The sequence below is a fragment of the Passer montanus genome, unplaced genomic scaffold (genome assembly GCF_014805655.1).
Source record: "Passer montanus isolate IOZ18808 unplaced genomic scaffold, ASM1480565v1 scaffold9, whole genome shotgun sequence".
Lineage (NCBI taxonomy): Eukaryota > Metazoa > Chordata > Aves > Passeriformes > Passeridae > Passer > Passer montanus.
The window spans coordinates 13,526,955-13,597,348 of record NW_024374367.1 but is presented as its reverse complement, the minus strand read 5'-3'; the positions used below and the strand labels follow the sequence as shown (position 1 = coordinate 13,597,348).

Genomic DNA, 70,394 nt, shown 5'->3' with positions numbered 1-70,394 from the left:
CGCCTCGGCCAAGGAACCTGCCCGGCTGAGGGCTCAGGGAAACGGGGGCTCTGCAAGGGCTCAGCCTTCCCTCTTGGCATAAAAATATAAATTGGAAAATCTGGGGAAAACGGGACCTGTTCGTGAGAACGGGACACGCTGGAGGAGGAGGGTAGAGTAAAGAGAGAGATGGAAGTAGGAACAGACTGGCAGGGAAAGGGATAGAAAGGGCGTTAAGAGGGAGAAGAAAGGCAAAAAGAAGCATAAAGAGCTGGAAAAGTAAGGAAAATAGAGAAGAAATGGAATGAGAAAGCCAAAAGGCCTTCCCTGTTGGAACAAGTATAAGCTGAAAAATCCTGGAAAAATGGGACCTAGTTGTGAGAACGGGACACGCTGGAGGACAGGAGTAGAATAAAGGGCACAGAGAGATGGAAGTAGGAACAGAGAGGCAGGGAAAGGGATAGAAAGGGAGTTGGGAGAAGAAAGGCAAAAAAAGCATAAAGGTGGAAAAGTAAGGAAAAGAGAGAAGGAGTGAGAGAAGAAGGGAAGGAAATACTGCATGCGTTTTAGTGATGTTCTCCTCTCACAGAGGAATCACCATTAGTGGTCAGGCCTTGGTCTGTGCTGAATTTCAGTGGTGTGCCTATAGAAATAGGTGCTCACTGAGACCATGAGGGCATGGCCTGGCATTTGTGCTGGAAGGAGCCAGTGGGACACAGCTCCTGGAATGGGGCTCTCTGCTCCCAGTACTCCTTCTTCTCACTGTCTTCCCATGGATCTTTGGTGGGAGCCAGCCCTGCTGAAGAAGAGAGCTGTTGTTCTCTTGTGCTCCTGGCTGCCATGGGAGCTGGGAGGGCTTCAGCAGAGGCAGAGACTGCTTGTGGCAAGGAGGGGAGAACCACAGGAGAACAGGAATTCAAAGGGGTTCTGGGTTTCCAGCAGGGGTTGGGATTGGTCCCATTCTTACTCAGACTGTGGGGCACTTTTGATGCTGCTCTGTCCCAGACAAGATGAGCACAGCCTGCATGTCCCCACATGGCCATGCCCACAGCTCTGCCAGGTGTCAGCAGAGACTGGGTTGGGGGCTACTCGTGGTTTCTGTTCACAGAGGGAGCAGGGGCAACGCTGGGTCTGGGTCTGCTGCTGGCCAGGGAGCAGAGGGAACATGGGCACTGGTCAGTGCTGGCTCCAGTGGCTGTGGGCTACCACTGCCCCACTGTGGGATGTGCTCTGACCTGCTGTGGAATGCCCCCATCCTGCTGCAGGATCTCCTCAATACCTGCTGTGTCCTGCCCCCGACTTTCTGCATGATGTCCCCAGTATGCTGTGGGATGTTTCCTGTGGGATGTTTCCCCCCTAAACTGCTGCTGCCTAATCTGCTGTGGGATATCCATAACCAGCCTTGGGATGAACCCCTAGACCTGCTGTGGGACATCCTCATACCTGCTAGAGGGTGAACCCCAGCCAGCCCTGTGGAAACCACACAGGTTTCCACGCCTGCTGTGGAAAATCCATCAGCCACACTGTGGGATTTTCCACCAGCGCTGGGATGCTCCTCCAGAACCGCTGTGGGATGTTTCCCCCTAACGCAGGCCCCCCAGAGCCGATGTCCCCAGCATGCTGTGGGACGTTCCCCCCTCCCGTCCCTCCGCCCGCAGCCGCGCACCTGGGCGCGGTGTGTGCGCGGCGCCCGCGGCCGCGGCGCTGCCGGGCGGGGGTGACTCAGCCCCGGCTTTAAAACGGCGGGGCGGCTCCGAGCCCGGCTCCGCTGCGCCGCACCGCGCCCGCGGGGAGCGCCGGGGCCGCGGCACCGCACCATGCGGAGCCTGCGCGGAGCCCCGCCGATGCTGCTGGGGCTGCTGGGGCTGCTGGGGCTGCTGCTGGCCGCGGGGCACGGAGCCGTCATCACCGGGGTGAGCGCCGCCGCTCGGCACCGACGGCACCGACGGGACCGCGCCGGCAGGGACGGACGGACGGACGGACGGAGGGAGGAAGGGAGGGATAGAGGGAGGGATAGAGGGCTCCGCCGCGGCGGGGACGGGAGTCGGGGTTTGTTGGCGGGGAGCGATAGCGGGAACTGCCCGGGATAAGGGGTGTCCGGGGAGAGGGGAGCGCTCTGCTGTGCGGGATGTCCTGGGAGAGGGGAGCGCTCTGTCCTGCGGGATGCCCTGGGAGGGGAGCGCTCTGCCGTGCGGGATGCCTGGAGAGGGGAGCGCTCTGTCCTGCAGGATGCCCAGGGAGAGGGGAGCGCTCTGCCGTGCGGGATGCCCGGAGAGGGAGAGCTCTGCCCTGCGGGATGTCCTGGGAGAGGGGAGCGCTCTGCCGTGCGGGATGCCCGGAGCTGCTCCCTGTGTGAGCACTGCCGAGACTCGGGTCTGCCCGCACTCAGCCATGCCAGGACGGAGCGGTGCCGAGTGCGGTGAAGGATGGCCAGAGCTGGGATAAGTGATAACGAGGACGTGGGAGGGAAAGCAGCGCCAGGTGATGAGAGGTGACAGGGTTTGGGGGTCCGTGTGGGATAAGTGATACCGGACGTGGCATCTCTGGGGATGAGGGACGCCCGGAGCTGCGGGTGGGTTGGATTCAGTGCTATCAGAGCCCGGGGGTCTCTCTGCCGTGAGTGATGCCAGGATGTGTCAGTCTCTGCCGTGGGCAATGCCAGGACTGTGGGTCTCTGAGATGAGGGGATGCCACAACGTGGGGTCTGTTCCTTTGGGGTGAGGGATGTCTTCAGGGGGGTTTCCAGGCTGGTCTGAGAGCGTGCAGAGATTCCTGCTGCTTTGTCAGGGCTGGAGCTGTCTCCCATATCCCTGCACACAGCTGTCCCCAAACCTGCCCTGAGAGGGTCTGGCTCAGGGCATTGCAGTGCCCGCTGTGCTCCCCAAGTTCCTCCAGCCCCTCCGTGTTCAGGGCAGGATTACAGTCCTCGGAAAACTCGGTTTTCCTTCTTTTATTTTCTTTGTCTATGACTGTGTTGCTTTTTCCCCTCAATAGCCACCCCTAGCAAACAAGTCTCTGTTGTTGTTGTTTTTAGGCTCAAGATTTGCTCTGGTTGTGAAAATACTTTTTTTTTCCTAAATATGTTATTTAACCCAAAGCGTTGCATCACTTTTTAGTTAAATGATTTTTTAAGTGTTTGCTTTGGATTAATAACTCAGCATTTGCATTCCTTTGAGAGCTCACATGTCTTTTGTAACCATCAGAAGTTGCACTCACAGCAGTGGATTTCTCTGTGGCTGTCCAGGCTCCCTGTCCAGACCCCTAAAGTCCATGAAACAGCTTGTGGGCATTTCTCTGAAAGTCAGATCAGTTCCAAGGACTGATTATTTTTTTTTTTAAGAGCAGAGAATGTGAAGGAATTTTTTAATAATTGAGGATTTAAAGTTTCTTCTAAGTAGAAACATTCCCAGCAGCAGAGGAGGAGTTTATCTGTTATTAGAGTTGTGGCTACACCTTTAAAGCATAATTAATCCATTAAATAAAGTAATTGTGAGGCACTGAATAATAGATCAAGGACAAGGCAGATGCAAAAGGTAAAAATAGATTAGAACTAGAAAATGTTACTTTATTAACTATTGCAGAGCATTTCTGCTTAAACCACTTTGATGCATTTTTGGCTTTTGATGAACAGGGAAATCTCAGATGAGAGCTGAGGTAGGTGTTCCCCAACCCCTGAGCCTGAAAGGTGTTTTTCCTTTGCAATTTAAGGACTTTTTTCAAACTTTCCTCAATTCAGTGGTGGTTCTTGTGCTGAAACCTGTTTCCTTGCAGCTGGCATTTCACCTGGGACATATTCTTGGGCTGATTTTCCAGCAAACTGTGTTTAAATGAGGTGCTCATGTGGTGTTTGGGGAAGTTTAGGAGCAGCAGCAGGAATTACACATTGCAGATAAGGTGTGGGCAGGAACACTTGGGTTGAATATTTTCAAAACTTGTCATACATTTTTTGGAAAGGGAGCCTTAAAAGTTCTGCCAGATGTAAATATGTGTGTGTGAGGTCAGGAAAGAAATTGTTCAGCCTGGACATTCAAGACTCTTGTTTGCTAGAACATACCCAGGTGGGTTTTTCAACTGAGTGGTATTTCACACCAGGACCAGTCCCACAGAGATGAATGGAGTTTGAGATATATAACTGAGAACAAAAGGGAGTCAGGAGCTGGCAGGTGAGAAACAGCAGAGCCTGTGACTCCAGCTGAGCAGTGGACACCCTAGCAGTGTGCTGGGGGCAGCCAAAATCACAGGAGATGCCTTTTTATTTGTGACTACGGCAAAATAATATCATTAGAGTGCTTTTAAAATTATTTTATATATCTATCCTTTTAAGAGGGAGGTCAGAAAGTGAGTATTATCTACCTGGCAGGCTGGAGTGGTAGTTTTATGGCCATATTAGTCTTACAAGCAAATGCTCTGTGTTTGGGCTTAGCTGCAGCACAGAGCTCTGTGTTTAGGAGATGTTTGTGTCACACGCACTATTTAATAATGATCCTAATGCAACAGCTTCTTTCTAAACTACTGACTGAGCTTTAAAGTTGCATTTTGATCTGGCTTCTGCTGGTCAGTGCAATATTTACACAGTGAGTACAGTCTAAAGCCATTTATCATGTAAATCCCAAGGTAAGATCAGTGAGTTTTTCCCTCAAGAGCATGTTTACTCTGGGAATGTGCCTTCCCCAGAGCTGTTATCAACGTTTACGTATGTTTTTATGAGTTTCCCATTTACGTAGTGCTGACCAGTGCCTTCCATCTCTCACTGCTGCTGCCAGACACCCAGAGCAGTGAGTTAATCAATTTGGGGTGTAAGCAGGACCTTTAACTGATGTCATTTCTCACTGGAGGAAGGAGACTGGTTTTTGCATTAAATCTATATAAGCTTTTGATTAAAAAGTAACTGAAAGATGTACAGTAGCTTGTTTTCAAACCCTAATGCACCAATTGCTCTTCATGGTTTGTGGGTTTTAAAACATACCCACTAGTTTGCATTTTGGTTTTTGCTTATCTAAGCTGTATTGGGTAAGTGGCTAAAATTTTTATTTTGCCTCCCGTGAAGGGGAATGCTACCACAGCAGCTTTTTTTTTTTTGGCTGTGGACTCTTATGCAAAGCTTTTCTTAAGACCTCTTTTAGCTATGTGTAATTATAGATAACAACCACAGAATCCACATTTCAACTTCTGTTTTAGCTACTTCCACTTGGACTTCTCTAACAAAACTCTCATGCAGTCTTGCAAGGGCACTCACAACCGTGATATTATCATATGAAGTTAGAAGGAATAGTTCCCTAAAATTCATTCAATTAATGGATGGTTTCCTATCTCAGCTTCTCCATAAGACTGGTTTGGTGACTCTTTTGGTGACAAGTTTAGTGTAGTTGGTGCTTGCTCCTGCCTGAGCTCACTCAGGCACTGATCTGGGAGCTGGGAAAATGAGTGGCACATGCCATGATCTATCAGTGCTCAGAAGTTTGGACTGTAAACCACTGACAGTCCTGGGTTTGGCCCAGAGAAGCTCTGTGTGTGGTTCTGGCTTTAAACAACCTGGTCTAACACCAAATTGTGCCAGGAGCCTGCACGTTCCAATCCATGGGAGACACAAGTATTGCAAATCAGCCTTAAATCTTATTACTCAGCCTTAATGAGCCATGATAACTTAGGGGTGCCAGAGGCAGCTCCTGAGCACCTGATCTATCCTATTTCTGGACTGCATTTATTATTCATGTAATTTGCTTAACGCTGTGTTGAACTCCAGGCCTGCGAGCGAGACCAGCAGTGCGGGGGCGGGATGTGCTGCGCCGTCAGCCTCTGGATCCGCAGCCTCAGGATGTGCACCCCCATGGGGAACCTGGGGGACGAGTGCCACCCCTTGAGCCACAGAGTGAGTACCTTGCTAGGGGGGCTGGAGGAATGTCCTGAGCTGTACATCTCATGGTGTAAAGCCTAGACGTGGTGGAAAGGCAGGGATGCTTCTCATTCCTTACAATATCCAGCCACCTGCATCTGTATGGGAACAGAGATGAAGGTACCTACGTAAGGAAGTGCATTACTGTCAGAATTATGCTGAAGAGAATCAGAGGATGAAAGCACTACACGCTTCCCAGATTGTTTTCTTATTAGTTTGTTGTTGCTGCTTTGTTTTGTTGCGTGATCCGGAACAGCGCTGGCAGTTCCCAAGCCCAGCCCTGCCAATCCCTCCTGGTGTGGGCAGGAGCACAGCAAGTGCCACCAGCCCCAGTGGCAGTGGATGAGTTCCTGTCACAAGCACAAAAATGTCACCAGTTGGTGTTGGGGCACCTGGTGTGTTGAGAAAGTGTTCCCACACATTTGGACTTAAGAAAAGTGCCCACAGGCTCTCTTTGTTTCTGTTCTACCTATTAATTTTAAATATCTTTGTATATATACATATATACACACACACTGTATTATTAATACAATGATTTTAACAAGTGCATTTATTTAAGGCTATGTAATTATGTATTTGCTATGCAGTAGGAAAAAAGCTGCTTGTTTAAAACACAAAAGACTGAATGGCTTGTTACCAGGGAGCTTGAGAACCTGATGAACTTCAGAGTCATCCTCAGGGAAGAGCACAGCCCAAGAGTCATCACAAGTGGAAGATATAAGGCAATAAATCCAGATCATAAATGTGCAGCTAGTTAGCTGCCTCTCTCACTGTTTCCCCCAAGGCCTGGCTTCTCAGTTTATTTTCTCAGCTTTAGGAAGTTTAAGGCTCTATTTTATTGCAGTTAAATTTTTAAAACTTCTGCTGTGATATTGGGGGCTAAATGGTCATTTTTACTATGTAATGTAGCCTTCTTCTTGCCTTCTTCTTGCAAGGCTCTTTCCATTACCAGGAATTAGGATAAGAGAAATTGTCTTCTAGAGGGTTTTATGAGCTTATTGTTATTGGGCAATAATTTAAACTGTCTGATATATTTCAAGCTGATTGCTTGCATAATTACAATCAGAGTAGATGCCTGTCCACCCCAGACACTAAGTCACTGATGTTTATAAGCTTTATGAGGTTAATTTTAATTTCTCCACTGATCTTCCTGAGAAACACAAAGCAAATTGATTTACTGGAGAACATGAAATGAGCTTATTTTGAAGATGAAGGGTTAGCTCAGTGGTTCCTTTCTTCTAAATACTTGTGTAGGGAGTAGCTGGGTGCCCTGATCGCCAAAACTTTTCATTTACCTGCAGGATAGGTCAAAAGCAGGGACCACCATGGCCATGGCACCTCGGGGAGCCAGGAGATAACTGGAGGAGATGGCTGGCAGTTGGGGTTCCACCTTCTAGTTTCCTTCCCAACAACTAGATGGTGATGGACTGATGCCATTAGCAGTCCCAGCTGGAATTTCGAGGCTGGGTCTGAGGCAGGGCCAGGCAGGGTTTGCAGGCAGGTGAGGTTTGGCAGCATGGGGAATGAAAGGAACATTTCCTTGCAGCAATGGAATGTTCAGAATAAATCACCTGAGCTGTCAGAAGGCTGAGAGCTCAGGTTTTGGGTGTGGGGTGATTCCCATGGGGAGTCCCCAGCAGGAGTGGGAGGTTGGTGCCCAGGGAAACCCACAACCTCTCTTGCACTGGAGCTGCTCTTCAGATGGTGCTGGTGCTGGCCCAGGGCACTGCAGGGGATGTGAGCCCTCTGGCCACCCCCTGTCCCCAGCAGGGTGTCACTGGAGTCAGGCTGGTGCTTGGCACCATGCATGGAGGACTTTCTTAAAGACAAAATTTGTACAGTGACACAAGAAAGTCTTGGAATATTAAAATGTTAGGCTTCAACCACACAGAAATCTGGAAGTGAGGGAATTAGAGCTGCCTGCCTGGCTGGTGGCAGAGGCTTTGCACCTCTGTGCCTCCTTTGCTGCATCCAGGGAACGCTCAGTGTGTGCTGCCAGCTGGCAGCACCACAGCTCCCAGACACTTCCCACTGGGCTGCCCTTTTTGGCTCCTGCAAGAGACAGAGCTTGTGACCAAGTTGTTGAGGATTGTCAGTGCGTGTGCATGTCACGGCACAATTAAATTTGTCTAATGTGCTCCATATGTGCTCCCTGCAGCACAATGTGGCTGGAGAGGGTGGGATGGAATGAGAAACCTCTGCCCTGTGGTGGAAAGGATCCTGCTCAAAGGGAGGTCAGGCGAGGTGACCTCCAGAGGTCCCTTCCAGCATGATTACCACGGGATCCCAAGGTTCCTGCTCTGTGCCATGTGACAAGGCAGGATTGGGACACGCAGAAAGTGCTGCACAGTGGCATCACAAAACGTGATGTTAAAGGCCAGTGTAGTTTCACAACAAACTCCTTTATGAAATGGGAGTAAATGGAGAACATGTGTCACAGATGTAGATTCACACAGCAACATGACTGCTAACATCCTGCTCTTATCCGTGGCTGGGCTGGGTGTACAACAGGGCTGCCTCTGCCATCTGCTCTGTGCTCCTGGGGAAATCTGGCTGTGAAGGGAGGGAACTGGGCAGCACTCCCCATATCCCCATTATTCCTCCCATTTCATCCCCCCAGCCACCAGTGCCGTGGCTCTCCCTGTCACTGATTGTGGGAAATAGTAAATATGCGATTAGCTAAAAAGTTTTTAAATGCTCTGTAACAAAGAAATCTTTGGCTGCTGCCGGCTGTAGGTAAGCTTTTGCCATCCTCCTATTGTCTCAACCATGTCGTGAGGCTGATGCTGCAAATAAAGCTCAAGGAACCTACCCCAGCAGTCCCATCCCCTTTGTGAAAAGCCAAAAATAACCAATGCCAGCACAGCTGATGCCCTTGCTCTGTCCCCAGGTGCCCTTCTCAGGGCGGCGGATGCACCACACCTGCCCGTGCCTGCCGGGCCTGGCCTGCCTCAGGACTCCTCACAGCAGGTTCAGGTGTTTACCAGACTTCAGGAAAGAAGACGCCTTTTTTTAGCAGGAACTGTTCCGCACTAGAAAGAGCCGCTCAGTATTTTCGTTCCCTCGTTGTTGTGACACAAAGAAAGGGTTGCTTGCCAGGGGAAACCCTTCACCACGCTGCCCTGCCTCACCAACATCCGCTGGAGATGAGACGCTGCTGTTGTGGCCAAGGTTTTCAGGAGGGACTCGCAGTGGAGGATGATTTCATTTTGGGGTAGCCAAACAACATTTTTATTAGAGCAAAACTCTTTCTGAGGGCAGGGGCTTGACCATTCCTGAGCTGTTTTGTGGGTTTCATGGTTCTTGTTTAACCCCAGAATGAAAAAATCCAAGTTTATTGCCAGTTTTGGAAAACTTTGGCCACACCTTTCCACTTTGGAATACCTGAATTGAACTGAGAGTTGGATAACTGCATAGTGTGAAGCATATGACAATTGCCAAAAGAACTGTATTTACATTGCATTTCGTATCTTTATTAATATAATTTTATTTGTAAGTTAGGCACACCTCTAGGGTAAAGGTTTAACCAATAGATGTAGTTTTTACACTTTTAAAAAGTGGCACGTGGAAACAAAACATTTCAGTATTCAGAGCATTAAAAGATGTACTTATTTTAGTGTTCTAAGATGAGAAGTTGTTGTTACTTGAATTGGTGTAAAACTACCTGATCATCTCAAACTATGTATTAAGATGTAGTTTATATTAAAGACAAAAGGAACCCTGAAGTTTATTGTAACAGGCTGCCTGACTTCTTGTATATGTATCAAATTTGCTGTGCAAAAATTCTGTATCAGAATAATGGCAGTGTATGATTTGATTTATTTTAATATTATAACATTATTTTGTCATTGTGGTTTTTCATTTTTATTCGGTGTAATCTGTTATCCCATACTTGATTCACCCAAGCTAGCAGAGCTCCTTATGGGTAGCTTAGCAAAAGATTATGTGCCTCTGGCTGCTTCTTGGGAAATTTGTAGTTTACAAGGCATGAATTCCTCAATCAAGCTGCAGTTTCAGAATTTGGAGGAATCCTGATGTAAATAATACAAGAGGTTTTTCTTGGCTTGTCCCTAAAAGGACCAACTTTAGCCCAGCAAACATAAGATTTGTGGGTTTTCTATGAAACACTGTGTGACTTCATATTTACTCGTCAGTCCCCAGAGCTGGAATTCCAACAGTTTGTGTGAGATTCACATGTTTCTTGCTCTCAGACATGCAAACATATGCTGGAACTGGAAAAGTGAAGTCATTCATCTTTCAACAATCAGTGCTTTGCTGCTGGTGAGATGGGGGGTTTGGAGAAGTGAGCACACTGTGTCACGGCCAGACCTGTAAAACTGACAGGAGAAACATCCTTGGGAGTTACCAAGTACCTTGTACTGGGCTCCACAAAACCTTCCTTGGGAGACAGAAAAGTATAACTGGATTAGTTATTGCCAGATCTTCATGGATTCTGCACGAGTTAGGGAAATAAAAGTCTTGAGAGAGATTGTATCCTCCTGGCTGAAGACAGCCCATCCTCAGGGTACCCACTCCGGTGCCTCTGAATTTTGAATTTTGCCTCCCCCTTTGCAGTGGTGATACTGCAGATGTGCAAGTGGTGATAGAAAAAAAAAAAAAAAAGGACTGAAGTGCCACTAAAGGGTAATTTTACATCTGGTTCTCATTAATGTGATCAGGTACAAAGTGTCTGTATTAGATCTGAGGTCTCAGAGGGGCTCAACACTAACCCAAAGGGCTGGTGAAAGGCTAAGTCATTTATTGAGTTCAAAGTGACATGCCAGCACTGCAGAAATTCCCATAACCTGGATTTAAAACCAACCCCCAAGCCTGATTCTACCATTGTCACTAAATAGGGGGGCTCCCCAAACACCCTCTGCATCCCCAAAGTCTGGGTTTGCAGAGGAGGAGCACACTGGAAGCGTGGGGGTCACTTTTTTGTCCATGTCTGTCCCCATAAAATAAGCTCAGTACTATGGATTTCAATTTACACAAAATCAAGAGGAAAAATAGGAGCAGTCCAAATATGCCTGTGTCCCATCTCTTGCTCCATTGTTTTTAAATCAGAGCACAAAAAATGAACCATGGGAGGAAACAGTAGCCCTGCTCCTCATCTCCTGCTGGCCTAATTCACCAGTGCCTCCACTGAAGGCAGGAGCCCTGGTTCATGTCATTGTAAAAGAGTGGACAGTTGTACCTGAGGACTACCTCAGACCTGCCAAATCCTAGGAGAGCTTATCAGACGAGAGCAGAGCAACCTCATAGTTGTAATTTGTGCCAATTAACTTGTGGGATGAAGCATTTATCTGGGTAATGAGAACAGCCCCAATTACACGAGTTCAAAGTTCACACCATCTATAGCAGTGGAAGTTCCTGCAGACACTCCTGGACAGCTTTGAGAGATGCCTTATCCCATACTTGTCCTTGAGAGGCTTCTCCACACCTTCCCTGCTGATGTAGGAGAGATAAAGGCAAAACCTCGCTGTCCTACATCCCTACTATATTCACTTGGCAATAATTATTACGATTCCCCTTTTAGTAATTTAATTTCCATTAATTGACACTCACAATGGAGGTTAGTTGATTTGAGAGAATCATTCTGGAAGGAAGATTTAGCTTTTGCATCCCCATTATTTCCTAAACTCTGCCCTAATCAATTATCTTTTCTCCCATCCTAGGGGAGATTTCCTTTCCCAAGAACACCTGCAAAGGCCCTTTAATTTCTGTCTGCAGTGGAAGGGGCTGGGAGGGCAGCCTTTACCTTTGCTTTACACTGATAATAGGCAAAGCAGTGACCACAAGTATTTCAAAATGTGAATGTCCCTGCAGTCCCCTCTGCTTTTCCCTGGAGCCAGCTTGGAGGAGCACAGCAAAAGACTCAGGATGGCCCACAGAAAAGGTGGCCAGCCTCAAGCCAATCTGCCACGAAAAGTTTTCTGCAGTGCGCTGTTATCTCAGGCCAGGGACAGCTTCCTCACCTGCCTTGAAGGAAGGAAGGGGACAGGCCCTAGCAGGAGAAATCAGATGAGAAAACAGAACAGAACTTGTGCAGCTCTGGAACCTCCTTGGTGCAGGGGAAAAGCCTCATTCCCCATACCCACAGCTTATGAAGAGAAAGGCTGGTTTAAGCACTTCCCTTTATTCACTGCACTTAGATCTGTGCCAACGTGTGTTTTAACTTTATTAATATTGCAGTAATTTCATTATTAATAGAAACGTGTGCATTAATTTTTAATATTATATGAATATTGATATTACAGATATGCTATAGAATAACACTGATAGCCCACCACACTGGAGGCATTTTCATGTTTGTTGCCAGATTTTGGGTTAGCAAAGAGGCCTTGCAGGAAAGAGCACCATCACATATAATGAGTTGCTGCCTTAATTTGATTAGGTGCTTATTAGGAAAGGGGAAACAAGGTGTTTAGGGTTTGAGGGTGCACAGCTGGCTGAGCCAGCACACACTTGTGAGCCTGGGGGAGTGCAGGGAAGGCTCTGCTGCTGAGCACCAGCAAGCCCAGTTAAACTCAGCTTCATCTGCATCCTCCTGGCCACAATTCACCCCTGGAAAATTTTGCCACTTCAAAAAAACAGTGTTACAGAGGTGACACGAAAGTAAATTGTTCTGGTTGTATGGCAAGGGGGGACTCAAATCTGAGCGGGTGCATACAGAAGAGACAGGTCAAATACTGGTTTTACAGAACTAGAAACTGAAAGGAGATGAACTGGCTCAAGGTCACCACGGTGTTTGGGAAGATAAAAGGGAATAATGCATACTTCTGTGGAGAACACTTCAAGGTAAGAAAAGTGATTATTGTTGGTACTGTTAGTTTGTAGCTGTGTGGGAAACTGTAGCCTTGTTGTGACCCCAAAGCTCTAGTGTGTTTGAAGATCATGTAACATTCCTTGTCAAGAGGGACTGAGCTCATTTTCTCCATCAGCACAATGCACCAAACCAAAGGATGACAGCAGCAAGTGTGACCCCAGACCAAGGTCCTTGCCAGTGCCTCCCCCTACCCCAACAGCTCTGGGATTTGTTGTTTCTGCACAGATGGATATTCAAAAGAAACAGAAGGTGCTAAGAATCCCTTGATTTAAACAAGATGTCTCAGGATTTTGATCCTGACAATGTGTAATGTGTTTTCCAGAAGGAATTAGAAAATTGCAGGAAGAGAATAGACTGTGCAAATGCAAGAGGATTTTGATAACAGCAAAATCAATGTGCCTTTCTCTGTTACATAGATATGAAATGGCAAACCAGCAGGGGTACAGTCATTAGACTGATCAATAATTCTGAGCACAGGAATGGAGATGAGTTTAATGCACATCAGCAAATCACCTGTGGTTCCTCAAGGAGAGCCTTGAGTGCAGGCAGACCTAGCCCCGTGCAGTAGGACACATTCCAAGGATTTGGCAGGGCAGCTTTCCCCATGTGGCATGTCTGCCTTGGAGGATGTGGCAGCCTTTGGGTCACTCTGCCTGGTCATCAGGGCTGGGAAAGGCTGAAGCTGAGCAATCCTGGTGCACTGAAGGGAGAAGGGTGGATGGCAGCTTGTTCTGTGACAAGATGTACAATGCAGGGTGACAGCAAAGTGTGCAGGAGAGGAGGAAAGAGCAATAAAACCACACAGGAGAGGCGTAAACCCCTCTGTGACAGGGATTTCTCAAAAATCTGAGTGTGAGCAGCTTAGTGCTGCAGAAAATGAAGGCAAGCACAATGCCAAAAGGACAGAAATTCTCCTCTGCAAAACCTGGGAAACTCTGTGTATATTAATTGTGTGCCAGGAGTTCCCAGACTACTGATGCTCCACCCCAAACACCTTGCTTCCCCTTTCCTAACAAGCATGTAATCAAATCAAGGCACCAGTTATCACCCAGTTACAGGGATGTCCCTGTCCCCAGAAGTTCACAAATCTCCCAAACCACACAGAGCAAGTGCCTGTGCTGCACTTAGCTTGTACCTGGATCACTGCAGCCTGAGCCAGCCTGGGGTGCAGTGACTGCCCCCACCCCAGCCCATGGTACAGGAAGGATGGGCCATGGACCCCTGGAGAGCTCTGCCCTGCTTGTGCAGTGTCTCTCTTCCTAGGCTGGGAATTCCACCAGGTTTCCCAAACTCTGGTGCCGTGCCTCTGCCACAGCATTGTAACACACTGAAAGGATTAAATCTGCTTTTAAAGCATAATGTGGCTTTGTAAATCCCAAGGCAGTAACACAGTGCAGAAGCACACTAAAAATATGGCCTGGTTCCAGCCCAGCAAGCCAGGCTGGGTCTTCTTTATTTACTTTTTCTCTTGCACATGTGAGTGCACTCATGTCATTTCATGCAGAGATTTGTGGGCTCTTTCACCACAAACAGGCAGATGTGGCTCTTGCTGCAAGGAGTTTGCAAACCAGCAAAGCTGATGTTCATTCCAGGGCGGGCAGGATTCACCCTTTATTTAATCCTCCAGGCTACATGTGAGCCCAGGCAGCAGAGCACACCTCTGACCTCTTTCATGGGACCAGAAGGGTCAGCTCAGGGAAAGGCATCAGTGAGGCAGTTGCCAACATTCTCACTCTTTCCAAAAATTTCACCACATCCTGTAGAATTAGTAGGTTCTTAATTTTTTCCTCTCCAATTTCTTTTCTCACATGGATGAAACCTTGACAGGAAGGTCCCCCACCCCTTCAAATCCAACAGCAAAATTCCCTGACTGTGGTGGTTTCCTAATTCAAGCTCCCTTCCCCACCCTTTCATTAAACTTTCCAAAGTCGCTAACAAACCTTTCACACATTGCAGCAGAGCCTTCAACTATTTGGATTTGGTTTGCATCAGCACTTAGGCTCAGACAGATATTGCACAAACAGTAAGAAAATGCCTGTCCAGCAGAGCCCAGTTCCTGCAGCCTCCCTCATTGCCCTGCTGGGCCACCCTTTGGTGATGCTCAGCCCAAACATGTCCCTCCTTGCTCTCACATCTCCAGCTTTACCTCTGCCTGTGATGCTGCTGGTTCCTTGGCTCTGGTGCCACATTCTCCCCCTGTAGTCACTGCAGCTTGGCCAAACATATTCCCTCTTCATCCACCTTCCTCCACACCCAGATGTGTCCTGGGGCTCTGCTGGATCTGCTCCCAGGGGCAGCTCAGCCCTGTGGGCACCCTGAGCTGGTCTCTGTGCCCCAGGGTCACTGCAGCCCCGAGGCACCAGGGGCTGTCCCCTCACCCTGGGCACAGCACTGAGGGACCTGCTGTGCAGTGTGAGCGTGCAAAGCCTAATGAGGGAGGGAAAGGAAAAGGAAAAAGCCCAGTTGATTTACTCGACTATCAAGCTACTCAGCATTTCATTTCCAGCACCCTCCTGCAAGTGCTCAGTGACAGATGGGGACAGATTGAGTGGTTCGATGCAGTGAGGTAATATTCCACTAAATCTTTCCTCTTTCTCTCACTGTCAGAAGGCACCCAGACTTCAGCCCTTCCTCTGAATCTTCCTGTCTTTCCCTCCTTAATGACAAAGCCATTTTAGCTCTACCTCTGCTAAAATCTCTGAGAGAAGCAAGCACTGTTGCTTATATGCTATGCTAAAATGGGTGTTGTAAAACAGTTAGCAAAAGGAAGGAGTGAATCACCCTGAGACAGAGAGGGTTCTGGTGCTGTTTCCTGGTGTTTCTGATTGCTTTTTCTTGCCTGTGTGCTGGGGCTGAGCCCCAGACCCCGTGCAGGGCCCTGGCTGGGCGGGCAGCAGGCTCTGGGCAGGTGCGCCGTGGGCAGGCGCGCAGGCTCACACTGCACGTCTCACAGATGGAAGATCCATTTTTTTTCACTGGATGATTTGTTCCAATGGTTAATCATCCTCACACAAACAGAGGATTATTTTTTTAATGGCATACCAGTAGATAACATTCAGAAACTTTAGGATGGGCTTTTCTCCACCGGGCAATCTCTTGATTTCTGCCTACTCTATGAATGCCATGATGACTGCCTAAAATTAGCTGTGACTTCACAGCTTCCCTGTGCCCTTGCAAGACTAGCTTTGAACTTGAAAGCCTCCTACACAAAGTGCTTTGTGCTATCAACCTGGTCACAGCAGATGAGAAAAATGTGGCACTGAATGCAGTGGCCTTCCAATAAATAGATCCACAGTACAGCCATGCATGACTCAAGATCAAAGACAGAGTGCAAGTGCTGAGGGCATTAAACATGAATAGAAATACAGAAATGCAACAGCTTGCATGAAAGGCTGAGCTTGACTTTAAAGTGATGAAAGCTTGTGTAGTCAGCGATTGTTCACCCGTGATAATGCTCTTGCCATCAGTGGTTCTCTGCATTAGAAAGGTGAATAACTAATTATTCTTGGGATAAAGCATCGAGGTGTGGGGCAGTTAATGATTTGTACCAAGTGAAAATAGGCTCGGAGATGCTCAGCATCAGCAGCTCTGGGGAAAGTCAGAGTGCCACAGATGTCAAGTAGGAAAATCAGCTCCCGGTCAGCAGTCCTACAACTGATGGATAAGGATTTACCCCACACAAATCCTTCAGGAATGACATGGCATCAAAGGTCACCAGCATGAAAGGAGGTTTGGGGTAAGTATCCATAGGCACAGCCCCAACCCAGCACAACTCAGCACCAGCTTTTAGGAGACCACCTTCACGGATGGTCTTTCTCGGATGGCTGCATTTCCTCAACATGTCATATATTTTTTAATATTCTGAAGCATAAGAACATCATAGCATGGGAAATGCTTCCTGGTTCCTATCACAATAGAGTTAATTATAGCCTGTGAAGTGTTTTGAGCAACTACAAAGGAAGCTGTGCAAAAAATGATGACTTTAGGAAACCTCTATCAGAAAACAGCCCCCCTGCCATGTTTCTAATAATTTTTTGATTAGCAGCATAACTGTCTAATAAGGTTTCTGGGGTATTCCGATACTGTGTGGAACGATCCAATCTGCAGCCTGAGCTAATGAAGTGACACTTAGCATTGCCTTCTGCCAATCTGTGTCTGTTACTCTGTCTGGAGCCACTTCCCTCAGGGCAGTTTTTTGGCAATTCTGAGCAAGTGCAGGTGCCTTCAAAGAGCAAGGTGTCTGTGCTTAACCATGTGGGGTGAGTGGCAGAGGCCCAGCCACATCCTTTTCTGGGAAAAGAGGGAAAATGCCAGCTTTGCTCTCCTCTGAGCTCTGCACAGCATGTCCCAGGGCAGTCCCACAGCATATGGCAGAGCAGCCTTCTGAATTTGTAGCTGCACCACATCCAGGTAGAGCCTCAGGAAAGAACTGTTGCTATCAGACTGAGCCAAATTCCTGCCCTTTTCCTTGAGGCTACTGGCTTCACACCATTTTGGGAGGCAGCTTTGCCTCCTCTGTGCAGAGCTGGTATTGGAAAAGCAAATGATGACAGTTTGTGGGCTGCACATTCCCTGCTCATCTTTCACCTCCAGCACGACCACTGAACGAGACTTTACCCAACAACGCAATTTGGCTGAGGCCAAATGTTTCAGCTCCTTTCCCAGCAAACTCTTTCCAAATCTAACAGCAGAGCTACAAGCACCCCAGAGTACTGCAGGCACTGAGTGCTGTAAATCAGAGATCATCTTAGCTGCTAACTGGGATTTCAGACCAGGGCCATTTTTCAAGCTGGCCTGACATTTAAGTCTATACTAAAAACTGCCGCTGACTTCAAGATTTTGACTGGAAACGCTTGTAAGGAATGTGTTAAATACCTGGGGAGTGAGTGAAGATGCCAGCAGCAATCAAGATTTTTCTGGAGCAGCTCTCAGCACAACTGCAATCCCTCACCACAGATATGCAGAAGCAGCATGCTGTGACCTCTGAGCCAGACTGTGAAGAATCTCTGGGGGAGATGATATTGGTATTTCCTGTGGTACTCAGCACTCGTGGTGCCCAGAATATGGGAAACTATCATGCAGCTGCCTGGAGGGGTGGAGAGAAGACTGAATGTACATTCTGGAGAAGCATAGGTCAGTGGGAGAGCTGGGAGAGCCCCAGTGCTGTGCAGCCCACCAAACCTCCCAAGTACTTTGTGTTTTGGTCAGTGGGGATGGGGAGAGGGGTTCAAACCATCTGAGTTTTTGGAAGAGAGCCCAGGACTTGTACAAGCAGCAACAGCTTCTCATGTGGGAGTAATTATTAACGCCCAGCTCTCACTGAGTCTCAGCCCTTGGCACTTCTGAGTGAGACTGAAAATGCTCTGGTTTTTGCAGGATGGAGGATTTACAGCCACACCTCACAGTCCATACAGCAGCAACTATCTCTGCCTGTGCTCATTCCATTCTCCCCAACATTATTTCTTTTTGTTTTTTTTTAATCCAGAGCAGGTTTTTATCCTCCCCGACACCCCTTCTCTGATCTTGGTCAAAGCATTTAATCTCTGTGACCCACTTTCCCTATATGCAGACTAAAGGCTGCTATGTGAATGCTGTGCTTTGGAAGTGTTTTGTTTTGTTTTTTTTTTCCTTTTGCAACTTTCTTATATTTTCTCAGATTTCAGAAGGAATATTTATCCTGTGGTGCTTCTCCAGCCCTTCCTGGTTTTCCATACTTTCTTGGTGCACTCTCAGCCAGCACAGTGTTTTTTTGGTGTGCTGGCACTGAACACTCCTTAATTTTCTGCCATGTTCTTGATATTTAGTTTCACATCTTTTGGAATTAAGCCCTATTGTAGAACACCCATCTAAACCCTGAATTAAAGCAACTGCAGTTCCTTCTCTTTTGTACTACCACAGCCTGGATCATAATCTGACTGACATCACAAGTACCTAAAATATAAAATTAACTTCAAACATTAACTTCAAACAGCAGTGATTTTGCCCTCAGAGTATAACAGGAGTCCTGAGACAGCCCTGGAAGCTGTGTGCAAGCAGAAGGCATGGTATACAGATAATTTTTTTTCTTTTTATATGCTTGTGCTGTAGCAAGGCTGGGTCTGGCTGCCACTGATGGGTGATAGCATAGCACCCGTTATCTTCACCAGATAAGAACCAACTCACCCATCTTGTGAGGCCATCAATGAGCCAGGGGATGCCTCTGCACAGAGGCTGGGATTCAATACAGCAGCACTGCTTGATAAGCCAAACCTAAATAAAACCATCGGGTCACCCAAAGGTGAGTTTTCATCCCCCACATATACTACTGACTCTACAACTTGTGTTCATTTTTTTTTTCTAGAAGTGAAAAATCTGGTCCTTGCAGCGTTTAAGGAGGTTTTAAAATAACTATTTTCCCATCTCTGTGGTTTAAATAGAATCATAACCATACTACTTATAGCCTGGAAGAGAGAGAGGATGCCAAAACATCAGACATTTTTAATGGAGTAAAGAGAAAGAAAATATTGGCTTCGTTACCAGCACGATTAGGAAAAAGATGGCAAGATCTGAGTTACAGATCACAGTCCTAGGCCCCTACTGTGTAGGCAGCTTCTGAGAGAAATAGGAGAAAAGTTCCAAAAGTTGGAACCCTGCAGAAAAGACCTAAAAGTAAATCAGGGGTATAAAGTACACTTGGAACACAATTCCCAGCAAGAGCATCCATGCCTTGCCCCACAGTCTTTGTAACACAACTCTACTCCATTACTCTCCAAGACTCACTAAGCTATCATCTTATTTTCCAGCCTGAAAATAGAATTAGCACTGATAACCAGCTGCTGCTGTGATCTGAAGTATGTGACAGCTTTCCTTCTGTACCCAGGTGCATTTTCAAGCTGCTTTAGAAGCTTTAGAAATGATCATTAAGTCTCACTTTGTTTTGAAGATACCCCATCCATGGTCACATTTCTGAGCCCAGTTCTGCCAGCATTGGTACTGCAACTGCACCAAAAAAGTCAAATTGCAACCTTCTCCTTATGCACTGCAGGAAATGGTGCCTTTCTGGTGTCCAAATCCCAGCTGGGGGTGGAAAACAAGACTTAAACCAAACCAGGAGCCCCACCTCATTTCATTCCCTGCCTCAATCTGAAGCTGCCACCTTTGCCCTCCTCTGATCTGCCACGTTTCTGTGCTCCCTTCATAGTCACAGGACAAGTATTTCTCAGCTGATGCCTACCAGTTTTGGACTACTCTCTACAGAAATACTCAGCAGATGCAGATTTCTTCATGTAAACAGAGGTTGTATCCCTGCTATTTTGTGTGATTGCTCCAGCACATGTTTGTTAAATGTTTCTCTCCATCAGAGAGGGGAAGCACCTCAGGGACAGCTTCCTCTGAGATAGCTAAGAAGTTGGGCCAGGATCCTGCCATCAGGTTACTGGCCGAAATACTTCCAGAGACATTTCTGTAGAACATCAGAGCAGGTTAAAATGCCATGCTTAATAAATGTAAGCTTCCCATTAAGAATACAGTTTATAAATGAGTATGGTATTGACCAAGCCACAGCGTTAAAAAACTGCTTTGCCACCTAAAATTAGCCATCCACAATTACACACTCTTTTCTATCGTTAACAAAAGAGCAATTTGCTACAACAGAAATTTGGTTTCAGCAGACACAAAGAATTGTGCTATTTAAACCTGTTGCCCATCATGAATTTAAGTCTTCTTAAAAATAGCTTTAGTCACTTTTATTGGTATAAACACCTAAATTGAGATCTAACAGCAAATAAGGATTGTGCTTGTCCATAATAACCTTAGCTGTGAAATCTACTCAGACACAAGACATACAACCTTCCACATACACAAGTTATTTGTCAGCAAAGCAGAATGCTGCCATTCTGAAACAATTACATACAGTAAAGGTTTTCAATATTTTATTAAAGAAAACAGTCAAAATGTACAAGTATTACCCAGGTTTGTAGATAACTTCCTATAAAGGCAGTAAAATATGAATTTCAATCTAGGTTTTAAAAACTGCTATAGTTGCTTATTTTTAAAGTTGGTATTTTAAAATCACGTTTCACAAATAGTTCTGAAATATTACCAAATTAATAGTGCAACAAGAAAATTTGAAATTAGTTCTACACTGTTTGCATGTCAAGCAAAAGTTATAACTAACGGCTTCAAATACTCAAACCATTTGAGAATGAATGAACCCAACAGCTCCCACCAAAACTGACTTCTGACCACATTAGGAACGTCCTCTTCATGTTCTTCACTTAAAATCAAATAATAATAAAACAACACCTCTTGAGGTCATCAAAAATAACTTTAGTATAAAATTGTCTTGGCCCTTATCAAATATTACATGAGTAAAATTGTTAAGCCTTTATCAAAACAGACAGGAATAGGGAAACAAAAAAAATGTCATGGCCTTAATCCGTATCTGTTGGAATCATGTTTAGAAAGGTTAGAAGCAAGACCAGAAACTCGGAGCCCTGTTTTGTTTTTAAAAACCACACAATCACAAAGAAAAAAACAGCTTCTTACTGCCTAAGGTTTGGGGGTGTTCTGCTCAAGTACCTGTTCCCATAGACAGCAACCTGTTATGTTCTGAAGAGAGCATACGCAAAATATAGAAAAATAAATAAAATAGCTTCTTACAGCCTAAGGTTTGGGTGCTGGGTGGTGGTTTAGTATGTCCCCCACAGGTCACACTCTCTTGAGCTCATATGCAGAAACATGGAAATTTATATCCATCTTTCTTTTTTTAGAAAGAGAAAAGTCCCCCTACATCCCAAAGCTCTTGAGATCGCAAAGGATGGTGCCCTGGGTGCTCTGGATGCTTTGGCAGCATGGGAAGTGGGCTCGGAGACAGACCCTGAGCTCCTTGTTGAAGATGAAGCAGAGGATCGGGTTGACCCCTGCCTGGGCAAACGTCATCCAGACGGAGGTGGTCAGGTACACCTGGGGGATGGAGCTGGCCTTTATGAAGACCCGCAGGTAGCAGGCCACAATGTAGGGGGACCAGAGCAGCAGGAAGAGCAAGGTGATCATGTAGAACATCTTGCAGAGCCTTTTCTCCATCTTAAACTCCTCCAGCACCAGCAGCCTCTTGATCTGGCTGTGGGTGGCCTGCCTTATGCCCACGAGGGTGGGCGGCGTGGGCCCCCTGCCAAAGCCAGCCGTCCAGTTCGCAGCCGCTTGGCCGGTGGCTCCCGGCCCGTGGAAGGTCCAGTTCTGGCTGATGGCCGGTACCAGCTGGGCCGGCTTCATCTTGCGGTGGCCGTGGATGAAGAAGAGCAGCTTGATGTAGACCAGGTGGGTGGCGGCGATGACGGCCGCCAGCATGAGCATGAAGCCCAGCGTGTCGTTGGCCTTGACGTAGCGGTGCTCGAAGATGCACTGTTCCTCCTCCCGGATGAACTTGTAGGTACCCACGTCAAAGACGGGGGGAAAGGCCATGGCCATGGAGAGGGTCCACACCATGCACACCACAGCCAGGCAGGTCCAGCCCGTCATGCGCTTGGCGTAGAAGCGGTGGTGGGCGATGGCCATGTAGCGCGTGACCCCCACGCAGAAGAGCAGGAAGGCGGCGTGGAAGCAGAAGAGCACGGCCAGGAAGGCCAGCACCTTGCAGCTGAGGGGCCCGTGGGGCCAGGCGGCCCCGCTGCGCACCGACAGCATGACGAAGGGGAAGCAGGCGAGCGAGCGGAGCCCGTCGGCCAGGCAGAGGTCCAGCAGCAGGTAGTAGGGCGCGCGGTGCAGGTGCCGGTCCTTGAGGATGAGCCAGGCGAAGAGCACGTTCCCGGCCAGGCTGACGCAGAGGATCAGCCCCAGCGTGGCGAGCTTCAGCCCGGAGGCGCTCAGCAGGCCGCCGGCGTTGGGCAGGTGCGGGCTGCTGCTGCTCCCCAGCTCGCTGCTGTTCGCCATCGGGTCCTTCCTCCTCCTCCTCCTCCTCCGCCGCCCCGGGGGCATCGGGGATGCGCTGGGGGGGAGCGCGGGGCGCGGAGCGCAGCGGAGCCTCCCCTTACCGCCGGCGGCTGCTCCTCCGCGCCGGGCGAGGGGCCGGACGAGCCTGCGCACAGCGGCGGCGGCGGCTCTGCCCAGCTCCCGCCGAGGACAATGGGGTAAATCCCCCTCCCTCTCTCCCTCCTTTTTCCCTTCCCTCCTCCTGCTGCTGCTCCTCCGTCCCTCCGCCCACGCCTCCGCCCCCCGCGCAGCCCGGCCCCTGCGGAGCGCGGGGCTGAGCCCGGCGCGCAGCGGCGCGGAGCGGCGCGGAGGTCCCGCTGCCGCAGCGGGGATGGGAGCGGGGCTGGGCTGGGCGGAGCGGAGCCGGACCCCCGGCCCCCGCCCTTCTCCCGCCGGGGGCGAGTGCCGGGATGGGGCTCGGGGGCAGCCGCGGGTGCGGTGGGGTGCGGTGGGGTGTCCGGCTCCAGCGGCCGTGGCGGGGATCCCCCGCATGCCCTTCCGTGGAGCGTGATGCAATTCACAGCTGATGGAGACAGTGTATCTGGGCACAAGACAGGTGTGCATGTGTGTATAATCCCATATAGACGCATAGCGGTACCTATAGCATGTGTGTTGGTTCAGCACAGCCACACATCAGTGATACACCCGTGTCACAGTCACCAGTGTGCTTCTGCCAGATTTGGCCATATTAAATGGCCATTTAACTTCCCGCTCGCAAGCGAGGCAAGTCCAGCAGCACCTGTTGCAGTGCAGCATCTGGGTGTGCTGTCCCTTGCTTGGCAGGGGGGTTTGGAGGGGAAGGAGGCTTGCAGCAAGCTTACAGGGCAAATGTTTCAGCATGAACATCAAGGAAAAGATGCCTCTGCAAGTCAGGATCCTGACATTTGGGTTCCTAGTGGAACCTGTCATTTGGGGTCTGACTAGGGCTCTTAAGAAGATCAAACAGGATGCTCTCCATGTTTGTGTTGTTCAGGGGCTTACCAACTCCCAGGCTTAGTTACACAGGACCCACAGAGGGCTGGGCAGGTTTTGTGAGCTGGATAAACCCCATTTGACCCGACTAGCACAGAGCATCTGCTGATGCACCTGTGCTGTTGGTGCGGGTTTACAAACGGGCAGTTTAATGTAGGCCAGCGAGATGCAGATCCTTGTCCTCTCTCTCCCACTTTGCCATCCTTGTGTATGTAGGGCAAGGCCTCTCTGCGTGCCTTGTAAGGCACGCACCAACGCACGGCCCTGGGCTCACTGGAGATGCTAATGCAATTATCGTACTATTACTGAGTTTCCTTCATGGCCTCTTGTGAAGGACACGTCTGAAATCCTTTCTGAGCATTCTATTAAAAGCCATCAGTAAATTCAGCGTTATTCCAGAAACTGTAGCGATTAAATCATCTGCATCAGCCCCAAAAGCGAAGGTTGGTGGAGCATCTTCCAAGCAGATCTTTCAGGCTGGTTTCAGAAAGTCTTTCTGCATGTAGCAGGGACCAGGCTCTGACCCTGATCGTGCCACCAGACGTCCAGAGCAGCTCTGCTGAACTCCTGGCATTTTAACAGTGGGGAACCGAAGGCAGACTTTGGCCCAAAGATGTGTCAAGGGCAGTCTGTTTCACACAGGACTTAATTCGCCCCTGGATCTAGTTTATGTCCATTATTTATTGCAGTGTTAGGAGACCAAAGAAATCCTGAGAGGGGGGAAAAAAATAGGTGGTAGATAATTGAGGCTGCTTTTTGCTTCCTACCAGTGCATCTGAGCTGTTTTCAGTTGTTAGGTTTCTCATTTGCACCGAAGTTTTACTGTGACAGAGAATTGCCCACGGGTTGTTCAGTGCTTTGTGCAATTTTCCAGGCGTTTCTCACATTCAGGCAGTGACTCGAGTGCCGGGTTCGCGGTGTCCCCTCGGCAGCCCTGGCACTCTGTCGGGTGTCTTTGTGGAGAGCCGGGACACCGCGTGTGTCGCTGGCCCCGGCGCAGCCCAGGAGCCGGCTCTGCCACGGCAGGCTGCCAGGAGCCAACCTGCTTTGCCAAGCACGACTACGAGGATCGATTGTCCTCGGGGGCATGTGGCTTTTCAGAGGAGCCGAGGATCCCTCGTGGCCCGTGTTAGCTCTGTGATCTCTGCCATCAAGTGAACAAAAGGGAATAACACACCTGCTTCCCTCCTCCGCTCCTGCGGGAAGGGTTTCTCCTCTCCCTGAACGCTCGCCAGCGCAGCTGAGCTGGCTCAGGAGCTGCCGTAATTCACTGCTATCTTGCCAAGCCAGCAGCAAATTGCTAGCTCATCTTTCTTCCACCTGTAGCGAGAAGAGAGCCGGCAGGGAATGGTGTTTCATCCATTTTCCCAGGGCTGCTTCCCTGATGAGGCTGTTATATAGTGCTATAGGAGGTGTGAGCCTAGAATTTGGCTGGCTGAGAGATGTGACACTAAAGGGACACCCAGAAGGAATGAAGAAAATAAAGGGCAGGCAGGGGGTTAACAGTCTTGATATGAGAAAGGCTCCTCACCTCCCAAAGGGGCTGACCTGGCATTAGACCCACCAGGATAACTCTGCCTCTTAGTTACACCCTGCCAGGAGAAGAGCCCTCCCTGCCCCACCTGCGTGACCCCATACAGGCAAGCCAACGCCAATTCAGGCTGCTTCATGTCTTGTTGCATCACACCCATCAACTTCAAACAAGTTCCTCGTCCAGACTCAGTCTCAGCTTGGACATCAGTGTCAGACTTACAGCATTTGACTAAAAAATAGAAATGGGGTATTTTGTAACCCTTTTGCTGTTGCAGAGGTGCTCAAGGAGCTCTTCCCACCTGCAGGGACTGCAGAGCCTGTGGAATTGTCAACCACTGAGAGTCAAAGGAGCAGCAGGGACTGCCCCTGTATCCACATGGCAAAGCCTCCATCTTCAGTGCTGCTTGGCTCTGCCACGTGTCCAGCCCCAGCCAAGCAGGGACACCTCTGTGCATGGGTGTACCCCAGGCACTGAAACACAGAGCTCCTTCCCCTGGTGGGGGCTGGAAACGCTGTGTGTCTATTGATTTGGGCACAGCCAGACAAAAGGCAGACCCATCTCAGCAGTCATGGGGAACAGGTAATTCCCAGAGATTGTAATGAGAGTGTTAAGCTATTTTCCTTTCTCCCTTCAATCACTTTCACAAAACGAGTTTAATGAAGAGCTATTCTCTGCTTACAAAATGGTGCTGCACAAGCTAGATGGATTCCTCTGACCTTTCAGTGTGCTTTACTTGAATTGGCTGCCTCTTCATGTTCTCCTCTCACTGCCTTGAACGGGAAAGACAGCTGAAACAGGGACTCTTACAGCAAATGCTGTGGCATATTGCCTTCTTTCTATCAGTCACTGGTGTGCTTCCTGAATCCTTGTCTGTTTATTATTAGTGGTTTTATTCGTGTTCCTGTGGCTGGAGCTCTGCATAATGTTTCTGGAAAGAGAAGTGTCCTGTACCCCTGTATCAGTGTAGTAGAAATCAGTGTTGTCCCTGGTGTGATGTAAAGGAAGAAGCAGGAAATGTCTGGACATGCCTGAAGGACAATCCCTGAGCTCCACCATGGCTGACACACCACAGGGAAGCAGGACAGGTGAGAGCAGTCAGCCAAAGCAATTTTGCTGTCACAGATAATTCAGGCAAGGAAAAGTTTTCAGGCTCTGCAATCAAGGAGATGGAAAGGTCAGTCTAGAGCAAGAAGGGATAACAGAGGCTTGAGCTGGATCTGGCAGAAAAAGATTAAAGGTCCTCCTTCCCAGCTTCCTGTAATTCTCAGAAAGTTCTCTGGATGACGCTCATTATTTGTGTTATCTTTGCACTTAGTGGGGTGAGTCTGGGACCAGGGTGCTACACAAACAAAACAAAAAGCTGTCCTTGTGCCAAGGAAACTTAAAATCCAACAGTGCAGCGAGAGAGAGAGCTGATACAAGCCCTAGAGAAGGAGGAGAATGAGCAAACCATGAGGCTGCAGCCTAGGGAATGGCACTGGCATAAGGGTGGCTATCAGTCATCCCTGGAAGGGGAGGAGTGAGTGTCAGGAGCTAATGAGGCAGGTTTGTGGGTGTTTACAAGGATCATGATAATACTTTGTGGCAATGACAGAAGATGACACATTAAGGTAATGTTTGGGCATTGGGTAATGTGAAAACAGTGTGAGAAGATTAAAATCTGCAACATTTACAGTACTACCCAAAATAACTGCTGTGCACAGGAGCCATGCTTGCCCTCTGCAACCAGGGCACAGGTATGGTACTTGCCAGTGAAATGAAGACAGATTTAAACCAGTGCTGGAAAAATTCCACCCTGCCTCTTGCTTACAGAGGATCCAGATGCAGGGCTGGGGATGGGGCACTGGGCACTGCTATCAGGCTGGGAAGGGCATGGGCCAGCAGAGCCCAGATCTGTGCTCAGCAAAACACTAATGAAGGATTTTGGATGTGGTTTTGTTCCCATAGTTATTAGCACAGTAATGCAAAATGTGCAGATGACACCAGAGTGGATGGGACTATTAATGTCACTGTTGAATCCTGATTTCCTGGATGGCAGTGGAGGATCTGCAGGCGAGCAGTCACAGAGCTGCATCTGTGACAGAGGGGCATCTGACAGCTAGCAATCACATTTTTCCAGGGCTTATTCCTGGCTGTTTAATACTTCAGATGCTCTCCTGGGGAGGGAGGAGGGAAGAACGGAGGAGTATATTTGGCACAGCAGGGAAGTGGACTCGGGTCTTTTCCATCCCTTAGTGCTGTGCTGTTGCAGGGGGAGAGAAAGCCTCCTTCCACAGCAGTACTAATCCTCCTCCACAGCAAGATGAACGTTTTGAACTTGAACAACTCCTCTCATTTTTCCCCCATGTGATTGTGAGTCAGGCTGAGCTTCTCTATTCTTCTCCATAATTGAGTAGGAGATTATTTTGACTGGAAATAACCAGACACAGGTATCATGGCTGTGAAAGCCTCCATGCATGCCACTTGCTAAAACTTCTGTAGCCTTCTGCAAAGTGACCTGGTCTTTAAAGGCTTTCCTCAATGGAGAGGGAAGAAAAGCAGAGGGGAAGAATAGCTCCTTCCTGTTCACTTCTATCACTGTCTCTGCTGAAGTGAACCTGCTGAATTGTTGGTGACACACTGTTCTTCAGAAGCAGCTCCTTTGTGGAAGCCCTCCCCTGTGACACGAGGAATAGCTGCTGTGAGACAGCAAATATCCCTGACATGATGGCTTTCTACAGGAGCTCGTAGCTGCTATCCAGTCCCATGGACATGCCAAGATAGTTATGAAAAACCATTCCTTTAAAATCTCCCCAGGCACAGATTTTCCTGTCCTTCTCTTCCTGTATCTATAGCTGTCTTCCATGAGATGCAGGCCAGCTGCTTGGGTTGCATCCCCACCCCTCTGTCCCAGAGGCAGGGAGTGATGGGGGAGTGCAGGGTAAGTGAGAAGCAGATGCAATGTGAGGCTGTGGCAGGGGATGCTGCCAGATGCCAGTTCTGGCTCTTGGTGGGTACCAGGGAGGCAGATGCAGCCTTGTGGCAGGGCTGAGTTTCAGCTACACACACTCCTACCAGCAAAGCCAGACACTAAGGAGCATTTCACAAGATCAGGCTTTCTCCAGTTTATACATAAGTGGGATTGCTTCAGGCTATTGAACCAGCCTGCTGCAGACCAGCCAAGCCCAGAAGTTTTATCTGTGCTGTAGCAAACTCAAGCCACTGCTGTTCTGCTTGTGCATCCAATGTCTCAGCTGCTTGCTGAAGAGCTAATGAGCTTTTGGGGATACATGGGTGCTATAAACTCCTTAGGCCAGAGATAAGAAGCTTATTGCCTTTAGGAGCAATGCCAGCCCTTGGCTCTGCTGCTGTGGTGCTTCTCGGGCCCAAGTTCCTCGTTAGCAGCAAGGACTGTGAAGTCCTGAAATAAATGTGTTCCTGATTGCATGTGCACACGTGCATGCTGCAGCCTCTCCACAGGGTGAGGTAAAACCAGGCAATGGGACAAGCAGGCAGCACCAGGCTTTACACACTGCTGTGACATCTCCCTGTGTGTGACATCAACCCTCACAGAGCACATCGCCTGCACTGAGGCTGTGCTGTCTCCTCTGTACAGGATGAATCCATCACCCTCATCACAGTGAAATGGCCTTTGGTACCCAACAGGAAATTCACCATGGACAGTGTGGGCAGCTTCAGAACAAAAGGTGGCTGTGTTGGTGATGAGCCAAGTTATTTCCATTGCTATCCTCTCTTTGCTTTTGAATAGACCTCCTGTGAATGCCTGTCTAGAAAATTCACTGAGTTAAAAACAAAAAAAAAAAGGAGGTAATACACAACTGAAAGTTCACTTGCAAAGCCACTCTGAAGTTTTTATTTTCTGCATATAAATTCAGCCCTTGCTGTTCTCCATTCATTGTCTGCAGAGTCTCCCATCAAAAGCAATCCCATTGCAACTGGCCAACAGTAGCTACTCCTACAAAATGCAAGGGAGAGCCTTCAAATCTGCTTGGGTAGTCAAAACATCTCTATCCTTATTGTGTATTTTACTTTTTTCCTCCCTTTTTACCCAGGTATAAAGTAGCCAAATAGCTCTCTTTCAAGGCACAACTAGGAGCAGAATTTGGCATGAACTCTCAAATTTTTATTCAGCTGCTCTCGTTGGAGCAGTTTTGGAATTAATCTGGTCATCATGAAGAGTTATTGGAGGTGCTGGAAGTACCTTCTGATACCATCTTTTCATTTGAGTAGATAAAATCTGAAATCTGATTTCTTTGCTGCTCCATTGTCCTTATTTGTTGCCTTTCCTGCTGGTTTACACTGCACAGCTTAGATGAAGCCAGAACTACTCCCTTATTTTGGCACTCTGTGCAAATGGATATCCTCTCCTTGCCTGTGGCCCCTTCCCCCCACAGCTGGTGGAAACGAAAGGATGAGCAAAGTAAAACCTTTGGTGTGACTAAAACTGTGAGATTTAACTGTACCAGAGAGTCCATGAGCACTGCTTGAATGCTAAATTCATAGTTAAATGGGTGTTGTCTGTGGAGATAACACCCTTGCTGGGTGTTGGAGTGGAGTGATAATCCGGCAGCGTTCCCGTGACACCGTGAGGTCGGCTCAAAGCTCTCCACCACTGGAGAGCACAGTGTGTCTGGAGCAGCACAGGCAGTTCAGTGCCATGCCTGGAATTCAAATCCAGCCATCACCAGATTCATACTCACGGGCTGAGAGTCACTAACTGACCCTTCTGTATTTAAATCACTTCTTCAACAAAGGTGTTCTCTTGTCATTTCACTCTGAACTGTAGGAAAAGCACATTAAAAGGTTTTGCAGTTTTAAGGTGTTGGTGGGTCTCAACCAACTTTGTGGGCTAAGTAAAGCGTTAGAAATATTTTTCACCAGACTATCCTATCAACTGAACTTTTAAGGCAGAACGATGAAAAGAAAAATATTCTTTTAATAGTGCTTTCTCTAGTGGTAAAAGGTGTTGCTAACTTGTTGAAGCAGAGCTTGGAAAAACAGATGAAAACTGTCAGAAAAGCTGTGATGTACTTTGGATCTGAGTGAAAATTGTGACCAAAATCTGAGTCTGCCTAAACCCTGAGTTATATGCCAAAATGCCCAGGATTCCTTGGATCATCATGCAAGTTGATAAGGGTAAGAGCTTATTTCTTTGGGATTGGGTTTATTCTTAGGTATTCCTTTTGTGCAAAGGGCTTTTCTTTGGAAGGGCTGGGTCCTTTCATTTTTTATTTATTTTGCCTTTTGCCTTTGTTTTTTATCTAACAAAGTTCACTTCAGTGATTCAGGACTGATGAGGAAAAACCTCCTAGAGCTATGTTAAACCTGAAATACCTGAGAGAAGCAGGGCCTGGGCCTTTGGGAAGATCCAGTAGAATTCCACATTTTTTGAGATCTTGAAAAAATATTTTGGGGTTAAACAAAAGCAAAGCTTAGGGTGAAAAAAGGACACTGGTTATATGCATAGCACAGGAGCCTTGTAGAAAGCCTCTGGGTGCCACTGGCATGCCAACTGATTTCTCTTTGCAATAAGGACATGATGACTGGGAGGATCACGGAGAGCTGTAGGAATTCTATCCGTGCAGTGTGTGAGCTCAGCCTGGAAACAAACCTCATCTGCCAAGTTCTGTAGGGCCATTTCCAGCTTTTCTCCTCGAAGGAGATGCTCTGCTACCAATGAATAAAGTGGGAATTTTGACACCAATTTCAAAGGAAGCTAAATTGAGCTCCATGAAAAGGGAGCACTAGCACGCAATGCTGCTCTTAGTTTTTTCTTATTAATGTGACTAATTAAATGTTTGTATTTTTTAAGCACTAACAGTTTTTTTGATGGTCGTTTAGAGACTTTGAGAAAGTCAATAATTTTGATGAAATAGGACTGTAGACTCCAGAACAAAGTCCACATGGAATCCGTGATGTTGCTAGGATACAGCTATTAGTATTTTCAGTGGCTGGGTTATTTTTTGGTGTGTATTTTTTATTTTTTTTAATAGAGTTGGCCTAACCTCTCTTACAAACAGCAGAACACGTGACTGCCTGATCCCTTTTACATGATGCTCCTTCAGTTTACCTTGATTAAGCCAAACTTGACCCTTTAATTTCAGCCACTTTTATGTGTGAAGAAGAAACACAAAGAGCAATTTTGACCCGAATCTTGTTGTTTTTTTTAATGGATGTGCAGGATTTTCTCCCTGTGGGTGTTTCATTGCTGAAGTCAGTCTCCCTCTAGTGGTTTATTTCCAGAGGGGGCCTTTGCTTTGCTGGCTTGGACAGGTACCAAATGCTCTGGTGTGATGCTGAAAATGACCCTTATGAGCTGAACCATAGAGCAGTGAGCTCGTATAAAAATACTGTGTCCTGTAATTTTTATCTGTTAGAACGTACTTATTTTTTACAATATCCATAGTAGTGGGGGGTTTCCATCCCAGACTCACTCTGCAGTCCAGGCTAACATGGTTTGTGCAGTGTGTAGGATGTGACTCTTGCACATTGTTTCCTTCAGCTGTACACTGGGAAGCCTGTAGAAAAAAGATCAGTATTTAAGCTCATGTTCCACATCAAAGGCAGTGCCAGATGTGGTGCCAATAACATTATGACACAGAATAGCATTGAGGATGGTGCTATTTTGGGATCCTCATGTTGGGGGAAGCAATGTCGAAGTGAAACACTACAGATATTTTACTGGAAAATCAGGAGAAGCAAGATGTTTGGAGTTTGTTTCCAACATGTAACTTTAAGACCTGCCAGGTTTCTTGCATTTATCTCCTGACCTCACCTTTGCTGGGCATCTCTTTAGCACCTCAGAGAGCCCCAGTGCTTTCCAAGTGTGGGGAACAGGGAAGGATGAAAGCAGAAGCCCAGTATCCAAAGCTAAGTAAGAAATTCCAGTATCTTACTACCTGATGCATGGATTGGATGCTGGGTCAAGCCAGTTCAGCTCCCCAAAGATGGCGAGGTAAAGAAATAAAGGTCTAATCTAAAGCATGATGAAGTCAATCTATGCCCTTATTTAACTGGAAAGGGTTTTGGATGAGGCCCAGCCTTCCTTCACAAGTGGTGGCAACCAGAGAGAGCTGTGATTCTGGAATGCATCAAGGATCCTGGAAAGACCGATGTCTTTCCAACTTGTACACTACCTTGGAGTAGGTACTGCCATTTTCATGCTCATATCTAGCAGAATTCCATCCTGTGATTTGCTTTTAATATACCAAAAGAGCTATTGGACCAATTATTTTCCTTTATTGACTGTAATTAGAAAGCCTGCAGAAATCTAGGATCACCTGGCCCAGAAGTTAGCAAGCTCCTGTTCCATTTTCACAGGAGGTCATGAGATGCCATCTCCTTCCCATGAAGCATTTTACAGAATGCTCAGTAACAACTTTAAGGGTAAGGTTTTAATCTTGTTTGCCTTTTTTTAATGCTCTGCTTCTATTGGGCAACCAGGAATCTTGGTCCCTTGGGAGATGTTAAACCACCTTCCTTTGGATGCTGCTCCAGAAAGTGGTTTCCATGAGAATGATTGTGGAGCCAATTTTGTATTTCATTTTTGTTTTCACTCTTCAGGATAAAGTTTCTACATAGTGTCCTGGCCAAAGCTGACTTGATTTTAGTTCATAACTTGAACAAGAACTATTCCATTTATTTTTTGGATATATTAAAAAAACATGCATTTACTCCTAGGATGTGGACAAAGTTCCTGTACTTTTTAACAGCTACACGGCTAAAAAAGCAGAGGTACAAATTTAGTATGCACATGTCCTTTCTGAGATTTGTTCTGCCATCAGTCACCAAGAGTAAGATAATAGGATCCTTGTGTTTACAAGGACTTATGAGATGCCCACCACCACATGAACTGGCATTACTCTTGTGTAATTTTATAGATTTTCAAAATGCATCTGTAGGAACTTTTTTAGTAGGGAAGGAAAGGATCTGATTGAACTGCACTTCTTTTTGGACTAGTAAATTGTTATGTCAGTTATAGAAGCTGAGGAAGGGTTCCTCTGCTTGGAAGGTTCCTCTGTTTGACTTGGGCAGGTTCAGGTACTTGAAGGAAGACTTCTCTGGGAGCTTGCAGGGACCAGCTGCTTGAGGAGCCTCCTCTGTGGAGCAGGTACTGCGTGGAAAAGCTTCTCTCCCAGGCAGGAGTGGACACAAGCCTGTCAAAAAAACCAGGGGCAGTGAGCCAGGTTGTTTTTAAGAAAACAAAGTTATGCAATATCATTTAGTTCTGACATGTTCCCAATATGCAGCAAATGAAGAACTCACTAAATACAGTATATCTCTGGCCATATCATTTGAATAAAACTTGTTTCCATGACAACCTCTGCTTAACAGCTTGGCTGATATGAAATCATTCCTAGATGAGGGAGCTTTTGCCAAAAGCATTGGGATTCAGCACTTTAATATTGTGTTTTAGGGTTTAAAAAAACATTTATTTAAGCCTCTGGAAGCAAATATCAACTAAAATCCCTTCATCCTCACCTCTGTTTCAGCTTTCAGATGATCAGTTTATCTTCCTGGGAACCTCTCAGGAGCAGCTCCTGTGTTACTTAATATGCTTCTGAAGTCCCAGGCAGTGTTTCAAGAGCAAGTGATCGTGACACCAGCATTTGGTAGAGAAATTACATTTCATGGCTGTTGGCTCAGGCTGTGAGGCAGCAGCAGCAGCAGCAGCTGGGCACAGCAGCCAAGGCTTGTGCTCCAGCCATGCCTCAAGTCCAGGAAGGTTTATGTTCCAACCAGCTCTGCCCCAGAGTGAAAAAGAGGATCTTCAGCTGCAGAGAGGTCTAGCTAAGGTTGCATACCATTCATTTTTTGTCAGCAGCACTGAACAAAGCCAGGTGATGTCTTAGATGTTTTTTAAGGTGTGGTACCTGTCGCCTCAGCTGTGGAACACTCCCAGGGTGGAAATGCACTGTGGCTGCTCATATGGTGCTTGTTCCCTTCCTCCCTTCCAGGTGCTACACTATTAGAATATAGCTAAAATAAGCCTCATGCTTGCCTAATATTTCTTATGTATGCAGGCATTGCAGTTGCCACAGTGATGGTGCACAACTGTCAGCAGGGGAAAGGAAGGTCCTGATGGTTTTGAGAGGCATTCTGCCCCCTCAAAACACCATTGTATTGTAGCAGGGGGATTTCCTGCACCATCTGGGAGCAGGGACTACAGCAAAATCTCCTGGAACAGGCAAATAATGTTTCAAGCACAGTAATGTACCCATTGCTGTCAAGATTTTGGGATCAGCAAGGATTATAAGGGTAGGGATTTAAATCTTAAATAAAACCATGGAAAGGGGTATGAAGTATTTATTGTTTCTTCTGGCTATAATGTGACTTCTTCAGCTCTAATTCATCCCAGCATGGGACAACTTGGGCCTTTGTGTGGCAAAAAGGTTCAGGTGCCTGAAAATGGGTGCAGACAAGCAGTGCTATGAGCACATGATAGGGGGCAGAGCAATATTCCCCACTCCAGTTTGTTGGGTTTTTTTTCCTCCCCAGTTGTTACCTGGGTAAATTTCAGCTGTTAGCCATTGGAAATGAGCTGAGGTAATCTACCAGCTGACTCCTGCTCTCTGCCCCACAGTCCTGCTTTTTAAGGCCTTAGCAGAAAATTAGCAGCTTACCTGGAGAGCCCTGCAAGGGAAAGGAAGATGTGGCTGGGAGGAGGGGTGAGGAATGGAGCCACAAGTCCCTTCTGTGGTGGTGACCTTTAAGCAACTCATCTCTGCACTATAACACAGGTTGCTTCTGATAAAGCTGCTTGAGGAGGTACAAGAGCCCAGGAGGCATCACCAGGGTTTCCTTAAAAAAAAAACCCCTTCCAAATATGTATCAAACACTGATAAAAAGCATTTTTAATTCAAGTCCTATAAATACCTCTCTGAAAGCAGTAATAACTTCCTGGGATTTTTAATCTCTGAAATGATTTCACTCAAGGTGTGCTGGCAGCATGAGGTAGCTGAGCAGAATCAGGATGCTGTACTCGTGATCATTTTTCCTTCTGAGATTCATCTCAGGAGACTCTTTTTTTCCTCTGTGTCACGACTTCTTAGAAGTCTCTGTAGGCAAAGGATGCATTAATTTGATGCATCCTGTGATTGCCCTTCCTCCACAACCAAATTAATTTACTCTTAGTTGAGATTCCCACAACGTTCCTTGTGCCACTGTGAAACCTGGTATTTACTGATGTAAATAAGAAATAAATGGAGGCTTTACATATCTCATTTGGAATAATGATACAGGCTGTGCCTCCTGGCTTTCACTCTGTGTCTCAGAGGTGTGGGGGTTTTATTTCTATAGTGTTCCTTGCAGCCCAGGTTGTTTATAACAGAATGATTTGCTTTCAGCATGAGCTGTAATGTTTTAACTGATGAGCAGTTCCCTCTTAATGGAATCTGGAGGTTTTCACTGAAGCGTGTGGTTCCATCAGAGGCAGGTGCTGGATTCAATGTTAGTTTTTGTAATGCAGCCTGGTGGGGTTGGCCTTATTTCCAGAGTGATGCTGCTACATATCCAAAATTTATACTGTGTTGGAAACCTCAGCAGAGGACACCAAAAATGTGTTAGGGGTGGAGAGTGACACTGGCAGTCATGGAGGTAAGATGTGGCCCTTTTGGGTCATAAGAAATTAGCACTCTCCTCCTCCCCTCCTGTCTTTTCCAGCTCTTCTAAGAAAATCTGTGCCTAGGTACAGACATTTATTGTAGGGCTTTTTTCAGGATTAACATTTTTGGTGGGCTCATCATTAAAATAGAGAAAAAATACTGAGAGTGGGCATACCAATGAATTTTTAGATTCCAAGCTCTCCCAAATGGTCATTATCTTGCCTTCTATTTAAAGAGGAATAAATTAAATTGCAAGAGATGGTGCAACTGGTTTTGCAGATCTTATTTAATTTGGACTTAATTTACATTTTCCATCTGTACAACATAATCATTAACTTTTTGTGTTTCTTCATTGTCACTGTGAAGACTGCTTTTTATGGGTAAACTCTGCCCTTCCTTACCGTTAGATTTTTATTTCTTTAAAGGAGTGTGTCTTTATTGATTTTTCTTTTAGGATGAAGTATATATAAAATTATTCATCCTACTGAATGTGCCTGCAAAGAAATCTATGTGATTCATGGTCTTTGATCCTGTTATCATTTATGTGGGTGTTTAACTTTACTACTGTGCACAGTCCCAATGGGGAGAATCTTAATTTAAAAAGTACTATTCTAAAAATAATGTGAGGGGGTTTGCACATGTCCATGTTCCATTGTGAGGAACATCTCCCTGTAAAACCAGTGGGCTGGAGAGAAGATGGGAAAGCAGAGAAATTATTATCCCCCAGGTCTGGAAAGGTTCATTGTTGCACTGTCCCCATCCATGGCCAGTCTGCACAGTAGCCATCCCTTCCTTGTGTGAATGGAGAAAATGTTTTGTCTTAGAACTTGGGGTTTTAGAAAGATTTAGTGGTTTGGTCAGCATTGCCAAACCAAACTGAGCACAAGGGTTATTTTGAGCAGTAAGGCAGCCCCAGAGACACGCCAGCTCTGTGGTGTGACCTGTGGATGTGCAGAGAAGGGGCTGCCAGCAGCGTGTGTGACCGTGCAAGGGTTTTGTGTCCTAAAAGTGGGAGTTCTGGGCAGATTTAGTGTTTTGGCCAGCATTGCCAAGCCAAACTGAGCACGAAGATTATTTTGAGCAGCAAGGCAGCCCCAGAGACACGCCAGGTGTGCGGTGTGACTGTGTATGTGCAGAGAAGGGGCTGCCAGCAGCACTGTGGTGCAGGGGGTGGCACCGGGTACCCCTCGTGGCTTGTTGTAAAGGTCTCAGGAGGAAGATCAGCGATTCCCTTCAGCTGTGCCCCGCAGGAGAGGCAGTAACGGGATGGAGCGAGCTCCTGTGCCCCTTTGGGGAGCCACCCACGCTCTCCAATGGTCCCTCGGCCACGTCCATCTCTGGCATCACCCTGCCCCTTTCCTGTGTGTCCTTCTCATCGCACTTTGTCCCCGTCTGTCTGTGCCTGCCCTGCCTCTCTCCCAAGCCCGAGTCCCGCTTGCCCCCTTCTGGCAGCGTCCCTTGTCCCCTCCCCGCGCCCCGCCCGGGGAGATGGCGCTCAGCCCCCCCGAGCGGGACGCGCCGGGGCTGCCGCTGCACTCGCCATGGACCTTCTGGCTGGACAAGTGAGTGGAGCCGGGGGCGGCGGGAGATGGGGAAAAACCCCAAATCCGCCTAGGAAGGGATGCGCGTCTCTGGGATTATCGGTTCGCTCGTCCAAAGATGGGATGCGGGAAGTTAACGCTGGGCTGCGAATGGGAAACGTCCCGGTGCCCATCGAGGCGGTCGGGAGCGGCTCCGCGCGGTGAAACTGCTTTGGAAACGCTTTTGGTTCTGTAGTTCGGCGGCCACAGGTTGGTCCAGGCACCGTCGGTGCAGGTTTGAGGTCTGAATTTAGAGATGACGCTCGCCAGCCCCGGGAATGGAAGGGTGGAGGTTGTGCTTTGCTGCTGTGGTTTGTGCCCGGCTGCCCCAGACGGAGCCGGTCCCACCGCCCGTGCCATTACAACTCTTTAATGTCAGGTTTGGCTCCCGCAGGTGATCAGCTCTTAAAATCCGAGTTGATACGTTTTGAAGGATTAGCTAAGTTTATTAATTACCTGCAGGTTGTTATTGCACTGCGTTTGCTTGAAGTTTGAGCCGCTAATGCCGCGGAGAGAGGCTGCCAAGGGAGCTCACCCCTGTGGTGCACTCAGCGAGGGATAGGGAAGAAGTGCCAAAGTGAAAACTGAAAGTTTCTTACCAGCATTTGGTGTTGTTTTCCTAGCATGTATTTTCTAGCATCTTGTTATTTAATCTACAGCTTCCTTTTCTCAATTTTTTGGTGTATTCTCCTTTCTCCCCACTCCAGAAGGCAAGTTTATCAGCTTTTCTGCAACTGAGTATACTTCCCCATGCTATTGGTAAAATTCTCCTCTTTAGTTATTTTTCTGGTAACTTTCTGACTCATGACAGAGAAATAAGAAGGAACTGTTGAAAACTCAGGTCCAGCAAATCAAATATAATAAATAAACCCACCAATTATTTCTCATTATTCCTTTTGCAGTTGTGACGCAGTTATGGTCAGGTTTGGGATCTAAGATGAATTTTTGCTTCTTTGTTTTTAAAAAGCATCATTTGAACTGGTGTTTAATCAAGTCACTAAGCAGGTCTGTTTGTTTACATAAGCCATGTGGAGATAAGCATGTCTATTTTTTATAACCAGTGTCAGCAGTTAAAATCCATTTTGAGTTCCTGAATCCTCTCATTTCTTTTTCTTAAGTCTTATTTTCACAATGCTTTAGACACTTAAAATTCAGTTATTCTACCGATTTTTGTTTTTACTTTTCAGATCACATGTAAATGCATTTAATTAGTACTATTGTTTCTTAACTTATAAATCCAAGAGTGTGTATATAAGAAAAAAAAAAGGGGGACCATAAATACACAAAACTGTATTTTGTTTACCAGTAACTGGGATAGAATAGATAGATACCATTTTTTGGCACATCCACAGAGATTTGATGGAGGCTTAGCTTGTATCAGTTGGGCTTTCTGTAGAATATAACTGTGGGCACTTTTTAAACCAACTTCAGTAGTACCTACTGTGGAGCAGTGCTGTTTCCTCAGGAGATGGTATTGATTTCTGACTGCTGCTACATTTTACCCTGTACTTGCAGAGAAAAGCAGGAAGAAGTGACGCTTAAGGATAAATAGATGTTGAGATGGATACATAGTTATCTCTTTCTATTAAATTACTGTGAGAGAGATCCATGACAGACAATTTTAAGATCTCTAAAACATATCTTTTCATTAAGTCATGCTGTTAAAATAAATATCCATCAGCTAAATGGTACTTTCTGTAGCAAGTAGTGATGTGCTACCCTTGGGGTTCATGGCCTTGCTTTTATCATAGCAGCACTGGATCCATCTCCTGCTTTAGAAGTGAATGCCTTTATTTTATCTACATCAGCACTTGTTTCTGTGAATGCCTTGGCACAGGCTGAACATCTGGAGGCTGGCATCCTGTGGCCAGGTCCTGGTTCATTGCCATCATCCCACACGTGTCACTTTTCCTGTTAGTGCTAAGCCTTTCTTGGTATCTGTGTCTGAAATAGCAACCATCTGATAGTGCTCTCTGCTATCTTACCCCGTAAATGCCTTAGGAAAATGAGCACGATGAAAGCTTTGGGGGAATATTATTCACCAGTTTGACAAAAAAAGATCCTATCTGTGATCTTGAAATGCTTGCAGGTTTGCAGTTCCAAAGAAGGTGCAGAGAAACTGGCAGGTGTTTTCCTCCTAAGACAAATGAGATGTCCTTTTTAAAATGTTCCAAGGTCAAGTGCTAGAAGTTTGGAAAACATGAGTTTAGATTTGCTGTTTATTTTGTCCATCGTACAGATTTCCAAGTTCATACCCACATGTCTCATAGGTAGGATTCTTGCCTGCAGGGATGTTAGGGAGCAGGGGGAATTTCAGTAAGGCTTGCAGGAGCTTTTGGTGCCACCTTGGGAAACTGATTCATGCTGGTGGCTCTTTACAGTTGTGCTTATTTCAGGAAGACTCTGGTTCTGCTTGTAGTATCTTCTCACTCTGAAAGGAAAGGTTGCCTTCTTAGGTTTTCTACATGATATAGTCTTTCAGTTATTTTTTATAATGAAGTGTCAATATGTATCACTAAATAAAATATGAGCATTACCAATCTGGTCACTATATTGTGTAGCACACAACACTGAATTTCACAAAAGGAAAAGTCAAGTGACATGACCATCAAAGACTGGGCTGTCCTGGATAACAAGCCACCTTATGCACTTGAAACCATCCCTTAATGGGATTTGGGGCTGTGGATCTGGGTGTGATATTTGTGTAAATACAAAGCTGTGAAGATGGTTACTTTTTTTGATGCAAATATCCTACTTGATAAACCTTGCAAAACCCAACTGTCACTTAGCCTGGGTATCACATAGTGTGGTTTAACCCCAGACAAAACCCAAGCACCACACAGGTGCTCGCTCACTCCCCCACCAGCGGGATTGGGGAGAGAATTAGAAGGGTAAAAGCTGGAAAAGCTGTAGGCTGAGATAATGACAGTTTAATAGGGAAAGCAAAAGCTGCACACGCAGGCAAAGCAAAACAAGGAATTAATTCACTGCTTCCCATGGGCAGGCAGGTGTTCAGCCACCTCCAGGAGAGCAGGGTTCCATCCTGCGTGACTGGGGAAGACAAACACCATCACTCCAAAAATCTCCCCTTCCTCCTCCTTCCCCCACTTTATGTACTGAGCACGATGTCAGATGCTCTGGAATATCCCTTGGGTCAGCTGGGGTCAGCTGTCCTGGCTGTGTCTCCTCCCAGTTTCCCATCATTTTGCAGGATCATGGCTTGCTTGCCCTGTTTTCTCGCCAGACTTCGAACAATGCCCTTTAGATAACCTTAATTCTCTTGCAGGAATAGTTTAACTCCTCAGTATCTTTGTGAGGGGAAGCATGTGCATATAAACATTGTCAAATAAGCAGTGTCATTTGTCTGCTCCGGGAAAGACAAAATATTCTTACATAAGGTATTGTCCTTGTGTGCTGATTATTCTCTCTGTATGTTGTAGATGAATTCTATACAAAGCTGAGTAGATACATTTTGATAACTGAACCATTTTAATAATGTGTTAATCTTCCTAACTGAACACATCAGATATTTGAAACTAAACTTAATAATTTCCCTTCTTCCCTATAGCAAAATTTATTTATCTAGATTTACCTCAGGTTTTGCCTGTTTGTGTTCCGTTCTACATGAAACAAAGTGTCATAGAGAGGTGCTAGTATAGTTAGCAAGAAAAAAACAAGGGGTCGTTGGTTGTGAAATCATCTATTTCATCTATTTCATCTATTACAGCTTATGAGTAGGTGGCTTACAATGAAAAATGATGGTTAATATTATAAGAATGTTCAATCCAGTAAGTGCATTTTGACAGGCTTTGATGGCTTGAAATCAGTCTTTGTATTCAGAATGGATTACCAGATTTATTTAGTTGCCACAGCATGTTTTTGACTTTATGCTTTGTAAGTAAATATTTTGCTTATTTATACCAAAAGCAGTTGTGGCTAAGCACTTACAGGGGTATTTTCAAAACTGCTTGGCAGCTTTTAAAGCTTCCACTAAAACTGTGATGAGATTCCCACTGGGAAACAAAGGCCAGTGTGAGCACATATGAAACAACTTCTATACTTAATTCTTTGCAGAAAAACAGAAAAGCTACAGTTCAGCATCAGAAATTAACATAAGCACAACCACCTGGAGGTTTATTCATGGCTAAAACAATGGAATTTATCTTTGTATCCTTTGTTCTTTATTCGTGCTGGAATAATGAAGGGATAGCAAAGAAAGCTGGCATTAGGATTCATTTTGTGGAGATTATTCCTCTTTCCACGTTCCTGTGTATTCACCATGAGATGCTGTACAGTAGGTCTGACCTGATTAGGCAACTTAATTAGTCCAGATAATGCACTAAATTTTCTCCTATAAAGGCTCTGATGATGCAGTGGCATCAAAGGGCATGAAACAGGCACACCAGGAGAAGCACAGAAATATTTTATGTGCAGACTCTCCATGGGAAACCCAGATGCATAATTGTAGGTGAAGTGGTGACAGAAGAACTATTTCCACCCCCAGAGGATCTGTCAGTGCCAGGCTGGTGCCGTGATCCAGCTCCTTCCTGTTCCTGTGCTCATGGGGATTAGCAGGGCCTGTTGAGTTCTTGGAAATGAGTTGTTCACCATGGCAATAACTGACAGGTCAGTAGGGCATATTGGATGAATTGTATTGTTGATGGCAGTATTATCTGGATGGGAAGAATCCGATAATGGCTTCATTTTGAGGGTCAATATTTGCAGAGTCTTGTTTTGTAGTACCACGTGGACTGAGGTTTTTAGTAAAGTACACAACCCTCTCACTACTCCTACCTTAAAGTGCAAGTTTTTGTTGGGGAGTTAGGAATTAGAAATAGGAATATTTGAAATAGGAATTTCTACAGATTCTTTCTCTTGAAAATAATCTGTCATTTCTGCTAACTTAATTTAAACTGAACTTAAAATGTGTACTCAACTAAAAAGAAAATAAATCCCAATTTCATGGGTTTTAAGGCACAAAACTTCTGAGCGGTTATCTACATGGATCTGCTGAGTTTCTGGGTGAAACAGAAACACTACAGTTCAGATTTGTCAGCAGTCTGGAATTTTGCAGGAAATTCAAGGCTTTTTTTCTTCTGTCTATCTGAATTAAAATACTGTCCCTGCCTTATACTGATACATTAAACCAAATTTGTGCAGGTGTAAATTCTGGAGCAAATGATCCTGAACTTTTAAATTGATGCATCATCATTTTTTCAATTATGGTACTTTAGTAGGATTTTGATTGTTTGTTTTTCAGATAAAAACCCTTGGGTGTTCATGTTCATATCCATAAGTGACTTGCACTTTCCAGAGCTGAATGAAAGGCTGAAATAACACTGTAATCTGGTGGGTCTGGAGCACTTACCAGGCAGGTTACTAGGAATAAATGGTCACTCACTATAACTTTTAAAATAGGTAATTTTCTGGTTGGTTGGTGCTTTCTGCCAGCTGACCACAGTTTCTCTGGAAAACATTATTTGCAACTATCAAAATGAACCATTTTATAACCTTGGAGTGGTATATTCTGTCTACATGTCCTAGCTGCTCTTTTAAATGGCATTTAATTTGCTAAATGGCCACCATGATGATTTAGGCAACCTTTGAAGGCTATGGCTAGAGAATACATTTTAATCTTTTATTTCAGTAGGCCTTACTATTGAAGCAACTCAGTGGCACAATCAGCACGAGGATATCAAGTGATGATAGTATCTGATGTACAGCATATGTAATGCCAGATGCCTTGGTGGCTGAGTGGTAGAAATAGTCCAGAAGAGAAGTAATTTCTTGGGCAGAGGGGTGAGACAAAAAGAGGCAAAATTTACCTCAGGTTTTGCCTGTTTGTGTTCCATTCTACATGAAACAAAGTGTCAGTAGAGAGGTGCTAGTATGTTTAGCAAGAAAAGAACAAGGGGTCGTTGGTTGTGAATCCACTACTCTCTGCTGACAAACAGTTAAATGATTTGTTAAGCTTTAAAGTCTGAACTTACTTATCTTTTTTGTGTGCTTTCTAAAGTAATCTGACTGGCTGTGTTTCTGGAAAATACTGTGAATTTCTCTTTTTGCTTTTTAATGCTGAGTGTACAGTGTACATAAAAACGCCAAAACACACACACCAAAAAAACCCCAGACCTCCAAACCTTACTATGATAATTCCTTTTATCATGTTGATGACAGGAACAAGGGGTCGTTGGTTGTGAATCCACTACTCTCTGCTGACAAACAGTTAAATGATTTGTTAAGCTTTAAAGTCTGAACTTACTACCTTTTTGTGTGCTTTCAAAAGTAATGTGACTGGCTCTGTTTCTGTAAAATATTGTGAATTTCTCTTTTTGCTCTTTAATGCTGAGTGTAAAGTGTACATAAAAGCACCAAAACACACACAGGAAAAAAACCCAGACCTCCAAACCTTACTATGATAATTCCTTTTATCATGTTGATGACAGAATTTTTTTGTTGCTGGTTTTAAGTTATCAGTTTTTTCATGGGAGCTCTCACAGTTCATGAGCCACAGGACTACCAGCTGTGCCATGGTGATTTCTTGTTGATTTTTTTGTTTGTTTCCTGCCAGTTCCACCACGGTAATGTGCTCTTAGTTCGGGTAATTAACAGGCAAATAGGAAAGCAGATGTGAGTTTGCCTGTTTTATACAGAAAAACTTGGGAGGTATTTTTCTCCTGGTTTTGTATGTATTTTTAAAGCAGCTTATTTTAATAGGAGCCTTGAAAAAACCTTAGAGCTATTATTAGACTTTTGAAGATGTGATGCTGTTTCAGTAGTTTTGCATATTAAATTTCTTCCTCTACATGAATATCTGGGGTTTGCCCAGAGCTTCAATTATCTGTGTAACAACTGAGAGTAACTTCAGTGTTTCCCTGGACGTATTTCATGCTGATCAGATGTATCAGGGAGGGATGCTGAGATCTGGTTTGCTTTTATCCTTTCTTCAGCTGGTACCCGAGCAACAGCTGCGTTTTCTTCTGTTTCCTTAAACCTGCTCTCTTGCTTCTGTTTCCAGATTTAGTAATTTTACACATTTTTGTTTCCTCTTCTGAGACACAATGGGAGGTTGCTTTTGTCTTTGATCTTCGTTTTTCTTTAGAAATCCTACTTCAGCTTCTGAAGGGAAAGAAAAATGTTTCTAGTTCTAAGAAATTGAATGTGCCTTAGCAATTTTGACCTCATTCCCCCAGAATTGTGCCTGTGGGATTGTGTGCTGGGAATTGTAAGGTGGGTGTTAGGATGTTAATGCAGTGACAGGAACACAGGGATTTCTGGGGGTGTGGGATGCACCATCCCATGTCTCACGCACTGAAGAGTCATGGAAAAGATTATAAACAGAACCATTTATGTTGGAAAAGACCTTTCAGATGATGGGATGAAGCTGGTGCTGTGTGTGCCTAAAGAATCACAGAATATCCTGAGCTGGAGGGGACCCATGAGGATCACTGAGTCCAGCTCCTGGCTCTGCACAGGACTGTCCCCAAGGGGCACACCCTGTGCTTGAGAACATTGTCCAAGTGCTCTGCAGCTCTGACAGTGACCATGGGACTGTGATCATTCCCTGGGGAGCCTGTTTAGTACCACGCCATCCTCTGGGGGAAGAACCTTTTTCTGATTTCCAGCCCAAAGCTCCCCTGGCACAGCTCCAGCCATTCCCTTGGGTCCTGTCAGTGGTCACCACAGAGATCAGTCCCTGTGCTTCCCCTCCTGAGGAACTTGTAGACTGCAACAAAATCTCCCCTCAGTCTCCTCCAGGCCGAAGTGACCTCAACCACTCCTCTTATGGCTTCCCCTGAAGGCCCCTGAGGGAGAGAGGCCGCTCCAGGTGGGAGCTGGTGATGGCCAGCATGAGGGTGAGCTGCAGAAGCTGAACCACGCCTGGTGTACCAGGGTGTGAGGCAGTGAGACCAGCCCAAGGATGCCTCACTGGGTGCCCAAAGATCTCTTGGCTTTACAGGGCGTGCTGATGGCAAGTGTGGCTTGAAGGCATCAGTGCCGGCGGTGGAAGAGCTGCCTGCAGTCATGGAGGCTCCCTGGGTGCGTTGGGTGCCACAGACCTGTGGGACTTTGCTTCTCCTCAGCCCGTGTGCGTGTCCCACCCTTCAGCGGCAGCGAGGCGGGTGTGACCGCTGCTGAGGGCGGCGCGGCGCTGAGGGAAGGTGCAGCCGCCCCGCCGTGCCCGCGCCCCGCCGTGCCCGCGCCCCGCCGTGCCCGCCTGCCCGCCGGCTGTGCGCCTGCGCCACCTAGCGGCCCGCTGTGAGGGCCCGGCAGCCCGCGGTGTGCGGATGAGTTTCTTTTTCAAAGTGTGAAACACAGGCAGCGCCTTAAAATGCTAAAAACAGGGGCTGGGGTGTATTAAATGCGATTGAAGATAATTCCGGGGTAGGATCATGCGGTCCGCTTCTGTGAACAGCAGAGCTTTGATGGTGTGTGGTAGCTCTGAGAGTGGCACTGTGCTGTTTGGCTAAAACTCCTGATACTTCTGTTTAGTTTTACGAATTACTTGGCAAATATTAATTTATTCGCAAGTATTAAACAACTCTAACATCTGTCTTTAAATGATTCGTGATAATTTGGAGCTGGACTTCCCCTTTGACATGTGAACATTTCAACTTCACACTCACACAATTCACATTCCCTATCTCCCTTCTCCCCCTCCTTGATAAAATAAATATTTTAATTAATCAGTGCTTTGTCTTCAAGGTCACTTCCTGGTACAACAGCAGCTGAATGTGCATTAAATTTGAAGAAGATATATACAGTACAAACAGTGCAGGTAAGGCTCCTGGCTCTGCTGCAGGAGCTGCCACATGTTATTAATGTGAGAAATTAATGTAACTTCACACCTCAAGTTTCATTTTTCCTCCTAGGATGAGTTACACCTGTGGCTTTGCTTACCTGAGGTGTGAAACGTGAGTGGTTCTGGTGTTGTGTGTTTGTATTACTGAGTCAGTGTTTGAATTTCACTTGGTTTTCTGGATGGGGAAAGGAGGAGGTGTATTGGATTGGGCACGTGGATTCTTAAACCTTCCTGAGTTTCTATTAGTACATTGAATATTTGATGTACTTTAAATATCTTTCCAGCCTTTTCTCCTTTTTCTAATACAGAAATTAATTGTGCAAAGGCTAAAAATTGCATCATGTGGATTTTTTTTTTGGTGGGCTTTCTCTCCTTGAGTATGTATCTAAAAAAATATTCTAGCAAACTGAATTAAAGGACCCTTAAACTGTGTAATACTTGCAGCAGTGAGAAATTCTGCATATCTGTGTCATCTGCCATTGCCCAGCAGTGGGTGTCTCTTGCAAATAAAATTATATTTCTGTTTTAATACCACAGTTAGCATGAAATGTGTAGCAAAGTGGCATTTGTCTCACCTTAGTGCTAAGGTGACTAGTTCACTAAATCTCTGAAATTTCTCTTTGAGAAGCACACCTGTAGCAATCTACTGAAGTTTTAAATAAGCCTTTCTCATGAAGGTCTGCACAACTTCCTACACTGCGTGAGAGTTCCAAACACAAAACCTTCCAAACCACATCCTTAGTTCAGGACAAAAAGAGCTCTCAAGTGTTTACACAGCCATGTACCAGTGTGCTCTCTGCTCCTTCTTTTGCAAATAGCTTTAGTGTTTGGGCTCACAACAATTTTAGAGTAAGATCATAGTCAAAACGGGTATTTCATACCAAGTTTTCATATTTTTAGTAGTCTTCAATTTCCTCTTGTGGCTGGGTAGAGGTAATGGCTGTTAGGCAGAGTTGCCAAGGGCCACAAAATTTTATCACATAATGTTGCAATCCTTGTTTCTAAAGTTGTACTAGTGATTAAGTATTAGATATTACTTAATGTATTAGATAATACTTACATATTATGTCTAGATAATACTTAATGAGTTACACTAATGATTAATATTGCATCACCACATGTTGATGCAACTTAAGTCTTTAAAAATCCTTTTATTCCCAGCTGTTGGATAAAGAGAGAAGAGATTGGGATCTTTTCAATCATCCCTCCCTGTTGCTCACCACTGCTTTTGGGTGCCTTTTTATCCACCCAAAACCTCCCTGATAGCTTCTGCTTTTACCAGCAGAAACATTGGGAAGTAATCCAAAGGTTCCTGGTAACTTGAATCTTTGAATTTCTCCCCCACTCTTGTGCATCTCAGGTTCTTTGCATCTGGTTGAAACCTTTCACTCAGACAAACTAGTTGGTTGCTGGTTAGACATTTAGTTCACCAGCATTATTGTTTGTGGTGTTTTTGTAGCTCAGGATAATCATAATGACACTTAGGCTAGTCTTAAGTGAAGCAAGGTGGATATTTGATATAAATGCATCTTTTAATATGCTAAGGAAATTTTATGTGCTGGTTTGTTCAGACATAGTCAGTATAACTCTGGTTTTGATGATTTTTTCCTTCTGGATTCAAAAGGATAATCTGCATTTGGACTGCTTCCATTTTTTCCACTTCTACATATGCAGGATTGGCAACTAAAAAAAATAAAAGTAGAAATGATTCTGTAAGAAGTTCCTTTCAGAGCATTTTATTATAACATAGAAGGTGCCCGTTCTCCAGGAGAAGGCTGTGTAATTGGTTCAGAGGAAATTAGCAAGGAAATAAATCTGCGTGCAACACTCTCCTGTGTTAATGCAACTAATATTTTTCCTTTTCAAGGATTTCTGGAGTGTCTACAACAACATTCCTCCCGTGACAAACCTGCCTCTGAGATGCAGCTACCATTTAATGCGGGGAGAAAGGCGCCCGCTTTGGTACGTGTGCTGTCATCAGACACTTCTGGGAACAGGCACTGGAATAACCTGAAGGAGTCAAAGGTGTGGGACAGGAGGGTCTTGTTTCTGTTGGCTGCAAACACCTGAACTCAAGAGACCAGTTAAAGAAATACCCCGAGGTCCTTGTTCAGTTTCAAAGTGACTTGTGCCAAAGAGTCTTTATTAAAGACTATAATTTCATTGTCCACCTCTGGACGTAAATGTACAAAAATAGATTATGAAATAGAAGCTGAGGAATTGGAATAGGACTCTGAATTTCAATTTAGGAATACACAGAATAAGTTATTTCTATTTGAATTTTTTTTTAGCTTGCACATTATTTTCTTTCCACTGAAGCTGGTGAAATACTGATGGAAAGAACTGATGGTCCCTCACTTCTTTTTCACCTGTGCAAAGGTACAGGTGAAGTCCATGCTTATACATGTCCATGCAACTTGGATCAAAAATAATTTAAGACATTTTGAGGTGATTCATTGCAGCAAATTCCTACTTGATTGTAGGATAGTAATGGAATAAAATATAAATAATTGATGTTTTCCTTTCAGAAATCAAACTTTGCACCCCTTCTTCCTGTTGCAGTTCTGTTGCATTTCAGAGAATCTCAGCACTTTCTGAAGAGTTTCGATCTTTTTGGCATTATTTACGTAGATTGTGATTTCATTAGGGTTCTTTAACTTAATCATAGTTGTCTAACTTTGTGGTGACTTACTACAGGAGATTTCTGTCCTAATCTACTGGAAATGTAAATTTTCTAAAGTGAAATGCATCTGAAAGTCTATGTTACTTTTCTGAAAATACTGTGACTTGTCAGGATAGTTAAAGTGGGTATGAAAAAACATTGGTAGCTGTATAAATCAACTGGACCATTGTGTCCAGGCCTTCATAGCTTTGTAAGGATGAATGAGAGCATTTAGGGGTTTGATTTTTTTGAGGCTTTAAAAAATATTTTTAGTTTTTATTTGTCAAGTGACTACTAGAGGTGTAAAATGCAAAGATCATTTCTGAAAATTAAACACTTTTTTAGGCCTATCAAAGTAATTTTGCATTTTAGGAAAGGGATTGCAAGAGATTGATCACATCATCAGTCATTTGCTAACTTGTCAATAATTACTGCCAAGAAGCTTTTGTCAGATTACCATTACAGTATCCTGGCCAATTTCAGCATTTTATATTTTTTTCTTTTAGAAAGAAAGAGAAATTCTGAAGTAAGAATTGAGGATGCAGATTTTTGAAGATGTCCTCCCAAAGTTTCCCCCTCTTTTCCCCAGCATCTGTCAGGATTGGTGGGAGACCATTGATCCTGAGGAATCTATAGGTATCACATTGGGTATAGATATTCCAAAGATGAATTTTTAAGTTATTCCTTTAATTTGGCCTTTACAGAGTCTTAACAAGAAACTAGAAGCCCTAATTTAAAGTCTTAGGAAAAGAATTGTGACAGAATAAACTTTGGAAGCTCACAGGTTAGTGCACTGTGCCTTTGTCATTACAAGGCAGTTTAATGGTTACATCTGCCCTGACCCGCAGCAGCTCCAGTCTTCTTTTAATAAGGGCAATTAATTTCTAGCTGTCACAGAACTGAAATGAAGTGTGCTCATGTTCTTTTATTAAACTGAATAAACCGAAGAGTAAAAAGCTGCTTCTGTGAAAATATGCCAGAGGTTTTCCAAAATTAAAGGTTACCATAGTAAAATGTAAAATTGTTTTGTGGCTTGTTCCCATGCAGTGTGCAGCCACTTCAAAGATGGTCTGTAGTCAGGGAAAATACAAGTGTTTTCCAACACACAAAACTTAGAAAAAGGATTAGGTGTTGAGAGATACACTTCATATGAACAATGAAAGGATTATCTCTGATGTCAGAAGTCAGAGTCATGCTGCCTGGAGTTAGTAATTGCATTTCAGATGGGATTTTTCTGGGAAAATTAAACCACAAACATAGGGTTATCTAGATGTGGATTTGAATGTGTATTTTCACTGATCTATTTCCCATAACAGGGAAGAAGAAAGCAATGCCAAAGGAGGTATATGGAAAATGAAGGTCCCTAAAGAAAGTACGGTATGTTACAGTGACGCTTTACTCAGACCTTGTTTAGTAAGGGAGTTTCTTTAAACTCTGTTTGATAAAGCTGTTGTAAAAGTTTTTACTTCTTACATCACCCAACACAACAACCAAACACTACTTTAACTTTCTTAACCTTTTAACGTCAAAGAGCAGAAGTTTACTTTCCAAAAATTACACATATCTTGCTTTAGATAACATTTGGCAATGTATTGTAAAAAATAATGAAAGCTGCAGTGTTTCAATTTGGAAACATGGTAATTTATAATCACCTTTGTTCACAAGACTGTTTGCTTATAGACATATAAAGAAAAATAGAAAGACCTTTTCCTCATAATCTGTGCTAAATTATATATTTTTTTCATTTAAAAGTGTGAAAGATGAAGTCTATTCAGGCATATCCTTGAGCTCCAATGAAATAACTGTGTTTCTCTTTGCCTCTCTAATCAAATGCATGTGAGTAACTTCTGTGAACTACCACAGAAAGGAGATTTGACCTCTTCACACATGGTGTTTATGTGTGTAAGTGTGCTCTGGATCAGGCCTTTAAACAGAAGAAGTGAAGTGTCAGAAAAATGTGACAGCCTTGCAGAAGGCATTAAATGCTGAAAGATGGTACTCAAAATTTCAGCCGAAAGTTAATTGATTTTTGCCTGTGGGCTTTTTCCTTGTATGTGAGTTGCAGCTTTCCTCCCCCGCAGTCCCAAGTGGTCACAAAAGACTGAAATTGAAATTGTCTTTTTCCTCCTATAATCCAAGGTGTGAAGATTGTCAGAAGTGACAAGTGGTTTGGAGAGGCTGAATTACTGGGCAGTGAATTTAGGGACCCCAGAGGCCTTGTTTTTCAGAGGCTGAATGACAGCCCCTTTTTGACATGAAGATACTTTTGATCTCTCAAGCTATGCACCACATGGCCTCAGTCACTTCTGAAAGGTTTGCTTGGAGGTGAACTTCAGCCAACTTTCAGTGCTTTGTAAACAGCATAAATAACACCTTTATGCCTGTTTCTCTCTCTTTTTTTTTTTTGCTTAATTCTTCACCAAACGTGGGCACAGCATCTCCTTGGCTAAGATGAAACATCTTGTACAGACCCAACATTTAATTATATAACACAGCATGCACTTAGAATAAATACTCCTTTTTGTCTAGACAACCTCAGAAAGGGAAGACACTCAAAACTGAGATAGAAATCCTAACTTTCAATTTAAGAAATAATAATGTGAATGTAATATTTTTCTGCCTCCTCAGGCTGAAGTTTGGAAAGAACTACTGCTAGCAACTATTGGAGAGCAGTTTACAGATTGTTGTGCAGCAGGTAATGATTGAGACATTTCTCCATCACTCTTTTCACCATATTTGCTTCTCTTCTAAGCATGAATATCTGATAAAAGTGGCTGTTACAGTGACAGTGGATATCCTGTTAGGAATTGTCTTTCCCTGGCTATCATTCCATGAAAAAGAATGGCCTTTCTCAAGTTTACAGAGCAGTTCAGAAATATCCTTTGAAATGGTCTCTCACATCATTTATACACTGATAGGATTGTCTTGGGGTCACTTTCAGCAAATATATGATATTCTGCTGTCCACAGAGGGGATTCTTGCCCTTGGCCTTGTGCTTCTGACACCACCTTTGTGTATTGTTGGTGACTCTTGGGATGCACAGAGCAGCTCTGCCATGGAGCTCACAGCTGGAGCAGCTCCCAGCTGTGGCATGGCCATTGAGCTCTCCACAAAGCTGCATCCTGAGAACTTCACACCAGAAAGGGCATCTTCAGTGCAGCACTGAGTTACCAGCACTGGCAGCAGCAGCAGCCTGACTGGGGCTTTATTAATTTCATTAATTTTGTTTTCTTTTTTCCTGTTGCTGCCTTGACAATATGTAAAGGAAAAAGAGAGCAAAGTCTGGAAAAGCTTGTGTCTGATCTTCACCAGGTACTTTTCCTGGGGTTTTAGTTGTTTCACCCTCATCCTCCCATTGCTGCTTGTAGACATCACTGTAGGTAAATTGTCTTTAGTAGTTCATATTGCTGACCTTACTGGAGGGAGTCTTGATTCCATTCTAATCAAGTCAAAGAGTGCTAATAGCAAAGATGAATAATCCTATGGCACTCCATAAAAAGCACCATGAGGTAATATTTCCAATAACTTCTTTCTGGTAACTGCTTTGTTTGGTTTGAACATTGGTATTTTCCTCACTGGAGATTGCTCTTTTTTTCACGTCTTTATTTTTTTTCCAGCTTTTGGGCACTGTTTCATAATACATAAGTAGCAAATTAGACATGTCTCACTTTTAAAGTATTCCTTGATGATTCTTCCTCTTCTATGCAGATGATGAAGTAATAGGGGTTAGTGTCAGTGTTCGTGACCGTGAAGATGTTGTGCAAGTCTGGAACATGAATTCCTCTTCAGCAAGTGAAGCAAAAGTTTTAGAAAAGATTCACAAACTTCTCCCACACACATATTTTAAAGCAGTCTTTTATAAATGTAAGTATTTTGTACAGTTCATTTGTACCTTCATTAGAATAACAAGATGCTGGTAGGGTATTTCTCTGGAAATATCCTGTCTGATTCATCATTAATCACTTAGGAATGTAGCATCTGACATTGCATTAAAATTATGTCCCTTCAGTGTAGAAGTTAGCTAAATACCTTTTGATAAGTAGTTTGATAAGAAGTTTGCTAAACATCTTTTGATATTTAAAATATCAAAAGATATTTTAAATTTCATTGTACAGTCTGTTTTGTTTCATGTTTAATGTGCCTGATTCACAAAACAAATTAAACAAATCTCTTTATAACTCTCAGGGCTACATACTGTCCAATTTAAGTATTAATTTAGAGGAACCATTTTCAATCAGGATTTTAAGGGCTCTCTTATTTTAGGCTCCCTATAAATGTATTATCAAACAGTTTATTCTGAAAGATCCCTTGTTAGCACATTTGTTCTCCCTTGACTGATTTATACATTTTTATCTTCTCTTTTTTTAATCTTTTCAACTCCTTGACAGAGTTTACATGTTCTTCTATTCCTTTTTTTTTCCTCCTCTCTTCCCTAGCCCACAGAGAGCATCATGCTTTTGAAGGCCGATGTGGAAAGCATTGAGTGCATTGTATGCCAAGATCACTTGTTGTTATTTGGTGTTTTGAGCTGGTCTGGACAAGGAGGAGGATGCTGGAAGCTCTGCAGAAGTGCTACGTGGCGTTGGCCCTTTTGAGTTTCTGACATTTCACACTGGCCCGTTGCTACTGAAAATGAAAAAACCCTGAACAGTTGCCTTGACCACTAAATACATGATTCATTGCTTCATGTTGAGGTGGTGCTTTTAGTTCTTAGTTGTTTCTCTAAAAAAATATTTTGGCCACTTGTTTGTTCACCCTGATTATATTTGTTCCCATTTCTTAAAGATAGTTGGCTTCTTCTTCTTCTGTGCTGTACTTAGTGAAAAGCAAACATGCAGAGATGCTATGCTGCTTTTCCAAGATGTGCTGTACATAGAGGGACCCTGGCTTGGGGAAATGTGTTTTCAATTTTCACTTTGAAACATTCCTATCATGTTAAAATTTACTCACTGGTTTGTCCCAAGAGAGAAAGAAATTGCACTGCATTTATTCTAATATTCAGTGTAATCTGGTCCTACACTGACAACAGCACATTGTAAATGTAATAGAAAAAGGTACCTTAAATGAGCAATTGAAGAGAACACATTTTTATTGGGACTAACTGTGTAGGATGATGTTAATGTCTTTCAATTGTATTGATTTCAGAAGAGCCCTTGTTCACTGTAGAATCAGAAATTTCTCTGTAGGACATCCTGCAAACTCAACACCTCTTATTTAAGGGTTTTAGGGTATTTATGGTTTTATATTGTATTCTCTCTTATGGTATCTTTCTGTACATCCATGAAAAAGTGCCACGAATAATTTCTAATGAATTGTACAAACTGGATCCACTCCTCCCACTTCCTTAAGTATGTCAGGCCCATGTCTGCACCCCTGGGTTAGTGTCAGAATTGCTGCTGGCTTAGTGCAGAGGAAGAGATCCCATTGTCTGTAGTTTCAAGCCCTCAAAACTTCCTAAGTGTCCTTTATAAAATAAACAAAAAATACAGAAAAGAAATTTGTGTTGCAGCTTGAATAAGAATATAAACAGTGTTAACCTTTAAATGTTTGTCTCTATTAACTATTTGAGGTGTTTTAATATACTACCAAAGATTGATGTGGTTCCTTTTACAAGAAGGTGCAAGGTAGAGATGAACATACCCTCTGCTGAGCACTCCTTCATCCTTTGGAGGTTTTTGTCTGGTAGCTCTTTAAGTTGCACTGATTTCCACATCTTTAATATATTAAGAGGCAGCCATAAAAATCAAATAAGTTTAAAAATAAGTATCACACATTAGAGATTTTTTTTTTACAACTTTATCTTGTACTTACAATTTTAACTTGTATTTATGGATTAAAACTGTGTAGTTAATGAGCATTATTAATTAAACACATTTTCTAAAATCCAAGCGTCTTGCTTCTGTAATTGCTTCCTAGGATGAAATGTTACTGGTCCTGCTTTTTCAAACCTGTGTATTTTACATTAAAACCTACTCTCTTAAAAGCTTTTTTGTTCTTAGATTAAATTTTTTTCAGTGAAGAAGTGTGAAGTAACAGTGGATACTTGCATGGATGTACCTGGACAGCCTCCAGGCCTGTGTGTTGGAGGGGAAAAGTGACTTCAGAGAAGTGAGGGTTAGAACACAGTGAGGAGAAATATTTTCAACTGCTTGATGAGCAAGATTTCTCACTTGAAATATTTTCCTATCTTTGGAGGAAATGTAAGTGGAATACTAATGGAGAATTAATCATGCACCTCTCACTCTGCTTCCTTTACTTTTGGAAACAAGCCACAGCCTCTTATTTCTTCCCCGGGTTTGTTTTCAGGATGGATGTTGATTCCGGTAGAGCTGGAGCTGCTGGCAGAAGGGGCTGATCTGGTGATGTCACTGGAACTTTCCAGTTTAAGGTATTACTTTATTCATCCAACTGCAGGCAAATATTTTTATGTTGCTGCCTTGTGTGTCTCTTTAGTATTAAAGACCTCTCTGCTTCAACATTGGGTAAAGATTTAGAGACATCATTCTGGCTGTAGGGTAGGGTAGCTACAGGTCCAGATTTGAAATTAATAAGGTCCTGACTAAATTTAATAGGTCCTGACTATTGAGATCCATATTTAAAATTGTTGTAAATTTTTCATTCTTCTAAGTTCCTAGTCTATAAAATCAGGGATTCTGTTTTTTTCCATATGCCTTAATTCTGATAGTAGTTGTTAGTATTACTTAGAATAAGCGTTGATGGATCCAGGATTAGGCTTGGATTAAACTGGGCAGTACAAGTTCACAGGAACATGAAAAATTGCATATTGGAATTTTGCAACCATTGATTTTAAGACTTAGTAAAATTTTTGAAATGTCCTTTCATCCCTATATCTGTAGGGATGTATTTATGCTAAATCATGTTGAACAGTTAATTTTAATACTATTTTAAATATTATTTTCACCTGGAGATTTGCTTTATTGAACTTGATTAAATGAGCCCCCTAGTACTTCAAAATCTTCTAAATTGTTTAAATGGATATCAGAGAAGTGCCTACAACTTCGTATCAAAATTAATTTCTGCTGGCATTTCAATGTAAAATTAAAGCATTTGACTTACATGGTGGCAGACTGCAAAGAAATTCCAGACTGAATGAAATGAAAGAATGAAATGTTCCTCTTGGGGTGGGAACAAGCCCTGGCTGATCCCTTCCACACTGGAATGGTGCCCTCAGGCACTATCCAGAAAGGCTGAAGTTTTTTCTGTAACTGAAGCACTTGTCACTTTTATCCATGACGTCTTGTGTATTTTGTGGAAACTTCATGTCCTTGATACACCTCGGAAGCCAGGTGAGATGAGAGCTAAGAGGAGAGTTCTGGTTGTGTTTAGAAGTGCTTGTAGCACCTTGTAAAGGTGCTCACTGCATCTTCCTGGGGAAAGCTTGGGTGCTGCAGGGTGGTCGGTGCAGGGGGTGTGGAGCTGAAGGGGCACTGCCAGCCTCTTGCATGGGCACAGGCATGGACTGCACAGAGGAAGGAAGGAGATGCAGCCCAGGAGAGCACAGGGGAAGAGGAGATGCTGGCCAGGCTGTGGTTGAAGCCACCTGGACAGCTGGAGCCAGGGAGAGCCATGGATTGGTAAGAACAGTTTTTTACTTGAGTGTTACCCTTGTGCTGGTCTGCACCTTCCCAGGGCTGAAGACAGCCACTGGCAGCAGGTGGGGACCGAGCTCTGATGTTCCCCTCACCTTGTGGCCATCACTAATTGCTCTCTGGGCTGCAGCACAATAAGTGCAGGAAGGATTAGTTGGGAATTTCACTTAACAGGGATGAAGGGATGTCTTCTGGGGCTGGCTAATTAACAGGATTTTACTCTAGTAATTAAATAGCAGTTTGTTGAACACAACTTAGTTGATAGCATCTTTGGAAAACATAACAATTAGCAGGCAAGGAACAGCAGCTTTGCCTCAAAAGCCTGTCCCCAACCAGTTGGTGGCTTGGTTTTAACCTTTCCTTCCCCAGCAGAGACAATGTTGACTATTAATTTATTTGGGTTTGCTGCTGTTGTTGGATAGCTTGTTCACCCTCTGCTGTCATAGCAGCTGACTTCCCTGGGGCTTTATCTCATCTGAAGGGGTTTGAGATGTACCACATGTTGCTCTCTCTAGCATTGCCTTCTTAATGCCAGTGCTGGAAGACAGGAGTGTTTGCTGCCAGACAAAAGAATATTTTAATTTTTATATTCTTTCTATGGCAGATTAACCAGAGGGGATGAAATCTAAGAGTTGTCTTAAAACATAAACCTGACAGAGGGAAATTATTGATCCCACACAGCTTATATAAACCCTCTCATCTGCACACACACATGGAAGGGGGAGGTGCCTTCAGTTGGAAATTGTTCCTGTCTTCATCTCTCTACTTCTCCCTGTCTTGTAATGATTCTCTTAGGACAACGAGGATGAGGAAATTAGATTAGACAAACAGTGGGAGATTCCACGGTTTGCTATAAAAGCCACCTCCAATCTTTGCTACACTTTGACAGCTCTCAATTTCTTAATTTGACAAGGTAATGAACACTGGATTATTTCTGAAGCCGTGTGTACCACGCGCAGGGGAACGGGGGCTGTGCTCTGCACAGGACTACCCACCCCAGCAGCTTCCCCCCACCCAGGCCACAGAAGCTCATCCCTGGGAGGGAGGTGGTGTGTGCAGGAGCCAGGGCTGGGAGCTGGGCTGTTAGTGCAGGGCTCTGCAGGATGCTCCCGTGCCAGGAGGCAAGTGGCCCTGCCTCAGGAGCATGTGTCATCTCCAAGAATGCTTTTGACCTCCCCGTGTTTTGCTTGGCTGGGCAGTGCATTGTTTCTTTGCACTCTCCCCGAGGCTGTGCAGACAATGGAATGGGCTGGCCAAGCCAGCCAAGCTAAATAAAGCAGGAGACATCCCGTGGGTACCTCCCAGGCACAGCATTCCTGGAGTGGGCGGGTGGGCATCCATGCACCTGCATGGCTCTTGAGTCCAGCCTGGTGCTCTGCTGCTAGTCAAGGGGCAGGAAAAAGGGCTTTAAATGTGGTGCAGAAACTACCAGCTGTTGGGAGCATGTCAGTGGGAAGTGCAGCAGTCCTGGAGTGTTCTGCATAGTGGTGAGGCCACTATGAAACTAAAAATTTCAGCTTTTACTGCTCCCTCTCCAAACTGCCCATTGCAAAGCAGTGCCTGTGACGTGCTCTGTCTCATGGAGGAACTGGGAGCGTATCCATCAGCACTGAGGCTCCATAAATAAATAAGCACATGGGAGCAGGCTGGAAGTGAAGTAGGTATCATTCATCATGTGAGGGGGCCTGGAGTATGTTCAGCTCATAATGTGTAACAGAGTTATGAACAGGCATGGGATGGATCCCCTTCTTTTTGGATCACGATTCTGTGTAATAAACATGCAAGACAATTTGTATAAAATAGTGAGGATTCTTTCCTAGAGAAGTCATTTAAAGCTATATTTGCACATAAGTGAACAGCTCAGAGGAATGTTTTGTAGTTACATTTCCATACAAGTGTGCAAAGAGAAAACAACCCAGTCAGCAAGTGATGGATGGTACATGTAATCCTGTGCCATGATGTGCCCTCCCTGGGTAATCATATTCCATGGCCTCCCACCATGGAATGCCCATCCTGGCACCCCTGCCTCCCTGCTGGAGCTGTCACAGCCGTGGGGTGGATCATATTGTAAATCCCATCAAAGACAGAAGGGATTTTTCCTTTATGTTTGGTCACAAAATAGGGGGTTTGGAGTAGGAAAATCCTGACCCAAATGCATTAGCATTGTTGGCTCTTAGCAACCTTGCAAAATAATATTTGCCTGTGAAAGGACAGGGTGGCCTGCCAGGCTAACTGGGAGATGATCCTGCATTGTGGCACAAGCACGGTCTGCCTAGAAAGCTTCATGGCTTTTTTTTTTTTTTCACTTTGAAGTAATTTTGGGGAGACTTTTTTGGTTTTCTTTGTGTTTCGTATTTCCCAGCCAGCTTTTTAGTCACTCCCTACATCTACACCCTGCAGCAGCAGCAGCAGTGCCACTCTTCTGGCTCTGTGTCTCAGATCCCCCATGCTCTTGCTGTGACTCTGTGGTGGGGGTCAGCTGGTGACTTTCCTGGAGTTTCTCCCAGGAGGATGCCTGACCACGGGAGCACAGGGCGGCCCCTCTCCATGTTTTCAGAAGCAATCAGGATAAAGTTTCTCCCTCTGGAGTCAAGCTAACTACAAAAATGATGTGAACATCTTCATGGCCCTCATCTCCATCCTCCCTGCTTCTTAGAAAAGAAGTTCTCTCTGCTGATGGTTCTCCTTCCTTGGAAGGCTCTTAAGTTTCTAAAGTTTTTAAGTCATTACCAAAAACTGTCATGTAATCTTTTCAGGGTTTTTTTGTGGCTTTGGTTTTATTTTTATTTTTGGTGGGGTTTTTTTTTGTTTATTTTGTTTGGTTGGTAATAAATTTAAGGCCTCAACAACTCAACAAGAAGGCACCTGCAAAGAGCTGAAAGCAAGCGGATCTCCTTTGAAAGTCTGGCACTGGAGCCGCCATGAGATGGCACTGCGACATCAGGCATGGAGCTGAGCAGCTCCATCCCGCTAGAGTGTGCGAGGAAGTACCTTCCTGGAGGGAGAAAAAATGCCAAGGAAGAGAAAGGACTTATGTAAGGATCATTCTGCTATTAGTCAGGAGGAGCTGTCATGGAGCCCTGTCTGGACTGGACTTTTCCTGCTTATACAAAGCACATAATGCTGTAGGAATTCATGTATAAACAGTGCAAATAAGAGGGGAGGGTGGTTAAATTATGAATAGCAGTAAGGAAATAGATTTTCTTTAACTGTTGCTGGCAAATTTAGAAAGCCTTTGATTTCTGGGGAGTTTCTGAACACAATGGCATGCTAAAAATAGTAATGGTATGACTTTTTTCTGGACTTGTGTGTTTCTCCCTTTCTTTGAGCGTACAAGAAGTTTAAAACAAGTTGTAGGAGCAGGGAGAAGCTGTCATGGCTGGGCAGGTTTGCAGCTGGAGAGGGGCTGGCTGTGCGACTGTGGTGTTTCTCCTTAGGGATGGGATCCCTTCCCGGGGCTCTGAACTCCTGGCAGGACACAGTAAAAGCACTTTATGTCCATAGTGAAAGCAGCATGCTTCTTATGAAGGGCCAGGCAACACTGGTGGTGTCAGGTGATATCTCTGACACCATACGTGAAACACTCTTGAAAAAATGTTTGCCAGCCCTTTTGCTCAAAGCCGGGCTGAAAGCATGGGATGGAGCATGCTACAATTTCTAATTAATTGTAATTAGAGTGGAAGTGCCTCTATGAAAGCATGGGATGGAGCATGCTACAATTTCTAATTAATTGTAATTAGAAATACTGCACAGTGGAAGGAGCCTCTATATGGTGTGAGTGGCTTTTCCCCTCTCCTGAGCTGAATGGAATATCTGCCTTTTCCTCTCTTCTCCTCACCTAGGAATGAGAGGTTTTGGTGCTCAGACAGGCCCTTGTCCAGGTCTGGCTCTTGGAAAGTGAACACAGCTCATCAAATGCATTCTGCACCCAGAAAGTAGGAGTGGGCTGCATCTCCATGGTGCTGCCCAGGTCAGAAGCAATTCTGAAGGAAAGGGCAAAGCCAATCCAGGAGAGTGGTCTGGGGGTGGTGTTTCCTGTCCCACAGCACGAGGAGGGATTGGTAACTGGGACTAGCAGTGGGATTTTCTCCTTACTCCTGTGTTCAACCACCTTGGGGACCTGCATTTTCCTGTGATTCTGAGAGGAAAAGAGCTTTGGTAAGGAGTAGTCTGGTATTTGGGCCAGCTTGTCAGCAGAGAAGCTCCTTCAGGGCTGTAACAGGTTGCAGAAATCCACCTGAGCTGAGAGATTTCACTCCTGCTACTGCTGATTGAGGTCTGCTTTTCCCAGGCACCATGATCTGTGTTATCCCTGCCCATTACATTAATTAAAAAAAAAATAAAAAAGAGCAGCGTCTCGTACTTGACCCACATTTCTCCGAGGTCCCTTTTTTCTTCCCTATTTTTATCCTCAATATCTGTATTTCAGGCCAGACAAGGAGCAGAGACAGGGCATGTCTCCTTCCCGTGCTGCTCTGAGCCCAGCAGGCAGCCACTCCTTCCAGCACTGCCGTACTTGGGGTTGGGATATTTTTCTCCAAAGGCACAAAACTTAATTTTTAAGGGTGTTTTTTTAAAGGAGACTTTGGGAAATAATTACTTTTTATGCTATTTCAGAGAAGTCCCTAGCATGATTAGCTGTCCCCTCAGAGGACTGTGCCTGTTAAGAAAATACTCTTGCTTAAGCATCCTGTGAGTAATACAGACTTTGAGTGATGGTACTTCGTACAAATGGGCCAACGATCACATGCCTGAGTCTCCTGAAGCCATTCAGGAGATTTTTGCACCAATTGCAGCCTATTCATCAAAATAAGATGCCAATAAGTAAAGCATTACGATGCTTTCAGAGGGGAGTGTGCAGAGTAAAGTAGGGGAATTCTGCCCCCAAATGGATATTCAATCTTATGACAAGGATTGTGTGTTAAAAAAAAGGGGGAATGCCTTGGCTTCTGGCCATACTGTGATCCTAGGGATAATGCTTTATCTCCATTATCTTTCAGCTGCTTTCCTGCCTCTGCCACATGTGGACATTGAAATGACATTAACAGGCAGCCCCATAGTAAACCATTTTTAAGAGAGCATGTTTCTTGCTGGTTATATCCTGGGCTCTTGCATTCAAGTTTCCCAGCCTTTTCTCCATGATTCCGAGGATGTGGCAGGTACTCCTCCTATTTTTCCTCCATCTCCAAGTATTTTTAAGGGAAAGCCAAGCACCTTGGCTATCAGACCCTAGGACATGGTGTTTTAAGGAGCCAGTTCCCTACAGTGAAGCCTGCAGGAGCTGGCAGCACCATGGTGACAAATCATGGGGTTGGGAGTCACCTGTGGGGAGCAGTTGGTGCAGGCAAGAGACCTCTGACTTCACACTCGAGCTCTCTGCATGTACCTGGAAGCACCAATCGAGAAGTTGGCAAGGGGTTTTTGGCTGCTGTGGTTATTCCATGGAGGAGCTTGTACTGCTGTGCAAAGGACAGGTATTGAAGGGCCACCAAAAGGACAGGTCTGTCATGGTGAGAGGGCCAGGCTCCCTTAGGTGCCAGTGGCAGGGAGGTGTCATGCAGTCCATGGTCACAGGGATGCCTGAGGGACACCAAAATCAAAGCCCACTAGGCTTTTGAATGGGAGGGCATGAGTGCAGGGAAAGTCTTCCCTGCCCCAGACCATTTCCATCCCAGCCCTGTCCCTGTTGCCTCACCCATACCGGTGTGTATGGGTTTGTATTTAAATCATTATAAATGCAAATGATTCTTCTCAATTACAAAAGCCTGTTCGAACTGGCATCTTTGAAGGAAACTCTGAAAGAGCTCCTGGCACAGCTCTTCTTCAAATATTTGGAAGCTTTGCTAAGTCTCCTGTAACAAAGACAGGCACAACCTCCTGCTCCTCTCCTCCATCCCTCCTGTGAAGCTGAGTGCTCTGCCAGAGTGTGTTGAGAGAATGTCCCTGCTTGAATGGTGACTGTGTGACACGAGGGGCAGCAATGGATGGAGATGCCACCTGGGATGACAGCAAGGCTGTGGTGGCTGCATCTCCAAGTGCCCTGCTTACATGTTGCTGCCCCAGAGCAGCATCTTGGGGAACACCTTCCTTGCTTCAGTATCCAAGTTTTCCTCCTTATTTTCCTGCTTTGCCCTACTGCATTGGCCTGAGCTTTTTCCCCCTACTCTGCCACAGGCTCTCTCTGCACTGAAGATGCCCTGGGGCAGTGAGCTGTAGTCCAGCTGTCCCCCTTGTTGACACTGGCCAGGAAATCCTGATGAAAGGATGGGCATGAGCCATTTGGAGAGCTTAGCCCGATGCCAATTGGAGCAGAGGGAAGTGAAATGAATGATTAAATAAACATGGTGGCCACTGCACGCCCTCTGACAGTACTTCCAAAGCACTGAAATGTTCTATTTCAGATTTGATATCTGCTATCAATTGAGATTGAAGGTATTGATCCAGGCTGATTGCTGGGGATAATCAGTAAGTGGAGGGGTAATTGACTGTCATGTCTCTCATTGATTGGGCACCACAGTTCACAGCAGCCAACATTATTTTCAAGTACTTTGCAGCATCTCCTTTGATAAAGAAATACAGACTTTAGGTAACAGTGATTTATGTGTGCTGCCATTTAGATGGTGGCTGAGGAGATTCTTAGCCAACATGTCCTTGCCTTAAACAAACTGAAAGGTGTCACCCAGAGAGTGCTGGAGCAGGAAAGCATGGATTTTGGTTTGCACATGTGTCACTGTGAGACAACACCCTGCTGTGGGACATCCCACTCCTTGCTGCTTGGCTGCAGCAGATATTAACAGAGGGCCATCTGAGACAGCAAAGGCACTGCACGTGAGCCAGGAGAGTGTGACCTCCTCTCTAGGTTGTTTGAAATGTTAAAGCAACAAATATTTTATACCATGTATTCTACCAGCACTCATTAGCAACTGATCCAGAAAACTTCTCCCAGTCCTGGGAGAAGAGCAAATTGGAAACATCCCAAGTTGCTGCAATCAAATCCACAAAAAGCTTGCATAAAATTTTTACATATTATCAGAAGTATGGAAAAATTACCTTATTCCCTGCTATGCACTTTAGATTAATATAGACAAACATTATTCAGTCCTAATACTTATGATGACCATGAAACCTCTTTCTGTACTTACCAGGAACAGGCAGGTAAAATTGCTTTTCTCCTGGAGAAGAGACTGGGTTAGTAAACAGTGTCTGCTGTTGGTTTTTAACAGGCTGTACTACCTGACTTTGCTGCCCGTCATCTGCAAGCTCTTTTGGGTAGAAGCTGCTCCCTGTGAACAGAGGTCCAGTGAAATGAATGGAATTGAATTGTTCAATTAATTATTGTACCTAAATACCTTTGTGAACTTGGTTTTGGAGTGGCTTCAGGGATGAAGGTTCCAGTTTTGACTCCACAAAACCCAGAACTGGTTACATTCCAGTTACTGCTAAAGAAAAACAGGCTCCAGAGTTACTGTACATGCTGGTTTCCCACCTGAACATTGTTTACAGGCAGATTTGGAGGCTGTTTTTTTTGTGTTTGTGTCAGATTTCCCAATGTCTGGCAGCCTGTTGGGAGCTGCCAGATGTCCAGAGACGCTGACCTCGCCTGCTAAGCATGCACAAGCTCTTTCACTGCAGGCTCAAAGCAAGCCCAGTGCCTCCAGCACCACGGGTTGGCCATGCACGTGGTGTCTGGCCCTTTGAAGAGTGTGGAGGAAGCCCAGGAGATGCCAGGGATTCTGTCTACAGCCCATCCCAGCAGCACAGCCAGCTCCAGTCACTGTGATGCATCCTGAAGTCCTTGTCCTAGCAGGCAGCACTATTTGTTCAAGTCCTTTGAGATTCAGAAGCAATGCAGTGGTGGGAAAACACGCAGGAAGAAGCCCGTGGACTTTGTGAATGTACATAAAGAATGAAGGATCTCTGGCAGATCTGTGGCAGTGTGTAGCTGCTATTCCTTGAGCACATACTCTAAGCCCCAAAGTTGGATTTTTTTCCTTACAAATGGGACTTAATGAGCTACCCTTGACTTTACCCAGATTTCTCATTAATTTCCTTCCCAGCTTTCAGGTGGTCAGACCCCATTTCAGTGAGTTTTGGGCGCTTCTCACCCACTGCAGTTGCTGACTTGAGCTGTTTCTCACCTTGGGTTTCAGTCTGTTAAACAGCTCAGCCCAACCTGCTTTTGGTTTGCTTTGTCTTGACTTTTTGGTGCTGCTGGTGAACCGAAACACCCATCTCTCGTGTGGAGGGCAGGGCTGACTGGGGAAGTCACTGAAGCCACCGAAATTTCACAGTGACAGGTGGCAGCCCTGCGGGCATCGCTCATGAGTCAGCCACGCCGCGGGGCAGCGAGGGCGCCTGAGGAGGTTTCTCATCCCACCCAAGTTTCCTTTCCTGGGAAGCAGGGTGGCTGTGCTGGGCTGCGTGGGCTGTGTGAGCTCCCAGAGAGTCAAACCCAAACTGAGCTGACGGAATAGCTGTAGCCTCAAGCACCCCAGCAAAAACCTCTGCTGGAGGCTTAAACTGCTGATTACACAGAGCTGGCTGGCCCTGGGTCACAGTGGAGGTGCTGGCTCAGACCATGGTTAAATGTGCAAGAGAAACAGAAAAAATGCTGTGCTAGATGGGGTCAATGCATCAGTCACTTCAGAGAGAGGTAAAACCTACATACAGCAGCCATGTGTTGCTTACTCCCCCTCAATTTTTTCTGTTAATCCCAGCATTCCTATACTGGTGGGTTTATGGAAGTGTAAGACTGGGATCCCCTCCGACCCCTCTTAAAATAACTTGTGTGAGAGCTCCACACATTCTTTTAGTGAGCAACTGCACTCTTTCCATTGCATCTGCTGAAGAGGGGATGATGGGAAGGAGGAGGAGGAAGGTTATGTGAACCAGCAGTTAATACTGAAGGACAAAAAAATTGTAAAAGTGTAGTATCACAGCATTAATTTACACAAAATAAGGAGCATTTCTCTTTATTGAGTGGATATATTGCAGGAGTACACGACAGGACAATCAGGGCAAATGCATGCCACAGAGAAACAAGAGTTAAACAACATCAAATCATCCCTGTGATGGATCATTAAGGATGTGGAGCCTAAATGTGTGGTAAAATTACAGCATCGTGCAGATGCTCCTACACCAGCAACTTATTTTACATATTGCAAGGTACAGAGGTAATTCCCAGAAGCAAATGAGCACAAAGACCAACCCATCCCACAGTGAATGCACATTTGGATTGTTGGACAAGGTGAATTTTGAGGGGTGAGGGGGCCTGGGTTGAGCTGCTGCTGCTGGCTGGGATTACAGCTGCCTTCAGCTGGAAATGGCACTTGTCTTCCTGCAACCTCCCCAGTTCTGACCAGCCATGTGTACAGCAGGGGTGGATCAACAAGGAGTGAGAAGGGTTAAATAAACAACAGAGCTGGGACTAAATAGGTAAATGCTGAGGAATTCTCTTTTTTAACATGTATATATAGTGTAAAAAAAAATTAAGGCAACATTCCTCCTGCTAATTAGTGTTTTCTCGGCTCTGCAAAAGCTACAGCTGTAGGAAGAATTCAGGAAAAGTAATCAGCAGCACAATTAAGCAATCTGCCATAATGACAGAACACAACTTTAGGGATAGAATAATCAGAAACATATATATTTCTCCTTCTTGATTTTCATTTCCCACCCAATGATTTGCCTTTGCAGGGTGTATATAAAGCAATGCCTGATAGAAATGCCCATATTTCTCTGCTACAGCTTGTAGACCTTTCTGCACTGAGGTTGCCCATGTTAATTCCTGCCAATCACTTACAACTAATGTTATTCTTACTCTAATTTTTGAAAACATATTGTTTTCAAATCCTAATTGTTTTCAAATCCTATTGTTTTCAGCCAATCACTTACAACTAATGTTATTCTTACTCTAATTTTTGAAAACATATTGTTTGATCTGCCTTAATCCTAATTTTGCCATGCTGTCTCATATAAACACCTTTCACTCCTTTAAGTTAGAGGGTCCAGCTCCTTTAAGTGGAATGTATCCAGACAAGAAATCCGGGAGCTGAGGTCCCTTTTTTTTCCCTGCCAGCCATCCCACCCAAGGAAGCAGAGCAGGGAGATGCTTCACACCGTGTTTGTGCAACCTCCAGCTCCTGCTCAGGAGAGGAAAACGCCTACACCTGTGAGCAGACAGTGAGGGGAATGGGCCTGACCTGCTCCATCTGCACAAGCTGTTTTCCCAGAGCTCCCTCAGGCTATAGGAGCCCACAAGGAAGGTAAGCTCCCCTGCAAGGAGGTGGTTTGCAAGGGAGAAGGGAAGCATGGCCCTTGAGAAGGGGCTCCCATGCGTTTCAGCTCTCTGCCAGCCATGGACCAAGGCTGGTTGGAATGAAGCCACAGGAGAGAGGGAAGCTCACGTGTTGCTGTGGGGAGGTAGGTGTTGTCCTTGGGCTCTGCTCGGGGGGTTTACTGGCTGCTGGGAGGGGGCTCTCATGAAAAACTGAGAGGGAAGCAGTTTTGGAGGAGTCAGGAGTGATCTGTGTGCTGTGGCAGGCCACAGTCATCACAGTGGGACTCGGTGAGTTTTGGTTGTGATGTTGTTACTGGAGAAGGCCACCAGCCTCTCCCTGGGAGGTGGCAGCCCTGCAGTGGTGTTGCAGGATCCTGCCAGGATGGTGGAGCAGCTGGGATTGCTGCTGGAGGTGTCTGGATGGAGCTCTCAACATGTGCTCTGTTCAGCTGTTGGTGCCCTGTTATCCTCCCACAATCGTGGATTTCCTCCCGCTCATTCCCAGATTATTATTCCCCTGTATGGAAAGAGTTGGCTGGTCCTGGAGGTTCTTAGAGGTGGCTCAAGTTTGTAACCTCTGGTATGAGGGAAGGCCTCATGTGTTTTGAATTTATGTGTGGCTGCTAAAAGCTTAGCTTCCATGAGAAATAAACTAGGAACTGTAAATGTTACATTGAGGAATCTTTATAAATGCGATTCTCTGGTTTGCATCCTACCTAACCTAATGAAACAACAACTATGAAGTTATATATTTTAGGAATTCAATTTTCCTAATGGGATAAGTGCGGCTGGAAGCCCAGCACTTTCATAATCTGAAAAACTTTTATTTTTGCCTTAAGGGACAAGCTTGAGATAAAAACTTAAAGAAACACCTAACACTGAGGAGCCCAATACCGCCTCACAAGCAGAAAGATGCGAGTTCCACTGCTTCAGGCATTAATTAAAAAAATCTTCATACCACTTAAATCAGTTTCTGGTGTTTGTCTCACCATGGCAAAGGACAGGGTATCTTGGTGGCCAGATTCTGATGCCACTAAAGCTGGTGAAAAGTCACATTACCATGACCCCTTCCAGAGCTCTCAGATCAGAGCTGATACTCGTCTGCAAGTTCCCTTTTCATCCGGGACACTGGCTTGCAGACAAACATACACACAGAGCTGTTCTTCCTTTCCCTGAGTGCTCGTGTTAGTGGAAATCATTGGGATCTCCAGGTCCAGGGAGCAGAGATGTGTCTGTAAAACTCCTTCACAAAATCCTAAACCATGGAGGAATGCTGGGTTAATTTTTCATCTGAGTATCAGCTGAAAGTAATGTAAACCCCAAATTAATGCAGACAATGCCTAGTCTGGTCTGAAGGCCCTCTGTATTTTTGAATTCTTTTCTACTAAAACTCAATAAAAACATGGGGGTGGAAGGTGCTGCTGAGAATTTGCTTTTTGTTCTGCTTAAGTGCTGTATTTCTCAGTAGTCTTCAAGTTGCTCAGCATGAAGATATTGTTACATTAGAACTACTGTGGATTTAACACAATTCAGAATTTGCAGGCAAATGGATGTATTGTGTTGGGGCTTATCCACAAAGGACTGTGAAACTACAAATTACAACCCAGCTGCATTCTCTTATCTGGATTTTCTTCCCCCCATGTGCCTGTGAGTCCTCCCCTGTTCACAAGCAGAAGGTGTAAGGAGAAACCCAAGTGAGAAAAAGAGACATAGGCCTGAAGTCAGAAGGGACCCTGACACTGGAGATCCATGTCCATGGATGCTTTCCATTAGCAGAGGATGTTATGCCTCTGGATTTAGTGGTTTTGTGATTGCCTGACAATTTTGTTTCTGAAATTCTCCCTAGAAAACTGTGGCACATGGGGTAATAGTCAACATATCCACTGAATGCTTCTCTGACAAGGAGGAAGAACGGGACTACTGATTCTCTTGGATTGCTAAATGTAGAGGTAAAACAGAGGATCCACCAATGTTGTGTTCTCAGCTGTTCTTGGTCCTAGTTCTTCCTCTTTGAAGGGAATGAAAAACCCCCAGTAGGTCCCTATGGGAGAGGTAGGAGGCACTTACACTCTGCAGTAGTTTGAGACAAGGCTTGAGCAGCTCTTGCTAGTCCTGGGTTGGTTTTGCTGACCTTGTCCCAGTTCCAGAGCCGAGGCCAGGTTATCAGAGCCCTTTGCCCCAAGCATGGACACCTGGCTTGGGGACAGCACTGGAACAAGCAAGTCTGTCTGGACAGAGGTGCTGCACCTCAGAGAGACAAGACAACTTCTTGGCTCTCATTCTCCAGAGCAAAGGGCTATATCAGCTGATTTGAGTGATACTCTGCACACCTGCTAGCCAGTAATAGGCTGAAAACTCAATGACCCCACCGTAACGTTGTTATGTTTATTTGCTTCCTTTCAAATGGCTGTTCCTATGAAGGATGCTGACAAATGGGATCTGAACTCATGCATTTAGTGGGCCAGGAAATAAATATATCAGAGAGACAGTAGTTCTTTGGACTCTTCTGAGACTTGGGAGTTGCTGGCCATTCTGTTTGCTGGCTCAGTTTAAGCAGCAGAAATGTCCATGTGTTCTGTCAAAGCACTTTACTTGTGACAGGCAAAGTGCTGCCCTGACCTGGAAAACCATTCAGAGCAAATAAATGCATTAATTCAATGTGGAGTATCTTATATTTGATACACACCACTTCCTAATTACTTTACTGAACATCTGGATTGCCTTGAAATGAAACCAGTGATGGCGTCATCTGCAATTTGGACATGGGATCCATTTCGGAAAGCTTTTTCCAGGAGAGCACCTCGTGGATCTTGGTATGATTTAGGTTGGGTCCTACAGGTCTAATCCAGAGTAAATACAATTAAGGGTTGCTTCTCTGCTGAAGGAGGACAGAAAGTAGCACACAGGAGCCAGCTGGGCCCTTTGATAGTTGTCGTCCAAATTGTAGAATCATATTTAAAAGTGCAGATGTTACCAAGGAGCAGGGATTTTCCATAGGTCTGAAACAGGGTCTGTGCCCCTTTTAGGGCAGTACGGGTATGTTCTTGCAGAAGAAATGAGAATAATTCATTCTGACTGTTAATGTGGTGCAAGAGGCTGAAGTTAAGCCTGTTGTGCTGGTAAAATTGCAAAGGAGCACCAAGGGTGCAGAGGCACTGCACTGGCTGCTGTGAGAGAGCAATGACTTAATGAACGAGACATGCACTTGCATTGCAACTCAAGCTCAGCTGAGCAACAGCAAGAACTATTTGCAACATCTTTTTTTCAACATCTGTTTGTCTCTTGAGTTCATGAAAGGGGGGAAAAATCTCATTGATTTTTGTTTTTTCCTTGCGTTGAAATTTTTCACAATTGTTTCTGTTATTTTGGCAGCCAAAATGATACTGGAATGTTTCACCTTCTTTTTCCAAGTTTTTGAGCTGAGTTGTTCAGTTGAGGTTTGTCACATAAACCATGAAGTTTTACTTCTGTTGCTAGCCAAATTATAATCTTTACATCATAAGCCTTTTGTTGTTTATTTCTTTTTCTTTAAAACTCCAGCTTCTGGAATCATAAGAATGCATGAAAATCTCTACTCCTGCTTTCTGTCATATGTTTGTTTTCCCTTGAGTTTTTAGCCCTGAGAACTGTGGAGAAACTTCTGGGTGTCATCTGAGAGATGAAAAATGGAATTCATTAAATTTTTGTTTGTTTGGTTTTTGTTG

General features: G+C 45.0%; 3 protein-coding genes across 7 annotated transcripts; 2 read left to right on the top strand and 1 right to left on the bottom strand.

Moving 5' to 3' along the window:
• Positions 1-1,772: 1,772 nt before the first annotated feature.
• Positions 1,773-9,720, top strand: PROK2 (prokineticin 2). Its single transcript, XM_039734340.1, has 3 exons — positions 1,773-1,892; positions 5,723-5,848; positions 8,763-9,720. Exons 1-3 carry the CDS (start codon positions 1,797-1,799, stop codon positions 8,886-8,888), a joined length of 348 nt encoding a protein of 115 aa, XP_039590274.1. The 5' UTR covers positions 1,773-1,796; the 3' UTR covers positions 8,889-9,720.
• A 10,692-nt stretch (positions 9,721-20,412) lies between these two features.
• GPR27 (G protein-coupled receptor 27) lies at positions 20,413-22,610 on the bottom strand. Its single transcript, XM_039695408.1, has one exon. The coding sequence runs from the start codon at positions 22,608-22,610 to the stop codon at positions 21,468-21,470; it is 1,143 nt and encodes a 380-aa protein (XP_039551342.1). The 3' UTR covers positions 20,413-21,467.
• Positions 22,611-34,597: 11,987 nt separating this feature from the next.
• Positions 34,598-54,692, top strand: EIF4E3 (eukaryotic translation initiation factor 4E family member 3). 5 transcript variants are annotated; one of them, XM_039695410.1, is made up of 8 exons: positions 36,503-37,321; positions 46,046-46,118; positions 46,213-46,245; positions 48,010-48,104; positions 50,121-50,181; positions 51,433-51,499; positions 52,513-52,668; positions 53,241-54,692. In XM_039695410.1, the coding sequence occupies exons 1-8, from the start codon at positions 37,026-37,028 to the stop codon at positions 53,285-53,287; spliced, it is 828 nt and encodes a 275-aa protein (XP_039551344.1). In that variant the 5' UTR covers positions 36,503-37,025; the 3' UTR covers positions 53,288-54,692. The 5 variants fall into 5 exon arrangements, with proteins under 5 accessions (XP_039551348.1, XP_039551344.1, XP_039551345.1 ...); XM_039695414.1 differs by lacking the exons at positions 36,503-37,321; positions 46,213-46,245 and adding an exon at positions 34,598-34,923; XM_039695411.1 differs by lacking the exon at positions 46,213-46,245.
• Positions 54,693-70,394: the final 15,702 nt, after the last annotated feature.

Excerpts from the sequence above, each read along its gene's own strand:
- PROK2 (XM_039734340.1), top strand. The coding sequence starts at position 1,797 with ATGCGGAGCCTGCGCGGAGCCCCGCCGATGCTGCTGGGGCTGCTGGGG. Across the intron at positions 1,893-5,722 it reads ACGGAGCCGTCATCACCGGG|GCCTGCGAGCGAGACCAGCA; the intron begins GTGAGCGCCGCC and ends GTTGAACTCCAG. Across the intron at positions 5,849-8,762 it reads GCCACCCCTTGAGCCACAGA|GTGCCCTTCTCAGGGCGGCG; the intron begins GTGAGTACCTTG and ends CTCTGTCCCCAG.
- GPR27 (XM_039695408.1), bottom strand. The coding sequence starts at position 22,610 with ATGGCGAACAGCAGCGAGCTGGGGAGCAGCAGCAGCCCGCACCTGCCC.
- EIF4E3 (XM_039695410.1), top strand. The coding sequence starts at position 37,026 with ATGGAGCGAGCTCCTGTGCCCCTTTGGGGAGCCACCCACGCTCTCCAA. Across the intron at positions 37,322-46,045 it reads TGGACCTTCTGGCTGGACAA|GTCACTTCCTGGTACAACAG; the intron begins GTGAGTGGAGCC and ends TTTGTCTTCAAG. Across the intron at positions 46,246-48,009 it reads TGTGGCTTTGCTTACCTGAG|GATTTCTGGAGTGTCTACAA; the intron begins GTGTGAAACGTG and ends TTCCTTTTCAAG.